Genomic DNA, 71,149 nt, shown 5'->3' on the forward strand with positions numbered 1-71,149 from the left:
GCTAAGGGAAGGCCTGATAAAGTCACCAATGCACAGTTCCAGGGAGGCAGGAATGGAGACCCTTGCAGGCACTTTCAAAATACCGGGCTTCAGCTGGATATGGGACAGAACAGGAGAAGCCAGATCTACCCTGTGTTATGGAGAAGGAAGGGTCTTGTAGTTAAAGCAATGAACTTGGGTCCAGTAGCTGGTGCTGCTAAGGTACCTGTGTGCTTTGGAGCAAGTCATTTCTCTGTCAATACCATGGAGGAAGTTGGGAGGGGCTCAGGTGCTATGGAGAAGGGGACTATGTAAGTACCTAGGCTGAACTAAAAGGTTGCTAGTTTCATGCAGTGGCTGTAACACAGGAATATCTTCCTGATCTTCAGGCATGTGCACTGCACTCTCCATTGGACACTGCCCGATTGTTCATTTTGGAAATGCTCATTAGTAAGTGTTAGCAAACCATTGACAGCTGAGAGAGGAGAGTGGGGAAGGCAGGTGGGAGAAGATGGGAAACAGGAAAGTGGGGGAAGAAATGAACTTCTGAGAAAAGTCAATAAGGAAGCTGCAGCACAGAAGCGCTGTCTTTGGTACATGTCTTACTCCAGGACACTCACTGGGACATGTAAGGCCATAATTAGGTATTTAACACAAAACGTGATGGGTAAGTTGAGTAATGGGAAAGGGCTATTAAAAGCCAGGTCTGGGCCTGAATGACAGCTGAAGGTTTCAAAGTCATGTTTCAAATTAAAAAAAAAAAAAAAAATAGCAGGATGGAAGAGACAAACACCAGGTGCCCTGTGATATTGAAGGAATATTCTTTGCCTGGAAACCACGTTATAATACTGAGATGCAGCCACATCTTGGTGTGAGAGGGTCCCTAGAGCAGAGGGGATGCAGTTGTGTCTGGGGGCTGGAGGTTCCTGGGTGCTGTGCTGGAGCAGAGGGGATCCAGTCGTGTCTGGGGACTGGATCCACCGGGTGCTGTGCTGGAGCAGAGGGGACAGTCATGTCTGGAGGCTGGAGGTGCCGGGTACTATGCTGGAGCAGAGGGGACGCAGTCGAGGCTGGAGGTGCCGGGTGCTGTGCTGGAGCAGAGGGGATGCAGTCGTGTCTGGAGGCTGGAGGTGCCGGGTATTATGCTGGAGCAGAGGGGACGCAGTCGTGTCTGGAGGCTGGAGGTGCCGGGTATTATGCTGGAGCAGAGGGGATGCAGTCGAGGCTGGAGGTGCCGGGTGCTGTGCTGGAGCAGAGGGGACACAGTCGTGTCTGGGGGCTGGAGGTTCCTGGGTGCTGTGCTGGAGCAGAGGGGACGCAGTCATGGCTGGAGGTGCCGGGTGCTGTGCTGGAGCAGAGGGGATGCAGTCGAGGCTGGAGGTTCCCGGGTGCTGTGCTGGAGCAGAGGGGACGCAGTCGAGGCTGGGGGCTGGAGGTGCCGGGTGCTGTGCTGGAGCAGAGGGGACGCAGTCGAGGCTGGAGGTTCCCGGGTGCTGTGCTGGAGCAGAGGGGATGCAGTCGAGGCTGGAGGTTCCCGGGTGCTGTGCTGGAGCAGAGGGGACGCAGTCGAGGCTGGGGGCTGGAGGTGCCGGGTGCTGTGCTGGAGCAGAGGGGACGCAGTCGAGGCTGGAGGTTCCCGGGTGCTGTGCTGGAGCAGAGGGGATGCAGTCGAGGCTGGAGGTTCCCGGGTGCTGTGCTGGAGCAGAGGGGACGCAGTCGAGGCTGGGGGCTGGAGGTTCCCAGGTGCTGTGTTGGAGCAGAGGGGACGCAGTCGTGGCTGGGGGCTGGAGGTGCCGGGTGCTGTGCTGGAGCAGAGGGGACGCAGTCGAGGCTGGAGGTTCCCGGGTGCTGTGCTGGAGCAGAGGGGACGCAGTGGTGGCTGGGGGCTGGAGGTGCCGGGTGCTGTGCTGGAGCAGAGGGGACGCAGTCGAGGCTGGAGGTTCCCGGGTGCTATGCTGGAGCAGAGGGGACGCAGTCGTGTCTGGAGGCTGGAGGTGCCGGGTGCTATGCTGGAGCAGAGGGGATGCAGTTGTGTCTGGGGGCTGATTGTTCCTGGGGCCATCTTGTAGCAGGTTTGCAGCCCCTTTTCTCAGTGCAGTTGTGCCCTCTTTTCATGTGGGTGTGTGGAGTTTGGTGCAGGCAGGGTGTGTGGGATGGGGAGGAAGGTGCTAACCTTAGCTGGGTCTCTGGATTTTTTGTGGTTTTTCTCTGTGAGCAGCTCTCACGCCCAGAACAGGGGAGTGGAGCTCAGTCTGATGGGTGCCCAGGCAGGGAGAGTCACAGCCAGGTTCTTGTTCAGCCCTCTGATCCGGGGAGGTGGAGCCCACAGGGCAGGAGGGGGTGGCACAAGTCTAACCCTCTGGGCCAGCTTGCTCTAGTTTTTCAGGGGTTCAGGCTTGGGCCCCCAGCGGGGAGGGAGGGCTTTTCTGGGGAGGTGGATGCATGTCTGGCCGTGGGAGGGGCTCTCAGCCCGGGGACCCGAGCAGGGTGCTGCTGTCCTGGGGTATGCCAATGCCAGGGCGCACCTGGGCATGGAGGGGGGGAGAGGGCTGGCCGGGGTGTGCGCCCCCGGGCACGGCCGGGATCCCAGCGCGACCCGGCTCGGCAGGGTGACTCGCTCGCTCTGCTCGAGGCTGGCTTGGCTCTTGGTCCCTCCCTCCCAGCAGCGCGGCTCTGGGAAGGGGAGAGACACACCCAGCCCGGGCTGAGTTACAAGAGCCCAGCCCTGTGCCGAGCGGCGTCCACTTCGTGCGCTCCGCCGCCGGGACAGGACCGGACCCTGCGTGCCAGGGAGCAGCCACCGCCGCCAGGAATCCGGGAGCGGGCTCGGGGCTGGGCAGTACCGGGACCCTGCCGGGCATGGCTGTACCGGGGAGCTGAGAGCCACTGACCCGCAGGTAGGGACCAGTGGCTCCGGGCGCGCTTGGCCACAGGGGACCCGCCCTTGGCACCGAACCTGGGGCCGGGCCGGCGGAACTTTCTGCCTCCTCCCGGGCTGGAGATTCGCGCCCGTCTGGTGTCCCGGGAGCTGGAGCCTTCGCTGCGCGTAGGGTGGGACCGGACCGGACCGGGTGTGGCGCTGAGAGCCCTGGGGGGGCGGGCGACAGGGGGGTAAAAGTCCCCGCAGCTGCAGGGGGCGTGTGTGTGAGGGAGGGGCTGGGTGTGTAGGGGTGTGTGAAGACTGGGGCTGTGAGGGGGCGGTATGGGGTAGGGGGGGTGTTGTATATGGGGGAATTTGCGGGGGGTTGTAGATAGGCTGTATATAGCTGGCTTTTGCATATGAGGTGTGTTTATGAGGTGTATATAGGTGGGGTTGCATCTGAGGTGTGTATAGGTGTGTGTGTGTATTGGCGGGGGCTGTATATGGGGCATGCATATGAGTGTGGGTATATGGGGTGTATGTAGGCAGGGGGATGTATATGGGGTGTATGTAGGCAGGGGCTGTATATGGGGTGTATGTAGGCAGGGGCTGTATATGGGGTGTATGTAGGCAGGGGCTGTATATGGGGTGTATGTAGGCAGGGGCTGTATATGGGGCATGCACGCAGGGGGATGTATATGGGATGTGTATAGGCAGGGTTTGTGTACAGGGTGTGTGTGTAGGTGGTGGTTGCATACAGGGCGTGTTGAAGTTTCTCTTGCTCCAGGCTCGGGCTGGGGGCAGTTTGGTAGGGGGCTGGAGCCTGCAGAGCCTGAAATCTGCTCTGGGGAGCTTTGCTGAGTGGCCATGCAGCCGTGTTGCTGGAGCTGTCCTGAGCCCCCCCTCTCCTGATGGGTGGGGACCCCTGCACTGGACCCGCTCCAGCCGCCTGTGGAATGTGGTGGTTGGAAAGAGTGACTAATTCAAACCAGGCGTCGCCAGTGGCAGGCCTGTGAGAGGCACAGGGTGTGTGTGTGCAGGGGTGGGAGAAGAACTGTGTCCTTGCTCAAGTCTGGGAGCAAAGCGCCCCCCAATCTTGTAACATGCGTCCACCCCTGGAGCGCATGGTGCCCTCTGGGGAGCTCTGAGCCTCGCGTGGCTGTGGGGTAGGGAAGCCTGCAGGGCGCTGATGAGCCCCAGGTCTGTGGTTTCCGGGCACTGTGGGGTGGGGGGGTAGCTCAGGCGCTGCGCTTAATTGTGCTCAGGGTGTGGCACCTTCTCTGCCAGTTTGGAGGCAGCAGCGCTATGTTGCCTTGGTGCAGCCTGTAGGGCCGTCACAACCCCTTTCTGGTCATTGACCCAGCCCTCGATTGAAGGGCCAGTCCCTTTGTGCCTCACTCACAGGGAGAGAAGGACCCGGGTCCCCCTCCCGTTCTGTTGCTCCGGGCCTGGCAGCTTGTTTCGGGCTCCACTCGCTACAAAAGTTTATTTGAGTGTTGTTGACACTCAAGTTTTAACTCCATGTTTCCTGTGGCAAAGGGCCCAGAATGGCTGGTAGCGGGCTCCAAGTTCAATTCATAGGGACTTGTTTTTTGTGCAGAGAGACAGTTGTATTTGGAAGTCAGGGATCAGTTTGTACTTGGGCTGGGAAACTGGAAATGAGTGGGGCCCAAAGGCCTGGAGAGATGGACAGACTGAAATGGAGGTATCAGACAGACAGAAGGACTGATGTGTGACTGTTAGATGGAGAACTCTGTGCAGGGCAGCCAGGAGTTCAGGAGTTGGTGCCGTGGTTCCTGTGGGTTGTCAGCTGGGTCGCCTAAGCACCAAGTGATAATTTGCGTTTCAGCTGTCACTCGCTATGGGGAGGACTTGTGGGGAACCCGTTCTTAGCTGGAGGTACCATTCCGTGGAGGGTGAGATTACTGGGTGGAATTCTCTGGCCTGTCCTATTGAGGTCAGATTAGATGAGCAGTATGGCCCCTGCGGGTTTGGAAATCCAGGAGTCTATAAAATGACAAGCTCTTCTTGAGGCTTTTGAAGCTTGGGGAGATGTAACTTCAGTCTTCTGAAAACTGGTGTATTTGGGAGGGGCCTACTGGATGAGAGTCAGGCTGGGAGCCAGGACTCTTGGGTTCTTTCCCCAGCTCTGGGAGGGAAGTGGGGTGTAAAGGGTTAGAGCAGGGGGCCTGGGAGCAGGACACCTGGGTTCTATTCTCAGCGTGGGAAGGGAGTTGTATCTAGTGGTTAGAGCATGTGTCTGACAGTCTGAACTCCTGGGTTCTAGTCCAAAATATATCAACTGCTCTGTTCCTCAGTTTGGCCATCATTAAAATGAGTGTGGCAGCTCTGCACTAGCTCACAAGTGGGGCTTGGTTAAGAGTCATAAAGTGCCGTTAGCCCTCTGAGTGCCAGGGGCTAGAGAGCTGTTATTTTTATTTTTATTACAGGCACTGGGGATGTTTTTCCAGAGGACACTAATTAGTATGTTGGTGCTGAGCTGGGGTCTAGGGGCACAGAAGGGACAAGCAGACAGTCCCCCACCATGGTGGTTGCTTGAGAGAAGGGGGCACTGAGAGAGGTGAAGAGAGAGCAGTGGGGCAGAGTCAGTGACAGAGAGGGGCTGTTGCAGAAAAGCTTGACTTGTGGCCTAGAGATCCCAAGGCAGTTCTCTGAGCAGCTCAGGGTCCCTCTTCCAGCCGGGTATCCCACCCCCTGTAATAGGAGCTGGACTGTTCAGTGTGGTCTTATGACACTGAGGCAGTTTGCAAAGAGTGTCAGGAGGCCTGCGAGCCGTACAGAGCTTGTGTGTGTGCGTGTGCGGGGGAAGGAGGGGCGAGGCTGTTAGAAGTTACAATATGTTTCCATGATCCCCTTGCAGCTCTTTTGTGCCTAGGCCTATTATTAGGCAATACATTTATTTACAGAGGGACTTGGGTAGCTACATGTATAATCTTGTACTTGGTGTTTGCAAGAGTCGAGGCGGCTTAGCTGTCCCTGCACCCCCTAGAAGCATGTGGCAAACTGATCGGGGCTGGGGGCAGTGTGTATTCCCCCAGCTGGCATGAGACCATCTTCTCCAGGCGAGGCCGTGGTGGTGGGGGTTGTGTGTAGAGGGAGATGTGCTAGACCGGGGTGGGCAAAATTTTTGGCCCGAGGGCCACATCTGGGTATGGAAATTGTATCACAGGCCATGAATGCTCACGAAATTGGGGTTGGGGTGCGGTAGTGTGTGTGAGGGCTCTGGCTGGAGGTGCGGGCTCTGGGGTGGGGGTGAGGGATTTGGGGTGTAGAAGGGTGCTCCAGGCTGGGATGAGGGGTTTGGAAGGAGGGAGGGGGATCAGGGCTGGGGCCGGGGTATGGGTGGGGGGGTGGGTGAGAGCTCTGGCTGGGGGTTTGGACACTGGGGTGGGGCCAGAAATGAGGAGATCAGGATGTGGGTAGGGGCTCTGGATTGGGGCAGGGTGCGGGAGAGGTGAGGGCTCCGGCTGGGGGTGCGGACTCTGGGATGGGGCTGGGGATGAGGGGCTTGGGGTGTAGAAGGGTGCTCCAGGCTGGAACTGAGGGGTTTGGAGGGTGCGAGGGGGATCAGGGCTGGGGCAGGGGGTTGGGGCATGGGAGAGGGTCAGGGATGCAGGCTTTGGGCAGCGCTTACTTCAAGCAGCTCCTGGAAGCAGCGGCCATGTCCCCCCTTCAGCTCCTACGTGGAGGCGCGACCAGGCGGCTCTGCGCGCTGCCCCGTCCGCAGGCGCTGCCTTTGCAGCTCCCATTGGCCGCAGTTCCCGGCCAGTGGGAGCTGCGGGGGCAGCGCCTGCAGATGGGGCCACGTGCGGAATCCCCTGGCTGCCCCTAAACGTAGGAGCCGGAGGGGGACATGCCACTGCTTCCAGGAGCTGTGGCACGTGCGTGCAGAGTGGCCCCCGACCCCGCTCCCCAGCTGGAGTGCAGGAGTGGGGCAAGCACCAGACCCTGCTCCCCAGCGGGAGCTCGAGGGCTGGATTAAATTGGCTGGTGGGCCAGATGTGGCCTGCGGGCCGTAGTTTGCTCACCCCTGTGCTAGACGATGGCATAGGTGCTGGAACTAGGTGGACTCCCCCTGGCTTGAAGTGGTTTCCATCATACACAGTGTTTACAGTTTGGTTTAGTGGCTCTCAGCACCCCCACTATACAAATTGTTCCAGCGCTCCTGGACGATGGACTCTTTGTTCTGAGGGCAGCGGTCTGGGTGCCCAGGCTGCTCTCTGGCGGGTAAGAAATACCAGGAAGCTGCCCAGTGGGCACAAAGGCAGCACGATATGGCATGGGACAGACTCTGGAAGCTGCCTGGCTTTCACAGCTCATGAAAATGGGGGACAGGGCTTGATGAGAAGTAATTCAGGGGCCCTTCCAAGCAGACTTACCAGTGTGAGAGATAGATGAGACATGGTGGAACACACAAGGGGGCATAGGAGGAGCCAGGTGTCCTCTCTCATCACCCCCTGCTCCCGCTCTGGTTCTGGGAACTCGGGCGTAACAGGCAGAGGCCGCAGCTCCCTTGCTGCTTCAGATTCGTATTGCACTGATCTCTCTGCGTGGGCTTGCCCCAGTGTTGTAACATGGTTAGGTAAATAGCTAGGTGCTGTGGGAAGCGCCAGCCCCAGGAGCAATTACTATGGTTTCTGCAGCACCCATAAACTCACGGGGTGTTACACAGACAAATGAAATAAAGGCCCGTTCCCTGCCCTGGAGAGCTTGCCATCAAAACGTGAGACAAGCTGCAACAAGTGAGAGCAACAAAGTGTGTGTGTATATGTGTGTATAAGGGTCTAGCCACGTTCTTATCTAGGCACCTATCACCACAGCATGGGTGTGTGTGTCAGTCTGTCTAAGTTCTTATATAAATGACTATCGCAGTAGTGTGTGTGTGTGGAGTGGGGAGCTGGCAATGGTGTTGAGGGGGGAGTGGGTTTGGAGGTGTGTGCATTTGTGGAGCCTAGTGGTGGTGGAGTGCGTAAGGATTTATAGTGTGTGTTACTAAGGATTCAGGGTGTGTGCAGGGATTTGGGGTGTGTGTGTGTGTGGAGGGTTTTGGGTGTGTGTGGGAGGGTTGGTGTGTGTGTAGGGGTTTGGGGTGTGTGTATGGGGGTGTGTGCATGGGGAGTTTGGGGTGGGGTGAGAGGTGTATCGGGGCTTGCGTGGAACCTCTTTCTCATTTGTATGCTTGGGGAACCAGTTGTGTGTTAACCCTTGGGCTGGCTCAGCGCCCTCTCCATTCCCAGCGGTCTCTGGCTCCTGCTTCCTAGGTCGGGAGGAAAGTAATCAAGAGGAAAGGGTAAGCTGAGGCCCAGCAAGGCCTTGGCCAGTAGTCACTCTCTGTGGCCAGCAGAGAGTAGGAATTCTGGATAGTGCGTCCTTCCCTGATTCCCACCCTGCCAGCTATTTAGGGTGACTCTGTCCTGCTTGCAGGCACCAGAACTGTTAGCCTGCCCCAGCAACCTGTGCTCTGGGCCCCTCTGTGAAACAAGAAGCTGGCTGCATTGGCACAGGCCTGCTGGCATGATGCACTCGATGTTTGTGCACAGGGTGGAGTCTCCCTCTGAGTCTTTCCTGCTGCCAGGGGGATCCCTTCTCTTTGGACAGCCAGTGACTGGTCTCCTGTTGTGACCCCTCCATTGTGCCCTCACTTCCCCATTCTCTTTGGATGCAGAAAAATCCACCAACACTAGGCAGAATATTCCCTGCCCCCCCAAAGAGAGAACTGCCCTTAGAGACTTACCTGTCCCTGTAGCATCTGGGCTACACTGTATTTATCCCCTCACACCCTTGCTGTTATCCCCATTGGGCAGGTGGGAATCAAGGCCCAGAGAGAGCCACTTGGCCAAGGTCCCACAGCAAGTCTGTCGTGGCACAGAGATTTGAGCCCACTTCTTCCAAGGCCCAGGCTCCGCACCCTTCTCCACTGCTCCAGCCCTACTCTCCAGAGACTTTATGAAGCCCACTATTGATTTTACATGGCAGGTACTCAGATACGAGGGTGATGGGCAGCAGAATAAAACCCACAAAGAGTGAGCTGTGTGGGGATGCCTGGATGGATGGATAGATGGAGGGGGGTAATGGATGGGATGGATGGATGGGTCACTATGGTGATAGAGAGAAAATCAGAGGGTGCCTCGTGATCCAGATGCTGATGTGGTTGGAGCCAATGTGCTGGGCTGGGTCAGTAACTGGATTTCGAAGGCAGTCATGTGACTTTCTGGTGTTATTTAACTCACCAGGGATGTGGCGCTGTTCCAAGGGCTCTGGTGAGGGCTCCTGCTCTGCCTCCCGCACAAGCCACCCCCCTTTCACTCTCGGCACTAATTGGAAAGAGCAGTGTGTCCCTGGGGAACACAGGCGCCCACTTGTTCACAGAGGCCAGTCCCAAGCCGAGAGCAAAGCGGCGCATTGTTCTCGGCCCAGTACCCCTTGCAGTCACACCCGAAGATGGATGTGTGAAATCTGCAGGGCGCTGGGCAAAGAGCACAGAAGGACTTCCGCACGCGCCACGGAGCGGCTGGGCGGGAGCGGACCTCACAATAGCCTGCCAACCTCGGTGGGCAGCAGAGCTAGAAATGTGTCACCGGTGGGCAATGGTGGGTGCTCCCACCTCTGCTTGCTGCCATATGGGGCGTGTCATCCCTGGCTCCTTCCTCGACGCCAGAACAGCTTCTTCAGCGCCCTCCAGCACCCACCTTTGCCCTTCTTGTCCTGTCTATCTCCTCATTCCTGGGCTCATTCTTTATTTTCCTTCTTGTGCCCATCTATGTTTGTGCATCGGTCTGGCTGTGCACATGTGGGTGTGTGAGCATGTGCATATCTATGTGTATGGGTGAGCACATTCATCTGTCTCTGGGTGTGTGCGCACACGTGTACATCTGTGTGTGTGCATGCGCGTACACCTCACTGTATATGTTTCTGTGCATCTGTGGGTGGGTGCATACTTCTGTCTCTGGGAGTGTGCATGCACGTACATCTGTCTGTGTGTGCACACGTGTACAGCTATGTCTGGGTTTGTATGCACGCGTCCCTCGGTCTGTGTGGGTGTGCACACATACATCTGTCTGTGCGTGTGTATGCACCTGTCTGGGGATACGTGTGTGCATGCATGTGTGTGTGCCCACATGCGCACCCCAGTGCGCGGGTGTGATGGGATGTGACCACCCTTGATGTAGCTGGAGGAACAGTCTGGGGAGGAGATGGATGGAGAATCTCCTGAGAACTGGCTGCAGGAGCCATTTATCTGTGTTTGCTGCCATGTACAATTAAGTCGGTATGAAGCAGAGCGGCTCTGCCAGAGGGAGTGGCATCCTGACCTGGGATAATGCCAGTCTCCACAGATCAAACAGACTGTGGGGGCAGGGTGTCCAAAACAGGACCCTGGGTGTCTGGGCTGGCGGTGCTGCGGGGCAGTGTTCTAGCACAGGCTGTGTTAGAGCAGCCGGCCTTGCTCACAAGAGCCTGGGAGGGTCACTGGCCACCTGCCGCCACCACAGCGCGAGTTTCCTTGCTTAGGGCAGCCATGTGGTGTCGCACCCTTGCCCTGCAGAGCCTGTAGGTTCAGTTGGCTGAGGGGCCAGCAGAGACTCAGCCTGAAGGGGCTGCATGAGAGGACGTGGGGGAGCAGGAATCTCCCCAAGTGAGTTTTTGAGCCTTTATCTTTCCCCAGCTGAGAGGCTGCAGAGTTGGAGCTACCGGGGTGGGTAGTTGGATGCTGGGTGTGTGCAGTGGCCCAGTGTTTGGTTGTTAGCTGCCTGGCACTTATGTGGATAGCCCAACATGTGTCCTGCTGCCACAGGGGTGTAGCATGGAGGCTTCTGCAGTCAAGGCTTTAGCACAAGAAGAGTGAAAACCACAGAGCCTTGTTCTAAAGGTCTCAAACTGTATAGAACATTGTTTAACAATGTGTGCGCACCATGACGGAGGGGATGCTGCCATATGTGTGTGCGCCACGACAGAGGGGATGCTGCCATGGCTTGGCACAGGAGTTCTCGGGTGCTGTGCTGGAGCAGAGGGGATGCATTTGTGGCTTGGTGCTGAACTTGGAATCTGCCTCACTCACCCTGTGAAATCTCTGCTCGGTCTCCACCGAGGCTGGCAAAGGTCACCTGTCTGATTGTGTGCTGACCATGGATTTTCCGAGATTAGCTGCCACTGCAGCCCCAGCTTCGCTCAGCAGATCTTCCCTTTGTGTCCTGAGTGGAAGTTTGGGATTGCGTCAGCCCATCGTCTCTGTGCACACAACAGTAACTGACAGTGTCCAGTGGGCCTTAGGGGATTAGTGCTCTTGCTGCCATGTGCCTTCCCCACGCTCTGTGTGTGCTAAACACCTAACTGTTTCTGGTCTGCCTCCAGTCTCAGTCCTCCCTCTCCTGGAGATGGTTTGGATGGTGATGGCAGCTGGAGCTCTGGAGGTGGCTGCCCGGGACCCTTCCTGATTGCAGATTGGAGGCTGGAGGTGCTGACCAGTGGCCTGGGCTCGTAGATTATGCCCTGGTCTGGGAGCAGAGTGCAGCTCTCCTCTTTCTTGAGGCCTGGGGATGATTATCTCAGTATGTTTGGAGCGAATTGGTGTAATGACCTGGCTATGCAGCAGGCAGGGTTTCAGCCCATGGAGGTGCTGAGGAGAGGACCTTAAGGATCACTGAAGTCTGGAGGAAACCCCCGAAGCAGGGATTACGTGGGCCTGGCAGCAGCCTCTCTTGTTTGCCATCAGCCAGCTGTGAAGCCAGCTCTTTGCACATATAACTAACCAATGCAGAGGGATCCTGTCACCCAGCTGAGAAATGCAGCTGCCTCTGGGGGAGGGTGGGGCAGCTGTCTGGGTGCGCACAGCCGTGCTGCACAGCAGCTCGGCCACAAGCTGCTCCCTCTTTCCAAACGCCTGGAGATGGGGGAGGAGTGAAGGCGGCCGTGATCTGGAGTGGAACTGGCCCTTGAGCAGACACCTGAGTGCAAGAACAGAGAAGTGATGAGGCCGGGCTGGGCTGAGTCTCGTGTGTGTGCCACTGGATGAGCACAGAGTGGGACCATGCAGTCTGCACACTCAGAGCCATCTCAGACCTAGCTCTGCAATACGGGGAGGAATAATGTCCTGGGTGGGGGGTGCCACCCATCCCAACTTGGGGCTGCCTGGGCCATCAAGTCCTGCAGGAAGGTCTCGGCTTCTTCCATGATCTGGGCTGTGATGCCACAGCAGGGATGACAGGTTAGTCTCCCTAGGCCCAGAGCTTCCTAGCTTTGCTCCCTGCCTCTGCTTCTCCCTGTTGGAATCGATACCAGGAGACACCAGGATAAGTCCCCTGCTCCTGCCTTTCAAGTTCTGTTCTGGCCACTTTAGAATCTAGAGGCGAGGAGCCCTGTGCTTCAGGCTTGTCTTTTGCCGAATGGAAGGAATCCTCAGGAACCTTCCTGGCCTTAACTGGGAGCCATCAAGAACTCCAGCTGTCCTGCTGTCTCTGTGCCTGACTGCTGGGGCAGAGACCCTTTCCCTGGGGACAAGGGATCACAATCCTTTCGCAGCCAGTTTTCTCTCTGCTTGAAGTCAGAAGCTAAAACAGACACACAGTTGCTGAAGCATTTTCCTGCCTTTAGCCTCCCCTTGCTGGAGGTTTCTCCTGTAGGATGTGTACTGTGGAGGCACCTTGGAGCCCTAGTCAGGGGCCAGGGCCACACTGTGCTATCTGCTGGACAAACACAGACCAAAAGAACGGTCCCTGCCTCCGAGAGCTCACACCCTAAGTGTAAGACAGGGGACGAGTGGTGGATGCAGACAGACCAAGAGGGGAACACAAGGAAACGGGGTGGGTCAGGGTGATAGGCAATGGTCTCAGCACCCCAGCTGCCTGGCTGCTGCCTGTCCCCGGAGGATGGGACACTGGGGGTTTCTTTGGAATCTGAACATTCACAGTCCTGGGTGGAAATAAAGACAGTCGCTTGCGAGGTTCTCCAGGGGTTGGGACTTGTGGAAGGAGGAGCTGAAATGTCTGACATGCGCACAACAGCCAAGGGAGGCAGGGTTAGGAGCTGAGCCTTTGTCACCTTTCCTGTGAGGCAGAGGGACCGCAGTATGCCCAGGTGTCTCCGCGTGGGTAGGGGAGCTGCAGCTGGAGGGACAGAGACTACCTTTGCAAAGCCCAGCAAGACTCTGGAGGGAGGTTTTGTTTCACAGCTGCTGTGCATACTGTTCGCCTAGGGGAGGAATAATGCTCTCCTCGCGGAGTATGAGTGTGCCCAGTGAAAGGCCTGTGTGCATGGCAGATGCATCTAAAAATAACGAGAGCTGAAACACGTGGTGAACCTGAGAATAACACCAGCAGCTTGGTGACTACATGGCTGGCATTGCTGTGCAGGATGCCTGCGGGGTTTCCCCTTGCCAGGCTGGAGGGGCAAGCGCTCTTGCGCTCACTGGAAACCTTCCCCTCTTGCAGCTTGGCCTTTGCTGGGTCTGAGATGGAGCTGACATGTAGTGAGTGCCCTAGTGGGAGTTGGATACTCCTCCACCACTTGTTTCATGGTGAATAGGGCTTTGAACTCTCAGGTGTTGGTGCTACAAGTATTACCATGGCCTAAGGCCTTCTCCACGCCAGGCTCCCTGGGGCAATCTCCTGTTGGCCCTGCTGGGGGCACAGGACTCCCCAACCTTTCCCCTGCCATTTTGTCTATAGCTGCCATGGGCAGGATAAGATGCCATGATGTGTAGGTGCCCTGCCCCCCAAGGGCTCCCAGTGCTTCAGCACCAGGCTTAGCGTAATGCTGGAAGATCACCCCGCAGAGCGGAGTGCAGGGGCATGGCCTACAGGGAGGGGAAGACAGCAGCTGTGGGGTGGGGCTGGGAGGTAGCGTGTGGTGGGGGAGAGAGGAGGGTTAGGCACACAGACCATTGGGGCCTTTCCTCCAGTGGGCAGAACAAGCCGGCTGTGCGATTCTTTCTCTGCTTTGATCCCAGATGGGCTGGACTTTGGGCCCTGTGCTGGCTGGCATCTGGGACTGAAAGGCCCAGGAGGGCTGTCTGAGACTTCTGGCCTCTCCCTCCATTCATAGCAGCCCTGGTGCACGCTGAGTCACTTCGGAGGCCTCCACACCCACCACACAGGCCTCTCTCCTGAGCCACCTGAGAGGAACAAACCAGTTTGTTCTCCACTTCATTGCAGTTTTCCAAATTACTGAGAAACCAAACAAGTTGAGTGTTTCCAGCCTGTGTGACCCTGTGCGACGCAGACATCGCCTCTCGGGTCCAGGCACCCTGCATGAACCTGCAGGACAGCAGAGCCACCAGGCTGCTTAGTGAGAGCCTTTCTGGGGCTCTAGAGCAGTGCTTCTCAAATAGGGTTACCATACGTCCGGATTTTCCTGGACATGTCCGGTTTTTTGGTACTCAAATCCCTGTCTGGGGGGAATTGCCAAAAAGCCGAACATGTCCGGGAAAATGCTTTGCCGGCATCCCTGTCGCCTGCTTACCTTAGAGCGGCTCTGGCGGGGGCGGCTGCTGCTGCTCCCCCCAGACACCTCAGCTCTGTGTAGCTGAAGAGCCGAGCTGCCCGAGCGCTACCGGCTTCACGGTTTGCCGGGCAGCCCCCAGACCTTCAGACCCTGCACCCCCGGCTGGGCGCTTCCCCAGTGCAGCCGGAGCCTGGGAGGGGAAGCGCCCAGCTGGGGGCGCAGGGTCTGGAGGTCTGGGGGCTGCCTGGCAAACCGTGAAGCCGGTAGTGCTCGGGCAGCTGTTTCACATGGCTGGGAGGGAGGAGGAGGGGGAATGCGGGGCGCTCAAGGGAGGGGGCGGAGTTGGAGAGGGGACTTTGGGGAAGGGGTTGGAATGGGGGCGGAGTTTGGGCGGGGCTAGGGAAGGGGCAGAGTTGGGGCGGGGCCGGGGCCCCGTGAAATGTCCTCTTTTTTAAATGTTTTAATATGGTAACCCTATCTCAAAGCTGGTCTGCTGCTTGTTCAGGGAAAGCCCCTGGCGGTCCGGGCCGGTTTGTTTACCTGCCATGTCTGCAGGTTCGGCCGATCGCGGCTCCCACTGGCCGCGGTTCGCCGTTCCAGGCCAATTGGGGTGGTGGGAAGTGGTGGCCAGCACATTCCTCGGCCCGCGCTGCTTCCTGCAGCCCCCATTGGCCTGGAGCGGTGAACCATGGCCAGTGGGAGCCACGATCGGCCGAACCTGCGGATGCGGCAGGTAAACAAACCGGCCCGGACCGCCAGGGACTTTCCCTGAACAAGCGGCGGCCCGACTTTGAGAAGCACTGCTCTAGAGCACGATCTCAACGCAGGGCTCGGGGACCAGCCAATGTGCCAGGCCTGGCCAGCCATAGTTTTTTCCTGTCACCTTTGGGCTCTGGAGGGAAGGGGGAATGGTGCAGGTGACTCCGATTTACAGCATGATCCTGAGAACAGACATTGGCTCCACGGCTCCTCCCAGAGCAGACTGGTTTGCATTTCAGCAGGGCTCCCAGACGGGGTGCTTTGCTGCGTGGTCAGAGCTCCAGTAAGATGCTTGTACCAGATCTGAGTGCCTTACAGTGCAGAGCAGCATAGTCTGTGAACAGCCATGCACTACCCTGGAGTAAGGTGCTGCCCAGCGGAAGGGTGACAGAATGGGATGATGTATAGCAATGGAGGCACAGGTGGGTGTGCACACACCTTGCCAGTGCACAGGTATGTGTGGGTGAGTGCGTGTGCACACACCATTCTTGTTACAAAGGGAGCCTGACACATAAATTGTGTGTGACCCACTAAAATTTCTTTTATTTACTATTTTCCTGCAACAAGGCTATGGATTTGCAAAGACAACCGACCTCCCCAGGTGTTTGAGATGCTGGAGGACTCACCCGGTTTGAGTTTTAAGTCGGGGAGGTGAAGCCAGTGTGGGTCTAACCTGCCTGACCACATCCCATTAACTTTTCTTTAAATTATTGTTTTAAAAATGTGTAAATGCTGGAATGGCGAGTGGTGCCACTGTTCCTCCTGCCCTTGGCTGCCCTTCTCCTGACTTGGGGAGTGCATTGAAAGTCCATCTGGACTGGAGACCTAGGGACTGGTTTGGGGAGCTGGGAGGGGCTCAGGTTTAAGCAGTTGCCTTTAGAAAGCTGTCCAGTGGCTCTGAATATTACCTGTGATGCTCCCAGACCCAGCTGGCCAGTGCCCCTGGCTGGCAAGAGTGGTGAGGCAGATAAAGGGGAGGGGCAATCAGGATTACATTTGACAATGTGTTGCACAGCTGCTGCTATTCCTTTCACTAGTGATGTTTTTGAACACTCCTTGTTCAGATCTGTGTTCTTCAGGAGCAGCTGGGGATGGTGGGTTTTGTTTTAAGCACAGATGCAGGTTAATCACCAGACAGCTCTGTGCCTTGGTGACAAAGACTGACTCCCGTTGGTGGCCATTTAGGAGTTGTGGATTTACAAGGAAACACTTTGGGCCCACTTCTCTGCAGCTTGGGCAGTTGTTTCCACCGATGCAAAGTTCTACCAGCCCTGCAGATGGCAACAGGAGACTGGTGCATCCAGCCCGTGGTATCTAGGGCTCTGAGCTGGAGAGATGCTGAGCCTTGGCCTCTCCAGCGGAGTTCACGGAGAGGGAGGAGTGCAGTGTCCCAGGGGGCTGCATGCTGGGACAGGTGGTTGGAGGCAGGACATAGTAGCGCCTAACATCATGGATCTGAGAGCAGATTCTGTGGTAGCCGATCTCCCCTCGCATTGTTATTAACGTTATTGCCTCTCTTCGGATTTTAAGCAAAACGTCTGGGCTGCCTTTGGTTTACTCAATTCCACAATCTCCTTTAGATTTGCATCTTGGCAGCTCTCCTGGTGGGAAGTCCCCACTTTAGCCTTGCATGCTCCCCAGGCAGCCCTGAGCACCAGATCTCCGGCTTCATGGTTGCTTCCATTGATTTCTGAGCTCTGCAGCAACCGCTCATAGATTTTAAAGCCAGAAGGGGCTGTGGTCTGTAGGTTGCACCCCACTCCGGGGAACATTCCCTTCATTGTATTATGCTTCTGGTTGCAATTTTGGCTCCTGAATTCAGACGCCTTTGATTCTGCAAGAGCTGACGCAGCACTGAGCGCTCAGTCCCTCACAGGCTTGGATCCCTTGTAGTGCTTCCAGCCTGGGCCCTGTGCTTGCTGGAAACGGGAAAGTTTCTTTGCCTTGCTAGCTGGGGAAGAGGAAAGGTGGGGCAGCTCGCGTGGGTGTTGCCGACAAACACCAGCCAGGCAGAATTAGAAAAGGCACAGCGCCCCCTGGTGGTGACAATCCCATGGGTAGCCAGGCCCAAGCAACCCCCCCATCCAACTTGTTACATTAGGTCTCTTTCCTAGCCCCTAGTTAACCCCTTCCTACTCAGCAAAGCCTCTGACCAAAGAGTGGTTTTGTAGACCATGGTGGTGGGGGTGTCCAGCTATTCCCATTGCTCTGATTAGGAACAATTCATTCAAAGAAACCTTTTCTTTTACTGAGCTCCTTGGTGCTGGTCATGCACCACAATCCCTGCTCCCCGCCCGGGCTCTCACGTTCTCTGACGTGCCATTCTTCACATACTGCACTCTGTGCTGGGAAGCTCTGGCTGCAGCGTGGTTCACAAATGCATGGCATGCAGGCAGGGGCTGGTCTCAGGAATTTGGGGTGAGGTTCTGTGGGCAGAGTTAAAGCCTCCAGAAAACCTTAACTTTGTATTTCCTGCCTGTCCACGTGTTGGGGTTTGTTTAAAGTTTCACCGTGATGCATATCTCCTGGCTTTGCATCTCTCCTTTTTTTTTAAAACACCTCAGTGTTCTTTTAGGGTGAAATCCATTAAAGTCAAAGGCAAAACTCCCGTTGATTTCAGTGGGGCCAGGATTTCCCTCTCAAAGTTCATTTTCACTTTATGAACATTATCAATTTTAAACAATACTATTTAGCTCTTATGTACAGCTTTTCAAATCTTTCCCCATTGAAGCAATTAAAAAACTGGCAATCAAACCTCAGTGTCTTCTATGTTGCATTGTTTTCTGTAACAGCATGGGTAGTTCAGATACCAGGATCTTTTTTTTGTTAGATCCTACAACTGTCTTACTGGGCTCATCCTAGAATGGACCAGAAAAAGCTAAATACAAACAATGATTTATTAAGAACTCTTTGAATTCTCTGCTAGGCTGGGAAGTTGATACCGAAGGTCAGCAAGTGAAGAGAGGAATTCCTGGGGCGGTTCCAGCCAGGACCAAAGTCTCAACAAGGTCAGTCAAACTGGATCTGCCCATTCATCCCTCAAACAATAAAACATGCTTGATTCGTGCTCTCTCCGCTACATCTCCCGCAATATCTGTGCTGGGTGAAATCCAGCCTGTGCAGAAGGCCAGCACGAAGCCTGTGCAAGCACTTACATCCCCATTTTCCAAGCTCTCTGCATAGGGATGACTCACCTCTGCAATTTATGCTTTGTGGTTTAGGGGCATTGAGACTGTACCCAGCCCATGTCCATCCAGACTGTCAGCCTCCAAAGCTAAACTACAGAGATAAATACAAAAGCCTGTGACTGCTCTGGTCTAGCCCCCTTGCTTTGACTCCTGGAGTTCAATGGGGGCTGCACTCCAGTAACTGAAGACAGAACTGGGCCCAAAGATTATAGCTTTGGCCTGTAAACTTTTCTGTCCATGTTGTTTTAAGAACGTAAGAACGGCCATACTGGATCAGACTAATGGTCCATCTAGTCCTGTTTCCTGTCTTCTGATAGTGGCCAATGCCAGATGCTTCAAAGGGAATGAACAGAACAGAGCAATTATCAAGTGATCCATCCCCTGTTGTCCAATCCTAGTATTTGGCAGTCAGAGGGTTAGGAACACCCAGAGCATGGGGTTGCGCCCCTGATCCTGGCTAATAGCCATTGATGGGCCTATCCTCCATAAACTTAACTCATTCTTTTTTTAACTCAGTTCTAGTTTTGTTTCATTTAGATGGAGAAGGAAGAGGAGGAAACCCGAGAGATCCTGCTCCCCAACTGGAAAGGAAGCGGCTCTCATGGAATCACCATTGACCAGACGGAAGATGGGGTCTTCGTGAAGCAGGTGGTGCAGACTTCCCCTGCTGCCAGAACTGTGAAGGAAGGTGAGTGCAGCGCACCAGCCCGGAAGCAACACGTGTTGTTGTGGGAGGGTGGTGGTGGGGTTGTGCTGGTTTATCACTTTGGGGAGAGAATGAGAATTATGGGAAATTCTGGCTCCACTTCCCTTGTTCCTTTGCAACCCTTTTATCGTAATTCTCTCTTTGCTGCTTCTGTAGCTTTAAGGCCACTGGCCTCCATGGAGATGGCTCCTCCTGCTTGGGGCTCCTTGTCCTGATTCTTTGCTGATGGAGACTCCTCTCTCCATTTTGCCCTGTCTGTTTGCCTCTTCCCTGAGGTGGGGCTTTTCCTGCCACTCAGCTTCTCTCTCCTTCCTGTGCTGTGCTGGCAGCACAGCCCACATATTATGTGCATTACGGTAGCACCTAGAAGCCCCCGTGTGCTACACAGATACACAGTGGGAGACAGGCCCTGCCCCAGTGAACTTACAGTCTAAACAGACACAGGGTTAGGGTGACCAGATAGCAAGTGTGAAAAATTGGGATGGGGTGGAGGGTAATAGGAGCCCATATAAAAAAAAAAAAAGCCCCAAATATCAGGACTGTCCCTATAAAATCGGGACATCTGGTCACCCTACACAGGGTGGAAGGGGAAACAGAGGTACCGAGGGTGGGAAGGGACTGCCCAAGGTCAGTGCCAGAGCTGGGAATAGAATCTAGGAGTCCTGGTTCCCAGTACTCGTTGCTCTAACCCACCAGACCCCACAGTCCTCCTAGAGCCAGGGATAGAACCCAGGAGTCCTGACTTCCCGCACTCCCTGCTCAAACTGACTAGATCCTACTGCCCTCCCAGAGCTGGGAATAGAAGCCAGGAGTCCTGGCTCCCAATGCCCCTTGCTCTAACCCGCTAGACCCCACTGTTCTCTCCCAGTGGTCCTGTCTAGTGCTTGGGCCTGCTCCAAGATGCTAACACTCTCCTTTCTTGCTGCAGAGCTGTCTCACTGACTCTCTATGTCTGGAGGTGGGATTCAGTCACTGATGGCTCCATGTGGTGCTGTTGGGGGTAGGGGGGAGCCCACAGAGACATGTGGTAACAGGGGTGTGTGTCTTTCCTCCAGCCACCCTGGGAATGAAACAGGGAATCAGCAATACGGGGGCAGCAAGACCTTCCAGATTAGCCCCTCTAGGTTCCTGCCAGCAGATCACAGCCATGAGCTGAGTGCTGGAAAGCATTTGGCAAAGTTGCCCCTTCTTAGGCTGCAATGCTATTGAAGAGGCTTTTGATTATTTTAATCAGCCCTGTGTGTAACTGAGCAAGCTTTGTTTATTGCTTGGGCCCTGGATTGCCAGTGCCATCAGCTTGGCTTCACTTCCTTCTCTCTGCGCCTGTAGGGGATCAGATTGTGAGCGCCACCATCTATTTCGACAACCTGCAGTCCGGAGAGGTCACGCAGCTGCTGAACAGCATGGGCCACCACACGGTGGGGCTGCGGCTGCAGCGAAAAGGGGACAAGTCTCCATTGCCGGGACAGTCATGGTCACACGATGTGTTCTCACCCAGGAGCCCAGAAGTTGTTCTGGTGAGTGAGGGAGTGATGCAAGCTCCCGGGGGAGGGAAAGCTGCCCAAGCATTCCTGCAAACTGCTCCATGTGGAGACTGGAGCAGATTTATTCCACTGCAGAACCCTGGCTGCCATCCCTTATGTCAGGAGATCCTCCAGGCCAGAGAGGGCATTGCAGAAAGATACCTGATACCCCGAGAGCCTGGAGTCAGACACTGCAGAGATGGTCAGGGATGGGGACAGGCCAGGTATGCTGAGTCAGCATCTCTGTGGGGCAGCAGCTCCTATGAATGTACAGCTGCTCATAGAAAAGAGCAGCAAGGCCCAGGGTGACTTGACCTTCTGTCATAGCAGCCCCCCTGAAGGAAGGAGATGCAAATTGCAGCCCTTCAGGAGGGAGTCAAGGCCAGTGATTATTACACGTTACTTTACTGCAGCACTAGCCAATCTCCCCCTTCTCCTTCAAATCTCTCCTTACGGCACTCTGGTGTTAACCAATTTCTCTTATTTTCAGAGTGGGGATGATGAAGAGTACAGGAGAATATACACAACGAAAATTAAACCACGTCTGAAGTCGGAAGATGCAGCAGAAGCTGAACACACAGAAAGCCGAACCATTACCGTCACCAAAAAGGTCACAGCTTATACCGTAGATGTCACTGGACACGAAGGAGCAAGAGAGATTGACATCAGCAGCCCAGAATTTAAAGTTAAGATTCCAAGCCATCAAGTCACCCATATAACAACAACAGAAATTGAAAAAGAACCTGGGAAAACCGTGATCAAAATACCACAGGTGGATTTGTCTGGGAAAACAGACTTCAGTATGGGCATCAGAGGTAGACCTAGTGGCATCTCATATTCTGGACCAACAGTTGAATCATCCACCAAAAGGTTGGACTTTGGTGCCCCTGACGTGCACATGAGAGAGCCCAAGGTGGGCACTGAGATAAATGTCTCAGGACCTCAAGTCACAGGCATTCACCCGAGAACCCAGACAGACTTTAAGCCAGCAGAAATTCAAGTTCCAGGTGTGGATGTTGTCAAATCGGTTAATGTTTCTGGCACTAGAGTCACAAGCCCAGAGGGCAGCTTGCCCAGAATCGATGCAAATGGACAGAGGGGAAACCTGGATGCAAATATTCACATTACCGGCCCTAAACTAAATGGAAAAATGGGTGTTTCAGGCATAGAGGTTAAAACTGAAGTTCCAGGAGGCAAACAGCCGCAATTTGATATTTCAGGCTCCAAGATAAGAAGCGGTATGGAAGGTCCCAAAGTTGATGTATCATTTTCAAAAATCAAGGGTCCTTCAGTTGATATTTCTGGCCCTAAGATTCAAAGTGATATCAAAGCTCCAAGGGTGGACATTCCTCTTTCGAGCATTGAATCTGATATGCAGGACATTAAAGCTCCAGAAATTAACATTGAAAGCCCAGGAAAAATAAAAATGCCTGTTATGAAAATGCCTAAATTTGGCTTCTCACCTTCAGCTTCTGATACTGATGTTCAAGCACCACAGGCAGGTGTAGACATTTCTGTGCCCAAGATACAGGCTCCTCACCTGGATATCACAGCTCCATCTGTTCATATGGAAGGTCCAAAGGAAAAACTGAAATTTACAGTGCCTTCAGTGGAAGGTGCTAAAGTTGCAAAGCCACATGTGGATGTGGCTCTCAAAGGACCTCAGTTGAAGGGAGTGGTGGAAGTGTCCTCTCCAACACTAGAAGGTCCCAAAGTTGGTGTCAAGGGTCCCAAGATTGATCTTGTGGCTCCTGATGTTGATATTCAAAGTGGTGAAGGAAAAATAAAATTGCCCTCAATGAAATTTCCTAAATTTACTGCATCAGGTTTCAAAGGGGAAGGCCCTGGTGTGGGTGTGACGCTTCCTAAGGGGGAGATTGCTATTGCAGGCCCCAAGGTAGACATCAGCACACCAGATATAGACACTGGAGGAGAATGGAAAGTCCCCAAATTTAGGAAGCCTGAATTAATTAGTCAGACACCAAAAATCTCTATGTCAGATGTGGACCTGAGTCTGAAAGGCCCTAGCCTGAAGGGAGATGTGGGTATTTCAGGGCCAAGGCTCGAAGGGGATCTGAAAGGATCCACTGTGGACATTAAAGGCCCCAAACTAGACATTGAAGCACCTGGCATTGACCTTGAGAGTCCTGAAGGTCAGTTGAAAGGGCCCAAGTTCTCAATGCCTTCTTGGAAAATGTCACCATCAAAAGTATCCATGCCAGATGTGGATGTGAATCTGAAAGGGCCTAAACTGAAGGGAGACATGGATGTTTCTGTCCCACAAATAGGAGGTGACTTGAAGGGACCTCAGATTGACATAAAAGGCCCCAAGCTAGATATAGATGCTCCTGACATTGACATCAAAGGGCCAGAAGGACACCTGAAAGGTCCCAAATTTAAGATGCCTGAAATGCACATCAAGACCCCTAAAATCTCCATGCCAGACATCGACTTGAATCTGAAGGGTCCTAGGCTGAAGGGAGATGTGGATGTTTCAGTGCCAAAGCTGGAAGGGGAGTTGAAAGCTCCTGGAATTGACATTAAAGGCCCCAAAGTGGACATTGATGCACCAGATGTGGATATTCACGGCCCAGATGGTAAACTGAAAATGCCTAAACTGAAAATGCCAAAATTCAGCATGCCTGGGCTGAAAGGTGAGGGACCAGACGTGGATGTAACACTTCCGAAGGGGGAGGTGGATATTTCCGGTCCGAAGGTACAAATTGGTGCTCCAGGTTTGGACGTTGAAGGACCCAAGGGAGAACTAAAAGGTCCCAAATTTAAGATGCCTGAAATGCACATCAAGACACCAAAAATCTCCATGCCAGATGTCGACATGAATCTAAAAGCCCCCAAGCTGAAGGGAGATGTTGGTATTTCAGGGCCAAAGATCGAAGGGGATCTGAAAGGACCCACTGTGGACATTAAAGGCCCCAAACTAGACATTGAAGCTCCTGGCATTGACCTTGAAAATCCTGAAGGTCAGTTGAAAGGGCCCAAGTTCTCAATGCCTTCTTGGAAAATGTCACCATCAAAAGTATCCATGCCAGATGTGGATGTGAATCTGAAAGGGCCTAAACTGAAGGGAGACATGGATGTTTCTGTCCCACAAATAGGAGGTGACTTGAAGGGACCTCAGATTGACATAAAAGGCCCCAAGCTAGATATAGATGCTCCTGACATTGACATCAAAGGGCCAGAAGGACACCTGAAAGGTCCCAAATTTAAGATGCCTGAAATGCACATCAAGACCCCTAAAATCTCCATGCCAGACATCGACTTGAATCTGAAGGGTCCTAAGCTGAAAGGAGATGTGGATGTGTCAGTGCCAAAGCTGGAAGGGGAGTTGAAAGCTCCTGGAATTGACATTAAAGGCCCCAAAGTGGATATTGATGCACCAGATGTGGATATTCACGGCCCAGATGGTAAACTGAAAATGCCTAAACTGAAAATGCCAAAATTCAGCGTGCCTGGGCTGAAAGGGGAGGGACCAGACGTGGATGTAACACTTCCAAAGGGGGAGGTGGATATTTCCGGTCCGAAGGTACAAATTGATGCTCCAGGTTTGGACATTGAAGGACCCAAGGGAGAACTAAAAGGTCCCAAATTTAAGATGCCTGAAATGCACATCAAGACCCCTAAAATCTCCATGCCAGACATCGACTTGAATCTGAAGGGTCCTAAACTGAAGGGAGATGTGGATGTTTCTGTTCCAAATATACAAGGTGATTTGAAAGGTCCAGAATTTGATCTTAAAGGCCCCAAAGTTGATATTGACGCACCAGATGTGGATCTTCATGGCCCAGAAGGTAAATTCAAAATGCCTAAATTCAAAATGCCCAAGTTTGGAATGCCTGGGTTCAAAGGGGAGGGACCAGACGTGGATGTAAGCCTTCCGAAAGGGGAGATTGATCTCTCAGGTCCCAAAGTAGACATTGATGCTCCAGATTTGGATTTTGAAGGGCCAGAAGGAAAACTGAAAGGTCCCAAATTTAAGATGCCTGAAATGCACATCAAGGCACCCAAAATCTCCATGCCAGATGTTGATTTACACTTGAAAGGCCCTAAACTGAAGGGAGATGTGGATGTTGCTGTTCCGAAGATACAAGGTGATTTGAAAGGTCCTGAATTTGATCTTAAAGGCCCCAAAGTTGACCTTGATGCACCAGATGTGGATATTCACGGCCCAGAGGGTAAACTCAAAATGCCTAAACTGAAAATGCCTAAATTTGGTGTACCTGGGTTGAAAGGGGAGGGACCAGATGTCGATATAGCACTTCCAAAGGGAGAGGTGGATATTTCTGGTCCCAAGATAGACATAGATGCTCCAGGTTTGAACATTGAAGGGCCTGAAGGACAGCTGAAAGGTCCCAAATTTAAGATGCCTGAAATGCACATCAAGACACCAAAAATCTCCATGCCAGACATCGACTTGAATCTGAAAGGCCCTAAGCTGAAGGGAGATGTGGATGTTTCTGTTCCAAAGCTGGAAGGGGAGTTGAAAGCTCCTGGAATTGACATTAAAGGCCCCAAAGTGGATATTGATGCACCAAATGTGGATATTCACGGCCCAGATGGTAAACTGAAAATGCCTAAATTTGGTGTACCTGGGCTGAAAGGGGAGGGACCAGACATGGATATAACATTTCCAAAAGGCGATGTGGGTATTTCCGGTCCCAAAGTGGACACTGATATCCCAAGTTTAGACATTGAAGGGCCAGAAGGTAAAGTGAAAGGTCCAAAGTTTAAACTGCCTGAGCTAAATATTCAGACACCCAAAGTCTCCATGCCAGATGTGGACCTAGGTTTGAAGGCACCTAAACTGAAAGGAGATGTGGATATCTCTGTTCCAAAGATGGAAGGTGATTTGAAAGGACCCAGCATTGATGTTAAGGGGCCCCAAATTGATATTGAAGGTCCCCAAATGGATATTGATGTGCCTGATATGGACTTGGAATGTCCAGAAAGCCAACTGAAAGGCCCCAAATTTAGGATGCCTAAAATGAATATCAAGGCCCCTAAAATCTCCATGCCAGATGTTGATCTGAATCTAAAGGCACCTAAACTGAAAGGAGAGATGGATGTTTCTGTTCCAAAGATGGGAGGTGATTTTAAAGGACCCAGCATTGACATTAAAGGTCCCAAAGTTGACACTGATGTTGACCTTGAATGTCCAGAAGCCAAATTGAAAATGCCAAAAATGAAATTTCCAAAGTTCGGCATGCCTGGATTCAAAGGAGAGGGCCCTGACATGGATGTGAAACTCCCTAAGGGACAGGTGGATATTTGTGGTCCCAAAGTGGATATTGATGCTCCAGGTTTGGACATTGAGGGACCGGAAGGAAAAATAAAAGGTCCCAAATTTAAGATGCCTGAAATGCACATCAAGACCCCTAAAATCTCCATGCCAGACATTGACCTAAATTTGAAAGGTCCCAAACTAAAAGGAGACGTGGATGTTTCTATTCCAAAGCTAGAAGGTGATTTGAAAGGTCCTGATGTTGACATCAATGCCCCCTCAATAGATATTAATGCACCAGATATTGAGCTGCAGGGTTCAGGTGGAAAACTGAAAATGCCCAAAATGAAGATGCCTCAATTTAATGTGTCAGGCCCTAAACTTGAAGGACCTGATATAGATGTAAACGTGCCAAAGGGAGAGGTTGATATTTCAGCTCCCAAGGTAGATATAGAGGCTCCAGAGCTGGACATTGAAGGCCCAGAAGGCAAATGGAAAGGACCTAAATTTAAAATGCCTAAACTGAATATTAAAGCACCTAAAATCTCCATGCCGGATGTGGACCTGAATCTCAAGGCACCGAAAATGAAGGGGGAGATGGATGTTACTGTTCCAAAGATAGAAGGTGATTTGACAGGTCCTGAAATTGATATTAAAGGGCCAAAATTAAACATTGAGGCACCTGATGTGGATCTTGAGTGTCCTGAAGGAAAACTGAAAGGGCCCAAATTCTCAATGCCTTCTTGGAAAATGTCACCATCAAAAATATCCATGCCAGATGTGGATTTAAATTTGAAAGGGCCCAAACTGAAGGGAGACTTGGATGTTTCTGTTCCAAAGCTAGAAGGTGACTTGAAGGGACCTGAGATTGACATGAAAGGCCCCAAACTGGACATTGATGCACCTGACATAGGCATTGACGGGCCAGAAGGAAAAATGAAAGGTCCCAAATTTAAAATGCCTGAAATGCACATCAAGGCCCCAAAAATCTCTGTTCCTGATGTAGACCTGAATTTAAAAGCCCCTAAAATAAAAGGGGAAGTTGATATCTCAGCTCCTAAACTTGAAGGAAATTTGAAAGGTCCTGATTTTGATTTCAAAGGCCCCAAGGTTGACATTGATGCACCAGATGTGGATATTCATGGCCCAGATAGTAAATTCAGAATGCCCAAATTCAAAATGCCCAAATTCAGCATGCCTGGGTTCAAAGGAGAGGGACCAGAGGTGGATGTGAAGCTTCCAAAAGGGGAGATGGATATTTCCGGTCCCAAGATAGACATTGATGCTCCAGAGTTGGATATTGAAGGTCCTGAAGGAAGGCTGAAAGGTCCTAAATTTAAGATGCCTGAAATGCACATCAAAGCGCCTAAAATCTCCATGCCAGACATTGATTTGAATGTGAAAGGCCCTAAATTGAAGGGGGATGTGGATGTTTCTGTTCCAAAGCTAGAAGGTGACTTGGAGGGGCCTGAATTTCATCTCCAAGGCCCCAAAGTTGACATAGATGCACCAGATGTGGATATTCACGGCCCAGAGGGTAAACTCAAAATGCCTAAATTCAAAATGCCCAAATTTGGCATACCTGGTTTCAAAGGGGAAGGCCCTGATGTGGATGTAAAACTTCCGAAGGGGGATGTGGATATTTCTGGGCCCAAGGTAGACATAGATGCCCCAGATTTGAACATTGAAGGTCCAGAGGGAAAGCTGAAAGGTCCCAAATTTAAGATGCCTGAAATGCATGTCAAGGCACCTAAAATCTCCATGCCAGATTTTGATTTGAATCTGAAAGGACCTAAAATGAGGGGGGATGTGGATGTTTCTGTACCAAAGATAGAAGGGGATTTTAAAGGGCCCGAGTTTGATATCAAAGGTCCCAAAGTGGACATTGATACTTCAGATCTTGATATTGAAGGTCCTGAAGGAAAATGGAAGAGCCCCAAATTTAAGATGCCTGAAATGCACATCAAGGCACCTAAAATCTCCATGCCTGACGTCGACTTTAATTTGAAAGGCCCTAAAGTGAAGGGGGATGTGGATGTTTCTGTACCAAAGCTAGAAGGGGATTTGAAAGGGCCTGAGGTTGATATCAGAGGCCCTAAACTGGATGTTGATGTTCCTGAGGTTGACCTGCAGGGACCAGAGGGAAGATGGAAAAGTCCCAAATTTAAGATGCCTGAGATGCACATCAAGGCACCTAAAATCTCCATGCCAGATGTTGATTTACACTTGAAAAGCCCTAAAGTGAAGGGAGATGTGGATGTTGCTGTTCCAAAGATTGAGGGTGATTTGAAAGGTCCTGAGTTTGATATAAAAGGCCCCAAAGTTGACATTGCTGCACCAGATGTGGATCTTCATGGCCCAGAAGGTAAATTTAAAATGCCTAAATTCAAAATGCCCAAATTCAGCATGCCTGGGTTCAAAGGAGAGGGACCAGAGGTGGATGTGAAGCTTCCAAAAGGGGAGCTGGATATTTCTGGTCCCAAGATAGACATTGATGCTCCAGAGTTGGATATTGAAGGTCCTGAAGGAAGGCTGAAAGGACCCAAATTTAAAATGCCTGAAATGCAAATCAAAGCACCAAAAATCTCCATGCCGGACATTGACTTAAACTTAAAAGGTCCCAAAATGAAAGGAGATGTTGATGTTTCTCTTCCAAAACTAGAAGGTGACTTGAAGGGTCCTGAATTTCATCTCCAAGGCCCCAAAGTTGACATTGATGCACCAGATGTGGATATTCATGGCCCAGAGGGTAAACTCAAAATGCCTAAATTCAAAATGCCCAAGTTTGGAATGCCTGGATTCAAAGGGGAGGGACCAGATGTGGATGTAAGCCTTCCGAAAGGGGAGATTGATCTCTCAGGTCCAAAAGTAGACATTGATGCTCCTGATTTGGAAATTGAAGGTCCAGATGGGAAATGGAAAGGTCCTAAATTTAAGATGCCTGAAATGCACATCAAGGCACCTAAAATTTCCATGCCAGATGTTGATTTACACTTGAAAAGCCCTAAAGTGAAGGGAGATGTGGATGTGTCAGTTCCAAAGATTGAGGGTGATTTGAAGGGGCCTGAGTTTGATATCAAAGGCCCCAAAGTTGATATTGATGCACCAGACATGGATCTTCATGGCCCAGAAGGTAAACTCAAAATGCCTAAATTCAAAATGCCCAAATTTGGCATGCCTGGGTTCAAAGGAGAGGGCCCTGATGTGGATATAAAACTTCCTAAGGGAGAGGTGGATATTTCTGGGCCCAAGGTAGACATAGATGCTCCAGATTTGAACATTGAAGGTCCAGAGGGAAAGCTGAAAGGTCCCAAATTTAAGATGCCTGAAATGCACGTCAAGGCACCTAAAATCTCCATGCCAGATTTTGATTTGAACCTGAAAGGACCTAAAGTGAAGGGGGATGTGGATGTTTCTGTACCAAAGCTAGAAGGGGATTTGAAAGGGCCTGAGGTTGATATCAAAGGCCCTAAATTGGATATAGATGCCCCTGATGTGGAGATTGAAGGTCCAGATGGGAAATGGAAAGGCCCCAAATTTAAGATGCCTGACATGCACTTTAAAGCACCTAAAATCTCCATGCCAGACATTGACTTTAATTTGAAAGGCCCTAAAGTGAAGGGGGATGTGGATGTTTCTGTTCCAAAACTAGAAGGGGATTTGAAAGGCCCTGAGGTTGATATTAAAGGCCCTAAATTGGATATAGATGCCCCTGATGTGGAGATTGAAGGCCCTGATGGGAAATGGAAAGGTCCTAAATTTAAAATGCCTGAAATGCACATCAAGGCACCTAAAATCTCCATGCCAGATTTTGATTTGAACCTGAAAGGACCTAAAGTGAAGGGGGATGTGGATGTTTCTGTACCAAAGCTGGAAGGGGATTTGAAAGGGCCCGAGTTTGATATCAAAGGTCCCAAAGTGGACATTGATGCTCCAGATCTTGATATTGAAGGTCCTGAAGGAAAATGGAAAGGCCCCAAATTTAAGATGCCTGACATGCATTTTAAAGCACCTAAAATCTCCATGCCAGATGTTGATTTGAATTTGAAAGGCCCTAAAGTGAAGGGAGATGTGGATGTTGCTGTTCCAGAAATTGAGGGTGATTTGAAAGGTCCAGAATTTGATCTTAAAGGCCCCAAAGTTGACATTGACGCACCAGATGTGGATCTTCATGGCCCAGAAGGTAAATTCAAAATGCCTAAGTTCAAAATGCCCAAGTTTGGAATGCCTGGGTTCAAAGGGGAGGGACCAGACGTGGATGTAAGCCTTCCGAAAGGGGAGATTGATCTCTCAGGTCCAAAAGTAGACATTGATGCTCCTGATTTGGATTTTGAAGGGCCAGAAGGAAAACTGAAAGGTCCCAAATTTAAGATGCCTGAAATGCACATCAAGGCACCCAAAATCTCCATGCCAGATGTTGATTTACACTTAAAAGGTCCTAAACTGAAGGGAGATGTGGATGTGTCTGTTCCAAAGATTGAGGGTGATTTGAAGGGGCCTGAGTTTGACATCAAAGGCCCTAAAATTGACCTTGATGCACCAGATTTGGAACTTCATGGCCCAGAGGGTAAACTCAAAATGCCTAAGTTCAAAATGCCCAAGTTTGGAATGCCTGGGTTCAAAGGGGAGGGACCAGATGTGGATGTAAGTCTTCCAAAAGGGGAGATTGATCTCTCAGGTCCAAAAGTAGACATTGATGCTCCTGATTTGGATTTTGAAGGGCCAGAAGGAAAATTGAAAGGTCCCAAATTTAAGATGCCTGAAATGCACATCAAGGCACCCAAAATCTCCATGCCAGATGTTGATTTACACTTAAAAGGTCCTAAACTGAAGGGAGATGTGGATGTGTCAGTTCCAAAGATTGAGGGTGATTTGAAGGGGCCTGAGTTTGACATCAAAGGCCCTAAAATTGACCTTGATGCACCAGATGTGGATCTTCATGGCCCAGAGGGTAAACTCAAAATGCCTAAGTTCAAAATGCCCAAGTTTGGAATGCCTGGGTTCAAAGGGGAGGGACCAGACGTGGATGTAAGCCTTCCGAAAGGGGAGATCGATCTCTCGGGTCCAAAAGTAGACATTGATGCTCCTGATTTGGAAATTGAGGGGCCGGAAGGAAAATGGAAAGGTCCTAAATTTAAGAAGCCTGAAATGCATTTTAACGTTCCTAAAATATCCATGCCAGATATCGATTTAAATTTGAAAGGTCCTAAACTGAAGGGAGATGTGGATGTTTCTCTTCCCAAAGTAGGGGGTGATTTGAAAGGTCCCAAAGTTGAAGTCAAAGGACCAGATATTGATCTTGAGGCTCCAAAACTTGATATAGAAGGAAAGACAAAAAAATCGAGATTTAAACTTCCTAAATTCAGTTTTTCTGGCCCTAAAGTTCAAACCCCTGACGTGGATGTGAAACTTAAGAAATCTGATATTGATATTTCTGGACCAAAGGTGGATGTGAGTGCTCCAGATGTGGACATTCAGGGGAAAGCAAAAGGATCTAAATTTAAAATGCCTTTCCTAAGCATTTCATCACCTAAAGTGTCAATGCCAGATGTGGAGTTAAATCTGAAAGGGCCTAAACTGAAAGGAGACCTAGATGTTTCTGGCCCAAAGCTAGAAGGGGATTTAAAAGGGCCTGAAGTTGACATCAAAAGCCCCCAAATAGACATCAGTGCACCAGACATTGATATTCATGGCCCAGAGGGTAAACTCAAAATGCCAAAATTGAAAATGCCTAAATTTGGAACGCCTGGGTTCAAAGGAGAGGGACCAGATATGGATGTAAAACTTCCAAAAGGGGAGGTGGATGTTTCAGGTCCCAAGATAGACATTGATGCTCCAGATTTGGAAATTGAAGCTCCTGATGGAAAACTGAAAGGCCCTAAATTTAAGATGCCTGAAATGCATTTCAATGTTCCTAAAATCTCCATGCCAGACATTGATTTGAATTTGAAAGGCCCTAAATTGAAGGGAGATGTGGATGTTTCTGTACCAAAACTAGAAGGGGATTTGAAAGGCCCTGAAGTTGATATCAAAGGCCCTAAAGTGGATATAGATGTCCCTGATGTGGAGATTGAAGGCCCAGACGGCAAGTGGAAAGGTCCCAAATTTAAGATGCCTGATATGCATTTTAAAGCACCTAAAATCTCCATGCCAGATTTTGATTTGAATCTGAAAGGACCTAAAGTGAAGGGGGATGTAGATGTTTCTGTACCAAAGCTAGAAGGGGATTTGAAAGGGCCTGAGTTTGATATCAAAGGTCCCAAAGTGGACATTGATGCTCCAGATCTTGATATTGAAGGTCCTGAAGGAAAATGGAAAGCCCCCAAATTTAAGATGCCTGAAATGAATATCAAGGCACCGAAAGTCTCAATGCCTGACATTGATTTTAACCTCAAAGGCCCTAAACTGAAGGGAGACATAGATGTTTCTGGCCCTAAGATGGAAGGAGATTTGAAGGGGCCTGAAATTGATATCAGAAGTCCCAAAGTGGAGATTGGTGCACCAGACGTGGATATTCAAGGCCCAGAGGGTAAACTCAAAATGCCTAAATTCAAAATGCCCAAATTCGGAATGCCTGGGTTCAAAGGAGAGGGACCAGATGTGGATGTAAGTCTTCCAAAGGGGGAAATCGATATTTCAGGACCTAAAATAGACATTGATGCTCCTGATGTGGAGATTGAAGGACCAGAAGGAAAATGGAAAGGTCCAAAATTTAAGATGCCTGAAATGAATATCAAGGCCCCTAAAATCTCCATGCCGGACATTGATTTGAATTTGAAAGGCCCTAAATTGAAGGGGGATGTGGATGTTTGTGTTCCAAAATTAGAAGGTGATTTGAAAGGTCCTGAAGTCGATATCAAAGGCCCTAAACTGGACATAGATGCCCCCGATGTGGAGATTGAAGGCCCAGAGGGAAAATGGAAAGGTCCCAAATTTAAAATGCCCGACATGCATTTTAAAGCACCTAAAATCTCCATGCCAGACTTTGATTTGAACCTGAGAGGCCCTAAAGTGAAGGGGGATGTGGATGTTTCCCTACCAGATTTTGAAGGTGATATGAAAGGCCCAGAAGTTGATATTAAAGGCCCCAAATTGGACATAGATGCTCCAGATTTTGACATTGAGGGTCCAGAGGGAAAGCTGAAAGGTCCTAAATTTAAGATGCCTGAGATGCATTTCAATGTTCCTAAAATCTCCATGCCGGACATTGATTTGAATTTGAAAGGTCCTAAATTGAAGGGGGATGTGGATGTTTCTGCCCCAAAATTAGAAGGGGATTTGAAAGGCCCAGAAATCGATATCAAAGGCCCTAAACTGGACATAGACACCCCTGATGTGGAGATTGAAGGTCCAGATGGGAAATGGAAAGGCCCCAAATTCAAGATGCCTGACATGCATTTTAAAGCACCTAAAATCTCCATGCCAGACTTTGATTTGAATTTGAAGGGTCCTAAAATCAAGGGAGATGTGGATGTTTCTGGCCCTAAACTGGAAGGGGATTTGAAAGGTCCCGAGTTTGATATCAAAGGCCCCAAAGTTGACATTGATGCACCAGATGTGGATATTCACGGCCCAGAGGGTAAACTCAAAATGCCCAAATTCAAAATGCCCAAGTTTGGAATGCCTGGGTTCAAAGGGGAGGGACTAGACATGGATGTAAGCCTTCCAAAAGGGGAGATTGATCTCTCAGGTCCAAAAGTAGGCATTGATGCTCCTGATTTGGATATTGAAGGTCCAGAGGGAAAGCTGAAAGGTCCCAAATTTAAGATGCCTGAAATGCATTTCAATGTTCCTAAAATCTCCATGCCAGACATTGATTTGAATTTGAAAGGCCCTAAACTGAAGGGGGATGTGGATGTTTCTGTACCAAAATTAGAAGGGGATTTGAAAGGCCCAGAAGTTGATATCAAAGGCCCCAAACTGGACATAGACGCCCCTGATGTGGAGATTGAAGGTCCAGATGGGAAATGGAAAGGCCCCAAATTTAAGATGCCTGACATGCATTTTAAAGCACCTAAAATCTCCATGCCAGACTTTGATCTGAATTTAAAAGGGCCCAAATTGAAGGGAGATGTGGATGTTTCTATGCCAAATATTGAAGGTGATTTGAGAGGCCCTGAAGTCGATATTAAAGCTCCCAAATTGGACATAGATGCTCCTGATATGGAGATTGAAGGTCCAGAAGGAAAATGGAAAGGTCCCAAATTTAAGATGCCCGACATGCATATTAAGGCACCTAAAATGTCAATGCCTGATGTGGATTTCAATCTTAAGGGCCCTAAGCTTAAAGGAGATCTAGATGTTTCTGGACCTAAGTTGGAAGGGGATTTGAAAGGTCCTGAATTTGATATCAAAGGTCCCAAAGTGGACATTGATGCACCAGACATCGATATTCATGGCCCAGAAGGAAAACTGAAAATGCCCAAAATGAAATTTCCTAAATTCAGCATGCCTGGGTTCAAAGGGGAAGGGTCGGATGTGAATGTAAATCTTCCAGAAGGAGGGGTTGATATTTCGGGTCCTAAGATAGACATTGATGCCCCCAATTTGGATATTGAAGGGCCTGAAGGGAAATGGAAAGGTCCAAAATTTAAGATGCCTGAAATGAATATCAAGGCACCTAAAATCTCCATGCCAGACATTGATTTAAACTTAAAAGGCCCTAAAATTAAAGGAGACATGGATGTTTCTGTCCCTAAGATAGAAGGTGATTTAAAAGGTCCAGAGATAGACATTAAATCCCCAAAAATGTCTGTTGATGTTCCTGATCTTGACATTGATGGTCCAGAAGGAAAACTGAAAGGTCCTAAATTTAAGATGCCAGAAATGCATATTAAAGCACCCAAAATCTCCATGCCAGATTTTGACTTGAATTTAAAGGGGCCTAAACTGAAGGGAGACATGGATGTTTCTGTTCCAAAATTAGAAGGGAATTTGAAAGGTCCTGAAATTGACATTAAAGGCCCCAAATTGGACATAGATGCACCTGATATCAACATTGAAGGGCCAGAAGGAAAACTGAAAAGTCCCAAATTTAAGATGCCTGAAATGCACATCAAGGCCCCTAAAATCTCCATGCCAGATGTAGACCTGAATCTAAAGGCACCTAAACTGAAAGGAGACATAGATCTTTCTGGTCCAAAAATAGAGGGTGATTTGAAAGGTCCTGAATTTGATATCAAAGCTCCCAAAGTGGACATTGATGCACCAGACATCGATATTCATGGCCCTGAAGGAAAACTGAAATTACCCAAAATGAAGCTTCCTAAATTCAGTACACCTGGGTTCAAAGGGGAAGGCCCGGATGTGGATGTAAGTCTTCCAAAGGGAGAGGTTGATATTTCAGGTCCTAAGATAAATATTGGTGCTCCTGATTTGAACATTGAAGGTCCAGAAGGAAAACTGAAAGGGCCAAAATTTAAGATGCCTGAGATGCATTTTAAGACACCCAAAATCTCAATGCCAGACATTGACTTAAATTTGAAAGGTCATAAAATGAAGGGGGACTTTGATGTTTCTGCTCCCAAGATTGAGGGTAATCTTAAAGGTCCTGAAGTTGATATCAAAGGCCCAGAATTTGGGGTTAGAAGTCCTGAGCTTGATGTTGAGTGTCCAGATGTTACCACTGAGGGCCTTGAGGGAAATGTTAAACTTCCCAAATTTAAGAAACCAAAATTTGGGTTTGGAATTAAAAGTCCTAAGGCAGAAATCAAATCTCCCGAAGTGGATATTGCTGTCCCGGAAGGTGAACTGAATGTGGAGTCTCCTGATATTGGCATTTCTGGCAAAGGAAAAAAAAGCAAATTTAAAATGCCTAAACTTCATATGAGTGGCCCTAAAATTAAAGGAAAGAAGGGTGGATTTGATATGAGTCTACCCAGTGGTGAGATTGATGCAAATTTGAAATCTCCTGATTTAGATCTCAATGTAACTGGCCCAGAGGCAACAATAAAAGGAGATATTAATGTCAAATCCCCAAAAGGAAAGAAACCAATGTTTGGGAAAATCTCTTTTCCAGATGTTGAGTTTGATATTAAATCACCTAAGTTCAAAGCTGATGCTTCTGTGACAGTTCCTAAAATGGAAGGAGAATTTAAAGCACCCGATTTGGAGGTTTCCACACCAGGTATCAAAGGTGATATAAAGTCATCAGGTCTTGACATTACAGCCCCCAGTATCAGCGCAAATCTTCCTGATGTTAACATTGGAGGTCCTGATATCAATCTTAAGAAACCTAAGGTCAAACTTCCAAGTGGAAATATTGATATAGCTGGTCCAAAAATGGAAGGTGATCTGAGAATCCCAGGTACTGACACAAACATTAATGCCCCTGACATCAAACTTAAAGGACCTACAGTGAATCTGCCTTCAGTGGACATTTCTGCTCCTTCATTCTCTGCATCTGATCTTGATATTAACTTGAAAGGACCAAAAGTAAAAGGTGATGTCAGTCTTCCCACAGCAGACCTGGAAGGTCCAGAAGGAAAACTAAAATTCCCCAAGTTCTCACTGCCCAAGATAGGGAAACCAGGTCTGAATTTAGAAGGAGCTGATATGCAGCTCCCCTCAGCAAGCGTGGATGTATCAGCTCCAAGAATTGAAGGAGGTGTGAGTGTTCCTGCAACTGAAGGAGTAGATGCAAAACTGAAGGGACCTAAGGTGACTATGCCATCAGTAAAGCTTTCAATGCCCCAAGTCTCTGGACCTGATTTTGATGTAAACTTGAAAGGACCAAAACTAAAAGGAGACCTGGATGTTTCTAGTGACCTTAAAGGTCCAAAGGTGGACATACATGCACCAGATGTTGATATGAAAGGCTTTGGAGGAAAGTTTAAAATGCCCAAGTTTAAATCTCCAACTTTGGAGGGACCTCAAGCAGATCTGAACATGAAAGGGGACATTGGATTTTCTGCCCCACAAATTGAGGGGGGCATGAAAGCACCAGGTATGGATGTACATTTCAGTGCCCCAGACCTTGATATCAAAGGGCCTACAGTGAAAATGCCATCGGCAGGTATTTCTGCCCCAGATTTTGATGTAAATTTGAAAGGACCAAAGTTAAAAGGAGATTTTGATCTTTCTGGTGGCATTAAATCCCCAAAAGTGGCTGTAGATGCGCCAGATGTTAACTTGGAAGGTCCAGGAGGTGCAATTAAACTTCCTTCACTGAAGCTCCCCCAATTTGGCATTTCTAGTCCTCATGTTGAGGGGTCTAACATGGGTGTGAGTATTGAAGGACCACAAATTAAAGGAGACCTTACTGGCTCAGGGATTGATGGAGAATTGAAAGGGCCTACATTTAAAATGCAACCACTTCAAGTTTCAGCTCCAAAAATCTCTGCACCTGACATTGACTTAAACTTAAAAGGACCAAACCTAAAGGGTGATATTAATAGTGCTGGTGATGTTAAAGGCCCAAAAGTTGGAGTGGAAGTACCAGATATCAGCATCAAAAGTGGAAATCTTCAAATGCCTTCAGTTAAACTGCCCAAATGTGACATTTCAGGTTCCCAAGGCATGAAGATTTCTGGGGTAGGTATTGCAGCTGATGCTCCTGATGTCAGTTTAACAGGTCCTGCCTTCAGTGTATCAACACCAAAAGTTTCTGGGTCAGATTTTGATGTAAATTTGAAAGAACCTAAAATCAAAGGAGGTTTCAGCATTTCTGGAGACATGAAAGCTCCTGATGTAAATGTTGGGGCACCACACTTGGGCATTCAGCATTCAGGTGGTGAATTCAAAGGGCCACAGCTTTCATCTTCTGGTTTTGATGTAGAAATGAATGTGCCAGATGTTGCAGGGGGTCTTCATGTTTCTGGATCAAAGATAGAGGGCGGTCTGAAAGGTCCCAAGGTAGGAATCAAAGGTCCTGGCATAGATATGAATTTTCCACAAAGTAACTTAGAAAGTGCATCAGGAAAAGTGACATTCCCCAGGATGAAATTGCCTAAATTTGTGTCTTCAGGGCATGAGGTAACAGGAAGAGAAGTAGGGGTTGATGTTAACTTCCCTCAGCCAGATGCCAGTCTCCAGGCTGGTGCAGTGGAGGCTGAGTTTGAAGAGCCAGATGTCAAACTTAAGAAATCTAAAATTAAGATGCCAAAGTTTAATTTTTCAAAACCTAAAGGCAAAGGCACCAGTGTTGGCTCTCCAGAAGCCTCAGTGTCCATTTCAGGATCTAAAGGAGATTTAAAAAGTTCCAAGGCAAGTTTAGGTTCTATGGAGGGTGAACTGGGGGGAGGGGAAGCTGCTGCCACTTCACCTAAAGGGAAGTTTTCGTTATTTAAAAGCAAAAAGCCACGTCATCGGTCATCTTCCTTTAGCGATGAACATTCCTCCCAGTCAACCCCCACTGGCACCTTGGAGTTTGAGTGCAGCTCAGGAGCAGAGAAAGAAAAGCAGGCCAAGATGAAATTTGGAACGTTTGGAGGGATAGGGTCAAAAACTAAAGGTTCTTATGAGGTAACTGGAAGTGACGATGAAGCAGGAAAGATGCCAGGGAGTGGGGTCTCATTAACGTCCAAGAAGTCCCGCCTGTCTTCCTCTTCGAGTAATGACAGCGGGACAAAGGGAGGGTTCCGAGTGCCAGCGGTAGAACTGACCGTTGCCAAAAAGAAAGAGTAAAGCGTCCGTGTATATATGTCTGTGTATGTATATATATATATCTTCTGTGTGTTTGTATATAAATTTCATAGCTTGAAATATTTTCAACCTCAGCAATAAAATGAATGGTGCCTAGTGAAATGTTAGATGTCATGTTGCCTACTCAAAAAAGAGGAGAGTTTAAAAGCAAGTGACCCTGGAGCTGTACCACAGTTCATCTGATGTATTTGAAAGTTTCTTTGTGTTCATGATCTTTGGTTTGCGCGTTAAATGCTGAGAGCTTAAGTTTACTAGCAAGCTATTTTGATATCCTTTTCATTTTACTGGATATTTTCAGTGTCGGTTTATGGAAATAATGTTTCCATTTTAATTACCTTTTGGCTTTTATTTGCAGGGCTTACATTTCTATAATGAGAATGGATATATTGAAAACACTGTAAAATATATAGATACAACTGAAATATGTCACTTTTCCTTGTAATGTGGGGTTTAAAATGACACGGAGTGTTTATCACAGAAAGCTGTGGTTTATATTAGCTTTGATAGTTGTGGTGGTAAGAAAAGTACCCCCAGTTTAATTTAAGACTAGAGAATCCGGGTTGCTTATGATAAATGTCATGAAGAAAAACAGAATTTACCAATAAACGACTAACCTGTTTTGGGTTGGATTCGACTGACACCATCTTAGTTGTCTCCGTATATTTGTTTCATTATTTGTATTATAAGAGAGGACTTTTCTTAGTTATGGTGCAAAAATCTGTGACTGCCACTTTTCTGATATTTGTTATAGTTTCTGTTAACAAATGTATCTTGATTTAAAAAAAAATCTTTCAGCACTTTAATGGCAAATGAATTGAGAATGTAAGAAGATTGATCTTGTAAAATGCAAATAAACTGTTTATTAACCTTGCTCATCTGTTGCTTTGCTGTTGTAGGGGGTGGAGATTAAAATGCTCCAGCTGTGCCTCTCCCCTGTCCCCCAGGACAGATGCAAAAGCTTCCCAATGCCCCGCTCTCTGTTCCCGTCCCCTGGATGCAGCTGGAACTGACCCTACCTGGACTCCTTTCCCTCCTCTGCCTCACCTCCTTTGGACACAGGTGCTCTAGCTGATGCACCTGGCTCCCTTGCTTTTGCCCCCTTTTGCTCCTATAGTCCCTTTACCCCTCTGCCAGACACAGCCACTATAGCTGTCCCATCCTGCAGACAGAAGTGGAACAGGGCCTGATGCCATTCTCCCTTCCCTTCTGGTCCCCAGCCTCCTGGTCACAACTGGAATCACTCCTCCTACATAGGGAGGAGAGGATAACAACACCCAGTGACTGCTCCCAACCCAGAATGGGCAAATCCTCCAGCAAATCCACATCAGACACTGGAAGGGTCAGGTGGCGGGAGACCCAAAGCAACTTCTCCGGACAGGGAGTACAAGGGGAGGGTGAAACTCCCAGTGACTCCCTCCCCTATCTGATGAGGGGAGAGCATGGGCTTAAGCCCCTAATGAAGGCACAGGGAAGGAACTACAGATGAGTGTATTTTGGGTGGTGGGGTGCACATTTCTAATTTATGAAGTTCATCTCCCCTAATTACATCCTGGAGAGACCCCCCCTCAATTCTTGACAGGACAGAACATCGGCCTCCCAATTTAAACCTGAAGAGACCAACCAGCACTCCCTGTTCCAACTTCAATGCACTTCAATCATGTCCTACAATCCCCCAGACAGCCCAACCCTGGGCTCACCAACCACACAGATTTACCAGTGCCCCTGAATCCTGACCCACTGTTACTTACTCACCCAGCCCTGGACTCAGCTGCTTGCAACATATAGCGACCTCTGCTGATGCCCCTGTACTAGCCCAGCCCTGGGCTCCCCCCCACAACTCTGCCAATACCCCACTATCTCAACCCACAGCCCCCCCGCTCCTCTAGCCCTGAGCTCCTCACCACCCCCAAACACCTCTGCCAATGCCCCTCAATCCTGACCCTCAGCCTCTCTGCTAGCCCAGCTCTAGGCTCTCCATGGACATATGCAAATTTGGATAGGGCTTTAGAGAAAAGGAGCCCTCTTCACCATCTATTGGTGAACTAGAGGAAGAGAGAGTGAGCAGAGACCTCATTTGCATGGGTGATTCCCACCTGGCCAATGTGATAATTTTTGGCCATTTTGGATTAAAATGAATGCAAATCTTGGCTGTAGGGGTGATGAAATGTTATTTGCCTAATTGCATGACTAAAGGGGAGAAGAATTGTAGTGAATATGCCCTAAATAAGGGGTTGCCGTTTCCTATACCTCAGTCTCCAATCACTGGGTAGTGAACTGCAAGCCAAATGAAAAAAAAAAAATCTGGGTTTTGTTAGGGGGTTACAGGAGTTGCTTGAGTCTTTCTCTGCTGAGGCTGGATAGTGCACTCCACAGCGAGTCTTCTCCTACCTCGCAGCTACCAGACCTGGAATCACTGAGAGCTGGGTTATATAATAGAGCCTCAGAACTCAACCTTTATATTGTGGCTGAAGACAGTAGTGGCTGTCCTGGGAACAGTACTAACTTCTGACTGCAAACCATGAGTGGAGGCCAGCAGGAGGAAAAGGAGGGAAGTGGTGTGCTAAAGGAGTATTTGTTCATCGGACTGTCAGATCTGCAGGTGGGGAAACTGAGGCAAAGGACATTGCCCAATGTACTGTGGAAGTGGGGGTTTTGCTTAGTATTCATTCACTATGCAGTTGATTTATTGTTTCCCATATGAATGCTGTCCCTTTTCTTGTATAAGTTTTCTTTGTTTCACACACAGTTACTTGTGAGAGAAAATTTGCCTGTTAAGGGTCCTAAGGAGGGGGATTTAGTTTTCCCCAGGCTTCTTGGTGGGAGCTTGAGCCCGTGTGTTTGTTAATTACAAGCGGAACCGCTAGATATTTCAAGCAGGTCCTTGCTGCTACTGACAAGACCTGGCAGAAGGGGTCCCTTAGTGATTGGTCTCTATGGAGCGACCACAGTGAAGGGAGTATGTATGATTGTTTTCTATCGTTTAATTAAAACTAGAGCTTTCATTTGGGCCTAATTCTGTTAAATAGATTGAATAATTATATAGTTAACTTTCCTTCTGCCACCAAAGCTCTCATCAAAGCCCTGGGGAGTCTGAAGTGCAAAAGTATCATGGGCCTGAATGCCCCGTGACTTCAAAGGTAGTTTTATGCTGAGAGGCTCTCACAGGCAAAAACGCAAAATTGCTGTCAAGTAGAATTATTTGTCTGGTTTTGTGTTTCTAGACAGAACTGTAAAAGGGGTGACTATTTACAGGACCAAATTGATTTGATTTATTTTTAAATTGCTACTTTGGCCTTTTTACAAAAATAGCAGCAAACTGCTCTTCTACTAACTCTTGTGAATGGTTCTAGATTTGCTTGATCAGGTTAGTTCAGTTCAGTGGTGACTGTGCGGTTTTGTCCTGGTGTAACTCCACTGTCCAATTTAATGGATTTGTCCAGTTGATTCTTTCCTGGAGTGTACATTGTCCCAGACTCTTAAACAAGAAGTCAAATACTGAAATGCAGCCTGGAAATAATGTCCAGATACCCTTGAACAGAGTTGCTTGAAATACCTGCTGGCTTGGAACCTTGGAGCTTGCAGTCGCTTGATGATACCAACTGAAGTGATGAACAGTGTGGAAGGGGAGAGCTCAGGAAATGTGCCTGTCTGCCCAAACATCAGTGCCACTATCTTATTACTTCCAAAGTACCTGTAGATTTACGATCCCAGCTGTGGGCTCTGCACCATTGTGCACAGAAGCCCTGTTCCTTGCCTGCCTAGATGGTTATTCTCTGGCTGCATTAACCGTGTTCCAGTGGGGTGTGGAGCTCTGTGGGGCAGTGACCGCAGTTCCCCCAGACAGGGCAGAGCCCAGGCGGCGGTGCTGGCCCAAGAAAGAGAAACCCTCCTGCATGGTGGAGAAAGAAGTCAGGATGTTCTGAGCCCTTGGCTGGACAGTGCAGGAAATGATGCTGCATGGCAGCAGAGGGAGACTGGACTCTGGGTGAGAGATAGTGTGGGGGGAAATAAACAGTGAATGGGGGCCTCTTGTCCTATGCAAGGATATCTTCTGTTGACCCTAGGGAGAGGTACCTTCCCCCGTCCCATAGATGGATTCCCACCTACCCCAGTCCCACCATCCCTGTGCACTTGCAGGTGACCCTGCTCAGAATCCTAGCTGACAGTATAGATGAGCCTGAAGCAGTAGTGCAAGTAGGGCGGTACTCTCCAATACGCAGTACCGGCAAGAGATTGTTAGTGGGTATGGGGTACCGGAAAGACTTGGGGCTAGCCCCACTCATCACTCCTGGGTTAGCAGGATTTTTATTTTTCCCCATACACATAATTTACAGCTTCCTGCAATTCAGCACCTATTCCTGAAAGACAGATACTGGTGTTTTAGATCGGAAGTCTCAGTCTAAACAGAATAGGTCAATCTGAAAAGATTGGTTCAAGTGGGGAATTAAGGACAAAAATCAAGTCTGAATGTGTGTATTGGAGATTTGTGCCTGGTGGGGTATCTGGTTTCAGCTCTTTTTTATTTAAAGAATATCAGCGATGTTGTAACGTCTGAAGCCTTTTTTTTGCAGCCATAGTAGGAAAGCAGCAGCCATGAGCCAAGAAGCAGAAAGTCACATCCTCACATTCCATCTAAATTATATCAAAACAATGTAATATTGGGCTGTTAAGGTTCCCTTCCCAATAGTATTCACCATCACTAGATAAGCAAGGACTCTCTTAAGATGTTTAAAGAAAACTTTGTTTGATGTCATACTGTCTGGCAAGGAATCACTTAATGGTTGTGGGGTGTGAAATCAATTTTATTGTTTTACCTTTATGGTCCCTAACTTCTCTATTGTTTATTTGTATGGTTCCTTTTTGGTTCTTTGATTAATTATGCAACAGACAGAAACTGTTTTACAAGATTTAAATCAATTAAGGTGGGGGTCTGATTAAAGAATTGTTTCATAATGGGCTAAGATTGGTGAAAAATACAGTTTTGAGTACTTTAGTTTAAAATGATTGGTTAAGGTACAGCTAAGCAGGACTCGCCTTGTTAAGCCAGAAACACTAGCCTGCTGCAACACAGACCCAGGTCTGGTCCACCCCACCAAAGCTGCAGACTTTAACTAAAAACTCCTCAGCAGGTTTCCTATCTCCAGAATTCAGACACCCAGCTGCAGTGGGATCCAAACCCCAAATAAATCCATTTCACTCTGTATAAAGCTTATACAGGGTAAACTCATAAATTGTCCGCCCTCTATAACACTGATAGAAAGATATACGGATGAAGGAGTTTGGAGCACAAGTGGTATTCTCTTCGATTCTTCCTGGCAAAGGTAGGGGCCCAGGCAGAGATAGGTGCATCGTGGAGGTGAACGCCTGGCTGCGAAGATGGTCTCGCCAGGATGGCTTTGGCTTCCTCGACCACGGGATGCTATTCGAGGAAGGACTGCTAGGCAGAGATGGCGTTCCCCTTTCGAGGAGGGGAAAGACCCTATTTGGACACAGACTGGCTAACCTAGTGAGGAGGGCTTTAAACTAGGTTCGACAGGGACCGGTGTGCAAAGTCCACAGGAAAGTGGGGAACATGGAGACCTGGGAGATGGGTCGGAAATAGGAGGGAGCATGGGCTATAATGGCAGAGAGAAAGGAGGGTCAGGGCAAAACTGGGAGGCAAGATCAAATCAAAAGGCATCTTAGATGCCTTTCCCAAAGAAGACACCCAAAGGAAAGCAGTACATAGTGACTTTCATGGATTTTGCTACCCGATGGCCGGAAGCAGTAGCTCTAAGCAACTTGAGGGCTAAAAGTGTGTGCCAGGCATTAACAGACATTTTTGCCAGGGTAGGTTGGCCCTCAGACATCCTTACAGATTCGGGAACTAATTTCCTGGCAGGGACCATGAAAAGCCTGTGGGAAGCTCATGGGGTGAATCACTTGGTTGCCACCCCTTACCACCATCAAACCAATGGCCTGGTGGAGAGGTTTAATGGAACTTTGGGGGCCATGATACGTAAATTCGTAAATGAACACTCCAATGATTGGGACCTAGTGTTGCAGCAGTTGTTTTTTGCCTACAGGGCTGTACCACATCCCAGTTTAGGGTTTTCACCATTTGAACTTGTGTATGGCCGCGAGGTTAAGGGGTCATTACAGTTGGTGAAGCAGCAATGGGAGGGGTTTACGCCTTCTCCAGGAACTAACATTCTAGACTTTGTAAGCAACCTACAAAGCACCCTCAGACACTCTTTAGCCCTTGCTAAAGAAAACCTAAAGGATGCTCAGGAAGAGCAAAAGGCCTGGTATGATAAACATTCCAGAGAACGGTCCTTTGAAGTAGGAGACCAAGTCACGGTTTTAAAAGCGCTCCAGGCCCATAAAATGGAAGCGTCGTGGGAAGGACCATTCACGGTCCAGGAGCGCCTAGGGGCTGTTAACTATCTCATAGCATCCCCCACCTCCAACATAAAGCCTAAGGTATGCCATGTTAATTCTCTTAAGCCCTTTTATTCCAGAGAATTAAAGGTTTCCCAGTTTACAGCCCAGGGATCAGATGACGCTGAGTGGCCTGAAGGTGTCTACTACGAAGGAAAAAGTGACGGTGGCATGGAAGAGGTGAACCTCTCCGTGACCCTCTGACATCTGCAGCGACAGCAGATCAAGGAGCTGTGCACTAGCTTTGCGCCAGTGTTCTCAGCCACCCCAGGACGGACTGAACGGGCATACCACTCCATTGACACAGGTAATGCTCACCCAATTAGAACCCCACCCTACCGGGAGTCACCTCATGCCCAAACTGCTATAAAACGGGAGATCCAGGACATGCTACAGATGGGTATAATCCACCCCTCTAAGAGTGCATGGGCATCTCCAGTGGTTCTAGTTCCTAAACTAGATGGAGAAATATGCGTTTGCTTGGACTACCGTAAGCTAAATGCTGTAACTCGTCCCGACAATATCCAATGCCATGCACAGATGAGCTATTGGAGAAATTGGGACATGCCCAATTCATCTCTACCTTAGACTTAACAAAGGGGTACTGGCAAGTACCACTAGATGAACCTGCCAAGGAAAGGTCAGCCTTCGTCACCTAGGCAGGGGTGTATGAATTTAATGTGCTCTGTTTCGGGCTGCGAAATGCACCCACCACCTTCCAAAGACTTGTAGATGGTCTCCTAGCAGGATTGGGAGACTCTGCAGTTGCCTACCTCGATGATGTGGCCATTTTTTCTGATTCATGGGCAGAACACCTGGAGCACCTGGAAAAACTCTTCAAGTGAACCAGGCAGGCAGGACTAACTGTTAAGGCTAAAAAGTGTCAAATAGGCCAAAACAGAGTGATTTACCTGGGGCACCAGGTGGGTCAAGGAACTATAAATCCCCTACAGGCCAAAGTGGATGCTATCCAAAAGTGGCCGGTCCCAAAGTCAAAGAAACAGGTCCAATCCTTCTTAGGCTTGGCCGGATATTATAGGTGATTTGTACCACACTACAGCCAAATCGCCGCCCCACTGACAGACCTAACCAAAAAGAAACAGCCAAATGCAGTTCAGTGGACTGATGAATGTCAGAAGACCTTTAACCAGCTTAAGGCGACACTCATGTCTGACCCTGTGCTAAGGGCCCCAGACTTTGACAAACCGTTCCTAGTAACCACAGATGCATCCGAGCAGGGTGTGGGAGCAGTTTTAATGCAGGAAGGACCAGATCAAGAATTCCATCCTGTCATGTTTCTCAGCAAGAAACTGTCTGAGAGGGAAAGCCACTGGTCAATCAGTGAAAAGGAATGTTACGCCATTGTGTATGTGCTGGAAAAGCTACGCCCATACGTTTGGGGATGGTGTTTCCAACTACAAACCGACCATGCTGCGCTAACATGGCTTCATACCGCCAAGGGGAATAACAAAAAACTTCTTTGGTGGAGTTTAGCTCTCCAAGATTTTGATTTTGAAATACAACACATTTCAGGAGCTTCTAACAAAGTGGCTGATGCATTCTCCTGGGAAAGTTTCCCAGAATCAACTGGTTAAAAATTGTTCTTGGAATGTGGGATGTATTGTTAGTTTTTATATAATCAGTAGTATGTCTAAAGGTGCATGTGTCTTATTAACTCTGTTTTCTCCTAGAGCTCCAGGAAGAAATCACAGCCAGTGTGGAACCAGCTGTCCAACACTATCTGTGATTTGGGGGGCGTGTCATAACTATAAAGGGAAGGGTAACAGCCCTCTTGTGTACCATACTATAATCCCTCCTGGCCAGAGACATCAAAATCCTTTTACCTGTAAAGGGTTAAGAAGCTCAGGTAACCTGGCTGACACCTGACCCAAAGGACCAATAAGGGGACAAGATACTTTCAAATCTTGATGGGGGGAAGGCTTTTGTTTGTGCTCTTTGTTTTGGTGGTTGTTTGCTCTTTGGACTAAGAGGGACCAGACATCAATCCAGGCTCTCCAAATCTTTCTGAACAAGTTGCTCATATTTCAAACTTGTAAGTACAGCCAGGCAAGGCGTGATAGTTTTATCTTTGTTTTCTCAACTTGTAAATGTACCTTTTGCTAGAGTCTTTATCTCTGTTTGCTGTAGCTTTGAACTTAAGGCTAGAGGGGGATCCTCTGGGCTCTTTGAATCTGATTACCCTGTAAAGTTATTTTCCATCCTGATTTTACAGAGATGATCTTTACCTTTCTTGCTTTAATTAAAAGCCTTCTTTTTAAGAACCTGATTGATTTTTCCTTGTTTTAAGAACCAAGGGGATTGATCTGGACTCACCAGGAATTGGTGAAAGGGGGGGGGGAATGATTAATTCCTCCTTGTTTTAAGATCCAAGGGGTTTTTGGATCAGTGTTCACAGGGAATTGGTGGAAAGTCTCTCAAGGCTACCCAGGGAAGGGAGCTAGCCCTTGGGAGTGGTGGCAGCAGACCAGATCTAAGCTGGTAGTTAAGCTTAGAAGTTTTCATGCAGGCCCCCACATCTGTACCCTAAAGTTCAGAGTGGGGAAGGAGCCTTGACAGTAGGAAAGACAGAAAATGTGGCAAAAGACCACGTTGGCTTAATCACGGGATCTTGCATGATCTAAAAAATAAAAAGGAGTCATATAAAAAATGGAAACTAGGACAGATTACAAAGGATGAATGTAGGCAAACAACACAGGAATGCAGGGGCAAGATTAGAAAGGCAAAGACAAAAAATGAGCTCAAACTAGCTACAGGAATAAAGGGCAACAAGAAGACTTTTTATCAATACATTAGGAGCAAGAGGAAGACCAAGGATAGGGTAGGCCCACTGCTCAGTGATGAGAGAGAAACAGTAACAGGAAACTTGGAAATGGCAGAGATGCTTAATGACTTCTTTGTTTCGGTCTTTACCGAGAAGTCTGAACGAATGCCTAACATAGTGAATGCTAATGAGAAGGGGGTAGGTTTAGAAGATAAAATAAAAAAAGAACAAGTTAAAAATCACTTAGAAAAGTTAGATGCCTGCAAATCACCAGGGCCTAATGAAATGCATCCTAGAATACTCAAGGAGCTAATAGAGGAGGTATCTGAGCCTCTAGCTATTATCTTTGGAAAATCATGGGAGACAGGAGAGAGTCCAGAAGACTGGAAAAGGGCAAACATAGTGCCCATCTATAAAAAGGGAAATAAAAACAACCCAGGAAACTACAGACTAGTTAGTTTAACTTCTGTGCCAGGGAAGATAATGGAGCAAGTAATTAAGGAAATCATCTGTAAACACTTGGAAGATAGTAAGGTGATAGGGAATAGCCAGCATGGATTTGTAAAGAACAAATCATGTCAAACCAATCTGATAGCTTAATTTGATAGGATAACGAGTCTTGTGGATAAGGGAGAAGCGGTGGATGTGGTATACCTAGACGTTAGTAAGGCATTTGATACGGTCTCACATGATATTCTTATCGATAAACTAGGCAAATACAACTTAGATGGGGCTACTATAAGGTGGGTGCATAACTGGCTGGATAACTGTACTCAGAGAATAGTTATTAATGGTTCCCAATCCTGCTGGAAAGGTATAACAAGTGGGGTTCTGCAGGGGTCGGTTTTGGGACCGGATCTGTTCAATATCTTCATCAACGACTTAGATATTGGCATAGAAAGTACGCATATTAAGTTTGCAGATGATACCAAACTGGGAGGGATTGCAACTGCTTTGGAGGACAGGGTCATAATTCAAAATGATCTGGACAAATTGGAGAAATGGTCGGAAGTAAACAGGATGAAGTTTAACAAAGACAAATGCAAAGTGCTCCACTTAGGAAGGAAAAATCAATTTCACACATACAGAATGGGAAAAGACTGTCTAGGAAGGAGTACGGCAGAAAGGGATCTAGGGGTTATAGTGGACCACAAGCTAAATATGAGTCAACAGTGTGATGCTGTTGCAAAAAAAGCAAACATGATTCTGGGATGCATTAACAGGTGTGTTGTGAGCAAGACACGAGAAGTCATTCTGCCACTCCACTCTGCGCTGGTTAGGCCTTAACTGGAGTATTGTGTCCAGTTCTGGCACCACATTTCAAGAAAGATGTGGAGAAATTGGAGAGGGTCCAGAGAAGAGCAACAAGAATGTCTTGAGAACATGACCTTTGAAGGAAGGCTGAAAGAATTAGGTTTGTTTAGTTTGAAAAAGAGAAGACTGAGATGGGACATGATAGCAGTTTTCAGGTATCTAAAAGGGTGTCATAAGGAGGAGGGAGAAAACTTGTTCACCTTAGCCTCTAAGGATAGAACAAGAAGCAATGGGCTTAAACTGCAGCAAGGGAGGTTTAGGTTGGACATTAGGAAAAAGTTCCTAACTGTCAGGGTGGTTAAACACTGGAATAAATTGCCTAAGGAGGTTGTGGAATCTCCATCTCTGGAGATATTTAAGAGTAGGTTAGATAAATGTCTGTCAGGGATGGTCCAGACAGTATTTGGTCCTGCCATGCGGGCAGGGGACTGGACTCGATGACCTCTCGAGGTCCCTTCCAGTCCTAGAATGTATGAATCTATGAATCTATATGCACAGCTGTTTGCTCCCCCAGGTATTAATCACTTACCCTGGGTTCATTAATAAACAAAAGTGATTTTATTAAGTATAAAAAAGCATGATTTAAGTTGTTTCAAGTAATAACAGACAGAAAAAAGTAAGTCACCAAGCAAAATAAAGCAAAACCACACAAGTCTAAGCTTAATACACCTCTACCCCGATATAATGCGACACGATATAACATGAATTAGGATATAACACAGTAAAGCAGCGCTCTGGGGGGACGGGGCTGCACACTCCGGTGGATCAAAGCAAGTTCGATATAACGCGGTTTCACCTATAACCCAGTAAGATTTTTTTGGCTCCCAAGGACAGCGTTATATCGCAGTAGAGGTGTACATTAAGAAACTGTTTACAGGTAAAATCTCACCCTCATAGATGTTCCAATAAGCTTCTTTCACAGACTAGACTCCTTCCTAGTCTGGGCCCAATCCTGTCCCCTGGTACAGTCCTTGTTAGAAGATATCTTAGGTGGAAACTAGGGGTTTTCTCATTACTGGCATCCCCCTCTGTCCTGCTCCACCCCTTTTTATAGCTTTGGCACAAGGCGGGAATCTTTTGTCTGTCTGGGTTCCCACCCTCCTTCTAAATGGAAAAGTACCAGATTTAAGATAGATTCCAGTATCAGGTGACATGATCACATGTCCTGTGAGACCTCAGCCTCAATTCTTCCTGGGCTGGCCCACACCTACACAGGAAGGTTTGCAAGTAAACAGAGCAATTTACAACCAATTATCCTAGTCAATGGGAGCCATCAAGATTCTAAACCACCATTAATGGCCTGCACTTTGCATAATTACAATAGGACCTCAGAGTGATACTTCATATTTCTAGCTTCAGATGCAAGAATGATACATGCATACATATAGGATGACCACATTCAGATTATAAGCTTTGTACTGATACCTTACAAGAGACCTTTGCATAAAGCATATTCCACGCTACTGTTGGTGTGTCCTGGTTTGTGGGGGGCTTGCTTCTGATGATAAGCGTGGAGAGATTAGGGGTTGTTTCTGAAGGCCAGAAGTGGGGGTTCAGGAAAGATTTCTTTCAGGATGTGGTTCCTATCAAGTATGCATTTTAGTTGTTTGATACCCCATATGGGTTGCAGTGTAGGGTAGTAGGTGACAACTAAGGGTGTGCGGTCGGTGGGGATTTTATTTCTGTATTGAAGCACGTTTCCTTGGTGTATTTGAGTGCCCCATTCCATGATGCAATCTACTTCTCTGGTGGATGTCCCCCTTTGGTGAAGGCGGTTTTGAGTGTGTTAAGGTGCCTGTCCCAGACTTTCTCCTCCGAGCGAGCGTATTGTGTGGTATCTGAGTGCCTTCCTCTCTGTACCCTTGGTTGTGGTGGAGCTCTGGCGCCACCTGCTGGTTGTGATTTCACAGCTTGGTGGAAAAACAAATAACTGCAAGGGAGGGGGAAGCAACTCTCTCACTGAGCCCTGGTCTACGCTACCAACTTATGTTGGCATAAAATGCATTCCCTGAGTGACACATTGTATCGACCTAGCCCCCTGGCTAGACTGGGGTTTCTCCTATGGACATAGCTACTGGTTCTCGGAGGGGCAGCGCCTACGCTGACGGGAGAAGCTCTTTCCGTGGCGTAGGTAGTGTCTTCACTAAATGCTGCAGCGCTGTAAGTGTGAGCACCTGCCTGGGATAAATCAATCGCCACAAAACAGCCTTTCACAGAAGAAACAATGAGGAGTCCTTGTGGCACTTTAGAGACTAACACATTTATTTGGGCATAAGCTTTCATGGGCTATAACCCACTTCATCAGCTGCATGGAGTAAAAAATACAGCAGGCAGGTATAAATATTCAGCACATGAAAAGATGGGAGTTGCCTTACCGGGTGGGGGTGTCAGTGCTAACGAGGCCAATTCAATCAGGGTGGATGTGGCCCATTCCCAACAGTTGACAAGCAGGTGTGAATATCAACAGAGAGAAAATTACTTTTTGTAGTGACCCAGCCACTCCCAGGCTTTATTCAGGCCTAATTTGATGGTGTAAAGTTTGCAAATTAATTGCAGCTCTGCAGTTTCTCGTTGACGCCTCGTTGTTTTTGTTGATACAGACTAACAGGGCTACCCCTCTGAAACCTTTCACAGAAGAGTAACACTGAGCACGTCACAGCTGTAAAGCATGTCGCAAACACTGCATAATGTACACTCCTCACAAAGCTCCTTGGAGAGGAGGTAAATAGCTTAATCTTCACTCTGCAGAGGAATTCGAAAGGGGCAGCCACCTGAAGTGTCCTGTCCCAAGCCACATTGTAAGAACCAGAAGTTAAATATTAGTGTTTTGAACTTGTATTACAGAGGATTGGGGCCCCTGTGTGCTGGGTGCAGTACAACACTTGGTGGCTTCGCTTGAGCTTACAAACCAAAATACATAGACCATCTGTTGGGTGGGGAGAAGAATACAACCTGTCTGTATAATTAATGCAGTTATTTGTATACACGTGAGCTTCAATGTTATACAAAATAAGTATCCCTGATAGATCTCCTCCCAGGTAAAAGTACTCACACCCAGGTTTTTAAATAATTCTCTAGTAACACAAAAAGCTCACATCTATAGACTCACAAAATTACAACAGAAACTTAAAGTAACAATTCTTAATAAATAAACCAAAATATTGAATATTTGAGAATAAAACGGTTATAAAGACCAGTTTAAAAGAAAAAAAGAGTTCAACTGATTCTATTTTTGAACCACAATAGTCTCCCAAAGGGGAGGTGCACTGTTCCTGGAGGTACTGCAATACCAGGTTGATGCATGGAGTGGATGGAACAAGCTCCTATTCCATCTCCCTGTTCCAAAAATCCATTTAATATATAGTCCTCAGATAGAGAACATATCAGATATTAAACTGATAAGAACAGATTTATTTTTTTTAATTAAAGTTAATGTTTAAAATGAAATATACACGAGTTAAGAGGCAAGGTACTGTACATCTGGGTCAGGCTTGGGTTATGGGGGGTTACAGGTATCATTTGCAAGGATGAAAAGATACATACATTTTGCATAACCTGCATAGACTCAGATTGGGGTGCAAGGGTTTTTAAAGTGTCAGTGGATAGGTGGGCTCGGGTATGCCACCCATGGAATGTATAAGGAGTCCAAGTCAGTATCGGTGTAGCGGATAAGTACATGGGTGGGGTTCGTCCCTGTTCCGTCAGGGAAGGAAGTAGGTTATTTCCCTGGTCAGCGGTCTCAGTTACTCAATGTGGTATTGACCGTGTCCTGTGATGTATTCCGTATAAATGTCTCTGAACCACCTGATGGTGTCGGACACCATGAGCTGTCTCATGAGCCGGGCGTAGCGTCGACCGACTCCGCACACTCTCAGAACCAGCTTGTTGTGGGGGTCCCACGAGCCCAGGGCTCCCACGATCAGGGCGTGTATCTGGACCTCGTAGCCCTGGTCTCTCAGGATCTCAGAGTGTACTTCGATGCCTTCCGTGCTCAGGCCTCGTGGAGGGCCGGTGACCGGTTTTCAAAAGGCACCGTGATGTCTACAATGAGGACCTTCTTCTTTTCTGCATCTGTCACGACGATGTCGGGTCGCAGTCTGCTGTCTGTCCCGGGGATTGCAGAGTCGAGGGTGATCTTCCCCAGGGACAGCAGGATGGCTTTCACCAGCCTGTTCTGGATGGCATTGTGGCGGTACCGCCAGGCTCCGGAGTGCTGTTTGCATCCACACAGGATGTGGGGCAGGGTCTCGTTTGCATAGCTGCACTTCCTGCAGCGCTTGTCTCGGTTGCCATGGCGGATGGCTCCGTTGAGGGGAATGCAGTTGAGTCGGGCCCTGTGGACGAACCGCCAGTCGGTGAACCTGGTGAAGCTGCCCCTGGGGAGGAAGTGTTTGCTGGCGTCCCACTTGCTGGACACCTCGAACACCTTGCCCTGGTCCAGCTTCCACTTGAGGTTCTTGGCCTAGTGGCAGCGGATGGTGTCCTTCAGGGTCTTTTCCAGCATAGCTCTGGCGGTCGGGGTGACGATGGTGTGGTCCGGGGTCTTTAAGCATGGTACCAGTATTCCCAGCTCCCGGCGCTCCTTGCACCACTTCCAGCAGCAGCCGATCCTCTTACCCAGGCATCTTGAGGCGTTGCAGGCGCAGGACCAGAGAGAGGATAGGTCTCCCCCCTCTCTCCCAAACTCAGCCTCCAGGGAGCCACTGAGGTAAGTGGCGATGTCCTGCTCGGAGTGGGACCTGGCAATGCGTTTCCTGACCACGACTCGTACAGCTTCCTGTGCGATGCTCCTCACCGTCGGGTCTGGGCTCGTCAGGAGGCGGAAGGCATGGGTCATCACCATCACGTCGCACAGGTTATTAAACTGATAAGAACAGATAATGTTTTCACCCGTCAGCCAAAAGGCTGAGAAGCGATACTCTATGTTGAAATATTATACAGCCCTCCCATTCCTACAGCTCGCTACGTGACAGTGACACATACCAGCGAGCGCCACTAATGCCATAGCAATTCTTTGACAACTTCTAATCTAATCATACTTCCTTCACCTAATCGCTCCATTTTCACCATTCAAAGCAAACCGCCTCCTGCCTGAAAATTCAGGTTCAAAACTAATACATTCCTCAAGCTTGTTAGCTGTTGCCTTGTCACTCGTTTCTCTGCCTGAAAGATACTCTCTATTTGCATGAAGCCAGCCCCTTCGCTGCAACATGCTGAGGACATCGGGTTGCTAACCAGTGGCGTAGCCAGGTCCTAAGTGCAGGGGGAGCAAACCTAAAAAAAGCGCCCCCCTTGGCTCCTCCTCTGGCCACGCCCCTCATTGGCTCCTCCTCTGTCCGCTCAGCGCTCCTCCGGCCGCACTGCACCCCCCCCTTGGAGGGGCTCAGTCCGGGGGGAGGGGGCTGGGGATGGGCTGGCGGCGAGGGCTAGCTGGGGCTGGCGGATCCCCCCGGTGGAGCAGCAGGCACAGCCTTCGGGGAGGCCGGAGGGCTCCTCATGGCAGAGGTGGGGGGAAAGCTGCATGGCTCCGGCTGTGTTCCGGGAACCAGGGCCGCCGCCCTGGGGCCCGAGCCGGGCCGGAGCCGCTGGGGCCGGGAGTGCTCGGCCGGCGCCGCTCGACTGGCACAGCTCGGCCAGGGCCGGGACCGGGGCTGGCGCGCTCGGCCGGGACCGGGGCTGGCGCGCTCGGCCGGGACCAGGGCTGGCGCGCTCAGCCGGGACCAGGGCTGGCGCCCTGGGGCCCAAGCCGGAGCCGCTGGGGCCGGAGCCGAGCCGGGCCGGAGCTGCCAGGGCTGGGAGCTGGGCGGCGCACTTGGCCGGAGCTGCCAGGGCCGGGGCCGTCACTGGGCTGGCGTGCTCGGCCGCAGCCACCAGGGCCGGGACCGGGCTGCTGCTGCGGGGCCAGTGCCGAGCTGGGCCGGAGCTGATGGGGCTGGGGCCGGGGCCGGCGCCGAGCCAGGCCGGAACTGCCGGGGCCGGGACTGGGCTGGTGCGCTCGGCCAGAGCCACCAGGGCCGGGACTGGGCCGGACCTGCTGGGGCCGGAGCCGCTGGGGGTGCTCGGCCGGCACCGCTGGGCCAGGGCCGAGCTCGGCTGGAGCCGCCAGGGCTGGAAGCGGGCTGGCGCTGGGCTGGGGCTGCCAGGGCTGGGACTGGGCCAGCGCCGCGGGGCCCGCGTCGAGCCGGGCTGGAGCCGGAGCTGCCGGGGGTGCTCGGCCGGTGCCACTCGGGCCGGGACTGGGGCCGAGCCAGGCCAGAGCCGCCGGGGCCGTGAGCGGGCCGGGGCCGCTGGGGCCGGCCGGAGCTGCTTGGCTGGGGCCAGAGGGAGCCGGCTGGACTGGGCCGTGGCGCACCACACCTCCCCGGAGCCCTCCTTCTCGCGTCCCCCCACCCCTCCCAGCCCCAGCTTACCTGCTGCTGCCGGCCTGCCCCTGCTTGTTTTCAGACTTCCCGCGAACATGTGATTCGTGGGAAGCAGGGGAGGGGGAGGAGCAAGGGGGCAGAACGTTCAGGGGAGGGGAGGAGGGGGAAGTGAGCTAGGGGAGGGGTGGACAGCTGCGGGGCCCTTTTAGGCGCCGCTTTTGAAAAATGTGATGAGGGGAAGCGGCTGCTTCCCCTGCACCCCACTAGCACCCTATCGTTGCAAGTTTACACTTGGTGCCCTGCTCGCTCCCCCTACAGCACACAGGATTGTCTTCCCTTCATCAAGGAAGGAAGATCTTAAACAGTACTTAATTTGTAATGAAAGATGTGCCGGGGATCAAGCAATTTTTTTTTTAACATTCATAACTGATGCAGCAAGCCCAGAAGTGCCAGAACTATGAACTGCCAAGCCTAGAGGTCCTGGGGCTCAGCCCTGGCACAAATTAAGCACTGATATTTACCCTACTCAAGTGCTTGAGCCTGTACACCTGACCCAAACAAGTCTGTAGGCCCAACACAGAAAAGAGACAAGTTAGAGAAAGAGGAAAGAGAAAGAAAGAAATGTTTGTGTTTTGGTGTAAGTGGCACAAGGGAGGATGGGAGTCTCTGAACGATTATTTTTCTTCGCTCTACACACAGCTGAGGGATGATGTTCATTCTGAAAATAATTAGCAGGATATTACTGAGGGAGTGTCAAACCTGATTTGTATGTAAGCCCTCTGTGCAGGGCTAGGGTGACCAGACAGCAAGTGTGAAAAATCGGGACGGGGGTGGGCGGTAATAGGCACCTACATAAGATAAAGCCCCAAATATCGGGACTGTCCCCATAAAATCAGGACATCTGGTCACCCTAGCAGGGACTGTCTTTTTGTTCTGTGTTGGAACAGCACCTAGCACAGTGGGGTCCTCGTCCCTGACTAGGGCTCTTAGGCACTAGAGGAATACATAAATAAGCAAAACCAGTACTTTAGTACTGAACTCTTAATGTGTAAAAGGCAGATACAAGTCACACATTAAAATAATTGAAACAGAGTTTGGGTTGCATTTTAATGAGGATATGTCTACACTAGCACTTTTGTGAATAAAACTTTTGCAACGGTGTGGACAGCGCTGTGTTGGTGGGAGATGCTCTCTCGCCGGCATAGCTACCGCCGCTTATTGGGGGTGGTTTAATTATGCCGATGGGAGAAAGCTACACTGCGGCACGGTGTGCTGCTGTAAGGTCTGTAGTGTAGACAAGCCTGACTTTCTCCCTTTGGCTCTCAAACCCCTCTGACACGCTTTTCCCCACCCTTTCCCAACTGTACAGCCGTCATTGGAAATGTCTCAGTGGTACTCTAATCAGGTTGTCATTATATTAACTTGCTTCAGCACTTTGCAAAAACAGTAGTGCTTGACACTGTGTCAAATTAGCTGATGTCAGCTGATGTGGACACTAAAGAGAACTTTTGTTTTATTGTCTGGAAAAAAAAATAAAGTCAGCAGCTGATTACTGCACATGCACAGATGCACCAGGTTTAAAAAAAAAAAACCCGTAAACAAAGACACAAGCTTGTGGACCATGTCAACTTTAGGGCGACAGCACAATAAACACTTAGACACATGAGTATCTAGGCCATTGAGTTTTAAAGTTACCCACATGCCTAAGTATCTACAAGAAAGAGGATAATTAAACACCAACATTAGAAAAGTGAACCACCAAAAATATGCCCTGTTTTTTTTTTTAACAGAATATTGCTTGGAAGATGGGAAACATTCACAGAATTATAAGGTTCATAGAATTATAGGACCGCAAATCTTGATTGAGATCGGGCCTGGAGCAGAGCACTGACAATCAGATCTTGTTTTTAAAAATGCTTTCAGGTAATATCTACAGCTGTTGAACTTCAATCCAGGCACTTTATATAAAAAAGCAAAACCTCAAAAAAAGGGAAATCTGGACAAAATTCTCAGAAGTTGGGGATCCAAAAAATGAAGGTACCCAAAAATAAGTGGACTCTTGGCAGAATTGCCAACAGTTGAATTCAAAGGATGAGGAGTTAAATTCTAATTGGCCTTCATGGGAGGTACAAGCTTGTGAGTGCACTCCTGAGCACATGGCCTCTTCTCCTTTTAAGGACCTGCTCCTCATGGCCTGCGACTAGAGATGACTTGGCCATGTCTGGTTGGTCACTCTTCACCTCGGGCAGTGTCCATGCATTGGGTGTGTGGGTGCTGCTTAATTAGAGTCCCAGACACTTGGTCTGTCTGGGAGCTCTTCTGATCTTCCAGCTGTTTAAGCAGCCCATTCATCCCACAAGCATTCCAGGAGGGAGGGGTGGGGGAAAGCCACTTCACAGGTATTCAAAGAGGGAGAGGAGACAAGGGGGGGAGGGTATAACAGACCTTTTGAGCATACAGGTTATGCAGAGCATACAGATCACTGCTGCTCCTACAACAGGTCCAATAAAAGATATTACCTCCTGAACCTTGTCTCACTAATGCTTGAAGAGGGAGTTGGAAAGAAAGCTCAGAAATGGAACATCCCTCCATGCAGTCAGTTCCTCTTCCTGGGAACATTCTCTTCCTCCCCAGATCTGCTAGCATACTAACGTGAGGGCTTCCCCACCCCAAACCATGAGCTGGAGCCTTCTTTCCAAGACCTAGCTCCTTCCACATAAACCATGAGCTTCTCTCTGCAAAAGGCAAGGTCAAGAGCATTAAGATCTAGACACTAGACACTCAGCCATGCTGAGCCAAGAGCTGCTCCATCTCTACCAGGTTCCTCTTCTGTTGGGCACAACCGTGCACCCATAGTCCAGTGCCTGCAGCTCTGTTGTCTCCCAGGGGCTATGACAGGGTTTACCCAGGACCAGCCTGTGATGTTGCACTCCATATGCTTTATGGAAGTCTGCTGGTGAATATGACATAACTGGAATATGCTTTATGCTAAATACCCCATGTATGGTGTCATTAGAAAGCTTGTAATCTACTAAGTGTGTTCATCCTATTTGTTTGCATGTATTATTTCTATATCTGGAGTTAGGAGAATAAGAGCTAAACTTGTATCACTGATGTAAACCTATTAAGTGGAGGCCATTAAGGGTGCTCCAGAAACAATCAGTTGTAAATGGCCTTAGTTACTTGAAAGCCTTCCTGGGTAGGTGTGAGCCAGCCCATGGGGAATGGAGACTAGGGAGTCTTACAGTGACATGTGACCATGTCACCTGATGATAAAATCCATCTTAAATCTGGTAATTTTCCATTTAGAAGGAGGGGTGGGGACCCAGAGAGACAAAAGATTCCTGCCTTGTGCCAAAACTACAGAAGGGGGTGAAGCAGGACAAAGGGGGCTGCCAGTCTTTGAGAAAACCCCTGCTTACCACCTGAGATGTCTGCTGGAACTAACAAGGACTGTACCTGGGGAAAGGATTGGGCCCAGACTAGGAAGGAGACTAGTCTGTGAAAGAAGTTTATCGGAACATCTCTGAGGGTGAGATATTGCCTGTAATCAGTTTCTTAATGTATTAGGCTTAGACTTGTGTGTTTTATTTTGCTTTGTGACTTACTTTGTTCTGGCTGTTATTACCTGAAACCACTTAAATCCTACTTTTTATACTTAATAAAATCACTTTTGTTTATTAATAAACCCAGAGTAAGTGATTAATATCTGGGGGAGCAAACAGCTGTGCATATCTCCCTATCAGTGTTATAGAGGGCGGACAGTTTATGACTTTACCCTGTATAAGCTTTATACGGAGTAAAACGGATTTATTTGGGGTTTGGATCCCACTGGGAGCTGGGTATCTGGGTGCTGGAGCCAGGTAACCTGCTAAGCTGTTTTCAGTTAAGTCTGCAGCTTTGGGGCATGGACCAGACCCTGAGTCTGTGTTGCAGCAGGCTAGCATGTCTGGCTCAACAAGGCAGGGTTCTGGAGTCCTAAGGTGGCAGGGAAAATGGGCTCAGAGGTAATTTCAGCACACCAGGTGACAGTCCCAAGGGGATCTCTGTGACCGAATCCATCACACAGCCATCTTTCAGAAAACACAGAGCATTTAGGACAAAAACATTACAGAGAAAACATTCCATAAAACAATAAACAGTGCACACATGCTAGCGTTACCAGGTATTACCCATCAGCCTCATGGGATCCTGGTAAGTCCATACACAATTTGTCAGTCCTTTATGCCAGAATGCCTCACCTCTAAGTCAATTTAGGCTGACACTTAACTTTGACGCTATACAGGTGAAAACTACAATATGCACTTCCCCACACAACTGGTATTTCTACTGACTTGTTTACTTGTTCTAGGGATTTGGACTAATTAACTTTTAATGATTCCAGATTTCACAGGAAACCCATTCAGCAAGCCAGGAACGCAAAAATATATACACTGTGTATTTATATGGTAGTCTAAGAATATCCAGTGTACCCGTAGCATCTGGCATATCTCAGTGTAACAGACTTTGAAGTTTCCCTGCTTCTAAGGTCTCAAATCTCTCCCGTGTATCCAGGGCCATCCTTAGGATTTATGGGGCCCTATGCAGTATTATTAAACTGGTACCTATGCCGGCGCAACTGGTGCCACTGTGCTGGCGCATTCGGCTGTGATTATGGCCCCTGCCTTTTGCCTAGTAAGGAGACTGCAGCATGCGCTGGGTGTGCAGGAGCCGACCCACTTTTACCTGCTGTCCTGGTGTAACGTTGCACTCCATATGATTTTATGAAAATATGCTAATGAGTGTGAATATAATGTAACTGGAATATGATTCATGCAAAAGGTCTCTTGTAAGGTATCATTACAAAGCTTATAATCTACTGAGTGTGGTCATCCTATTTGTATGAATGTATCATTCTTGTATCTGAAACTAGAAATATGAAATATAACTCTGAGGTCCTATTGTAATTATGGGCCATTAATGGTGGTTTGGAATCTTGATATCTCCCATTAACCAGGACAATTGACTGTAGATGGCTCTGTTTACTTGCAAGCCTTCCTGTGAGTCATATCTCTCTATCAGTGTTATAGAGGGTGGACAATTTATGAGTTTACCCTGTATAAGCTTTATACAGAGTAAAATTGATTTATTTGGGGTTTGGATCCCATTGGGAACTGGGTATCTGGGTTCTAGAGACAGGAGCTCTTCTTAAGCCATTTTTAGTTAAGTCTGCAGCATTGGGGGACGTGGTTCAGACCTAGGTCTGTGTTTGCAGAAGGCTAGCGTGTCTGGCTCAACAAGACAGGGTACTGAAGTCCCAAGCTGCCAGGGAAAACGGGCTCAGAGGTAGTCTCAGCACATCAGGTGGAAGTCCCAAGGGGGTCTCTGTGACCAAACCCGTCACACCCAGTCATAGGCGTGGACTCCGTGGGTGGGTGCTCCAGGGCAGAGCACCCACTGGCACCAAGCTTCCCTCCTCTCCTCCCTCCCTCCACGCCTCTCGCGTGCCAGAAGCCCTACGCTTACCAGCTCCTCCCCCCTCCCTCCGAGTGCTTCTGGGAGGGAGAGGGAGGAGTGGGGACGGGGCACGCTCGGGGGAGGAGGTGGGGCAGGGTGGAGCAGGGCTGGGAAGAGGCGGGGTGGAGGCTTGGGGGAAGGGGTGGAGTGGGGACGGGGCCTGGAGTGGAGTGGGGGGGGGGTCGAGCACCCCCTGGCAAGATGAGAAGTCAGCGTCTATGGTCCCGGTGGTGCTCCAAATTTTGGGGTGCCCTACGCAGCTGCTGCGTATGCCTAAAGGACGGCCCTGCATGTATCGCATACAGACGTGACCAAGCTGAAGGGCATAAAATGGGACAGGAACAGATTAGGCTATTAGAACTGTGGCATGTTTAAAGGAGAAGGAGTGAGGGGAGTGGGAATTCTCTGGGGGTCACAGCAGGAAATAAATTAAATAAACAATACATATCCCTCCCCTACAAATGGAAACTTCTGAGTCAAGTTCCCCATTCTAGGTCTCAGCCTGGGCAGCAGTCACTTAGGGCAGGTCTACACTTAAAATGCTGCATCGGCGCAGCTGCACTCATGAGCTCTGTGGCACCAAGGCCTCCAGTTCTACAAGACTGGGGCAGGAAAAAGGTAGAAGAGCAGAGTTAGGGAGTCAGAGTCTTTATTTTTATTATTTATAGCACAGTAGAACGTAGTGACCTCAGTTGAGGGTACGGACCCGTTGTGCTGAGCACAGCAGAGACACAGATTGAGAAGCAGCCTTTGCTTCAAAGAGGGGTTTTTTGGTCTCTTTTTCTCCTTTAGGAGGGATGGGGGATACAAACAAAATATCGGACTAACCGTGGCCTTTCACTCATCCCTGACCCTTCCAGGTTTTGAAAAATTAGGTGCGTGACACCAGCTGTGCTGGTGAGGGGAAAATGCTGAGGTGTCTTTATTGTTACTTATAGTAAAAGGTATGTAGGGCATCTGCACCCACCAGTCAATGATCTTTTGTCTAAGAACATAATATTCCAGTTATCCCCTGAATAAATATAATAACCCCCCTTGAAGCCCAAACACCGTCCTTCCCTCAGTTAGATTCAACCTTTATTGTTAGAAGAGCCTTTATTGAGTTCCAAATGCAGTTGAGTGGCTTTCTAATGTCCGTTGCTACAAAAGCCACACTATGTTACGGGCTAATAATGTCTGGGCAGTGAAACCAGTCAGTCCTCTGGCTTTGTCTCCTATCTGTTTTTCGGACACAGAGGTGCCATTATCTTGGAACCAAGAACTCTGAGCTTTAGCCTGGGTCTCATACACAATACCACCAGCCAGGAGAATTACATTGTGTCTTGGTTTCAGCTCTGCCCTTGATTTGCTTATGTATTTAAATGCTCCTGAGCAGTAAGTTTTCACATGTTCCCTGCCCAGTTTCACCCCCTTGCATACCATAATGAGATTTTTCCTCAGGCCAAATTCCAAGATATCTTTTAGGAACCTTGACACTCAGATAAGAAATCATGCTCATGGTTGGCAAGATCTAATACTCAAATGGGGTTATCTGTACATGTCTGATATTATTATGACGTATATTCAGCTGAACATGTAACAGTAGTGAAGGAGAATACAATAATAAGGCTGTGACGTTGCACCCCATAATGCTTTATGGAAATATGCTTATGAATGGAAATATGACATAACTGGAATATGTTTTATGCTACATATGCCATGGAACATATCTCTGCAAAGGTTATGAACTACTGAATATATTTGTATGCATGTATCATTTTTGTATTCAAAGTTATGAATATTGGCTGTGTACTTGTTTGATTTTAAGTAGCCTTAGTAAGGCATTTGGTCAGCTTCTTTAGAAAAGAATTTGCAAGTTAAGTGCCCAGTCAAAAAACACTTAACGGACAATGGATCTTGTAAGACTCCAATCCACATAAGAAGTCTACCCGAGGACGTTCAAGGTAGCATGTGAGCAATGGCTACTACCTGTAAGTTCTGAGTCATGCATGGACATGTGGCTTGCCCATGTGACTCCAAGACTCCATTTTGTGGCTGGATTCTACACAGGGGGAGGGAGGGGTGTCCACCTACAAGAGAAAGTCTATTTAAACACCTGGGAGACCCCTCCATTTTGTCTTCAGCTGGCTCAAGAGATAGCCTCTCCACCCCCAAAGGATACCTGAAAGAAACTGGAACAAAGGACAGTAAGCACAGGGATGTGAGTGATTGCTGGACCCAGACTAGAAGGAGGCTAGTCTGTAAAAGAAGCTTACTGGAACATCTCTGAGGGTGAGATTTCATCTGTAATCACTTTCTTACTGTATTAGGTTTAGACTTGGGTATTTTATTTTATTTTGCTTGGTAATTCACTTTGTTCTGTCTCTTATTACTTGGAACCACTTAAATCCTACTTTTTGTATTTAATAAAATCACTTTTTACTTATTAATTAACCCAGAGTATGTATTAATACCTGGGAGGAAAACAACTGTGCATATCTCTCTATCAGCGTTCTAGAGGGCGAACAATTTATGAGTTTATCCTGTATAAGCTTTATACAGGGTAAAATGGATTTATTTGGGGTTTGGACCCCATTTGGAGCTGGGTATCTGAGTTTTGGAGACAGGAACACTTCTAAAGCTGTTTTCAGTTAAGCCTGCAGCTTTTAGAGGAAGTAGGGCAGACCTGGATCTGGGTTTGTAGCAGGCAAGCATGTCTGGCTCAAACCAGGCAGGGCACTGAAGTCCTAAGCTGGCAGGGAAAACAGACTTAGAGGTAGTCAAAGCACATCAGTTGGCAGTTCCCAGGGGGTTTTCTGTGATCCAACCCGTCACAAAGGCGATACTGAAAAATACATATTGTGAGTAAATGAGAACTGCTATTCTGCTGGACTGTCTTTGTGCACCTTGAAATGACACAAAAGGGAAACTAGTTAGTCACTTTTTTCAGTTCAGACTTTTGCATTCAGACACAAATCCTATTAATAAACTAACTTGAAAATTGATCTTGGGCCTGCAGAACAATATATTTTTTTAGACATGTAGAACAAGACTTTTGAGGTTATTTTACAGTTAGTCTTTGCAGCCAGGCTAGCTTTACTTGTTCCTGAAAAAATGGTTGGCATCTGATCATGAAGTGCATTAACATTTCCTGCTTAAATCGAGTAGGAATCAAAGCCCCCTATTTGGAAGCCAAGGTGATTTTTTAAAAAAAGCATCTTCAAGTTACTGAACCTTGCTCTTGGCAAACCATTATGCCTTTTAAAATTTTTCTGTGGCTGAACGTTACCTTTTCTCACTCGAAACTGCAGACTTTCTATCTGCTTCTCTTTGCATAATGGTTACTTTTTGATTGCTTAAACATACAGACGCTTGTCCATCAGACCTGTCAAATTTAGTCTGGCCTCTAACCCTTGTGTCCTGTGTTGTTTTATCTTGTAGGATCCACCCTGAAATGACTATGTGTAGGCAAAGATCACAGTAGTAATAACTACCCAATTTTTGCTTCTCAGCATTTCCTTCATAGCGTGGGATGTTTTTTACTTTTGACTAATATCGAATTGTTTACTTAAGAGCAGCTGTTGCAGCTATGCTGACATTAAACTAGGCTGCATATGAATCGTGAGCAGGTATCTCTTCAGTAACAATGCACATCCTGTGGTGCTTTGGGGAGCATTCAGGCTGCAAGATAACTGTGGTGTGTGTGTGTCTAATCTTATATGGCCAGCTTTTATAAAACTGCTGTTTTACTGTTGGCTGAATTTATAGCTTAACTCTACCTCATTCCTGTTGAGGTACATGAAATATTGAACACTATTATGAGAGCTCAATCATCAAAATATATATCTTCTCACTGGTCCTTTTCACAGAATGTGCACAGGACTCACATAGAAACCATATGTGACAGTGTACCCCATAAGGGTTTATGGGGTGTGTGTGCTTATAAATGTATGTATGATATAACTGGAATAGGGTTTTGCTACATATGCCATGTAACATACCTATGTAAAGGTTATGATCTACTGGTTATGTTCATCCTAGTTGTATGCAGGCACCATTCGTGTGTTCAAAGTTATGTATACTTGCTTGATTTCTAAGTAAGCTTTGTGAGGCATTTGGTCAGCTTCTTTAGGAAGGAATTTGCAAGGTTAAGTACCCGATCAGGAAGCATTTGGGGAACAATGCATCTTGGAATGCTCCAATCCACATAAGAAGTCTTCCTGGAGACATACAAGATACCATGTGGACAATGGCTTCTGCCTGTAAAGACTGAGTCATGCATGGACATGTGACTTGCCCAGGTGACTCCAGAACTCCATCTTGGAGCTGGACTTTGCATAGGAGTGAGGAGGGGGGTCTCCACCCACAAGAGAAAGTCTATTTAAACCTGTGGGAGACCCCTCCATTTTGTCTTCAGCTGGCTAAAGAAGGAGCCTCTCTACCCCCGAGGTTACCTGAAGAAGACTGGAACAAAAGGCAGTAACTATAGGGGGTGTGAGTGATTGCTGAACCCAGGCTAAAAGGAGATTAGTCTGTAAAAGGGAGCATTCTGGAACTGGTGAGGATCTTATTTATATTTAGTTTGATTAGACATAGATTTGCGTATTTTATTTTATTTTGCTTGGTGACTTACTTTGTTCTGTCTGTTACTACTTGGAACCACTTAAATCCTACTTTCTGTATTTAATAACATCACTTTTTACTTATTAATTATCTCAGAGTATGTATTAATACCTGGGGGAGCAAACAACTGTGCATATCTCTCTATCAGTGTTATCGAGGGCGAACAATTTATGAGTTTACCCTGCATAAGCTTTATACTGGGTAAAATGGATTTATTTGGGTTTAGACCCCATTGGGAGTTGGGCATCTGAGTGCTAAAGACAAGCACACTTCTGTGAGCTGTTTTCAGGTAAACCTGCAGCTTTGGGGCAAGTAATTCAGATTCTGGGTCTGTGTTGAAGCAGACGGGAGTGTCTGGCTCAGCAAGACAGGGTGCTGGAGTCCTGAGCTGGCAGGGAAAACAGGAGCAGAAGTAGTCTTGGCACATCAGTTGGTAGCTCCTAAGGGGGTTTCTGTGATCCAACCCGTCACACCGTATTACAGATTGAATGCATGATAATTTAAAGGGGGGGATGCAGGTCTCTTGTGTGACTAGAAGAAAATTAGTAGGTTTACACACAATACACTTTACTGACTAGAAAATCCATGTTACCAACAAAAAGACTACTGTTTGCTGGTGTTTGTAAGTGAAATCATTGCACTCCAGTTCTCTGTGGAAGAAATGAGTTCTACTTAAAATTATATTTTCAAATACATTTGTTAAAGCTATTTCACTTTCTTAATGCTTTCCATTGAGATTGACATCTGCACCTTCACTTGCTTTTCAGTACTAATTTTGACATAATACTAAACTGCAAGGAAGTGGCATTCCAGCACATATATGGGACAAATATTTCCATAGTTATGTATAAGGGCCTACCAAATTCAGAGTCCATTTTGGTCAATTTCATGGTCATAGGATTAAAAAAATTGTAATGTTCATTATTTCAGCTATTTAAATCTGGATTTTCACGGTGTTGTAATTGTAGGGGTCCTGACCCAAAAATGGAGCTGTGGGTTGTTGTTTTTTTGCAAGATTATTGTAGAGGCGGTTGCAGTATTGCTACCCTTACTACTGCTCTGTTGCTGGTGGCGGCGCTGCCTTCAGAGCTGGGCAGCTGGAGAGCAGGGGCTGCTGGCCAGGAGCCCAGCTCTGAAGGCAGAGCTGCCGCCAGCAGCAGCGCAGAAGTAAGGATGGCATAGTACGGTATTGCCACTCTTACTTCTGCACTGCTGCTGTTGGAGCGCCGCCTTCAGAGCTGGGAGCCCAGCCAACAGACAGCCTCTCCGGCCACCCAGCTTTCAAGGCAACACAGAAGTAAGGGTGGCAATACCACGACCCCCTAAAATAACCTTGCAACCCGACCCACCCCACCCCCCGCAACTCCCTTTTGGGTCAGGACCCCCAATTTGAGGAATGCTGTCCTCCCCCATGAAATCTGTATCGTAAAGGATAAAAGCACACAAACCAACTAAAGCAGAACCAAAAAGGCAAGACCTGGTGCTGAAGGATAATTCACTTGCAGATACAGAATGAGACATGGAGTAAATGGCACTCCTTGAAGAACATACATTTTGCTGTGGATCTGAAGGCCATTGTGGAACTCATGTGGAGGAGGACATAAACTGAAACATACTTTAGTGAAGTGCTCACTAAGTACTGAAATAGATTAATCCTTTTTTGTCTTTTGGAATTAATCTTGGCAACCTATGGGCAATATATTTAAAATTAAGAACGGCTAAAGGTGATAGATGGTGTGATGGGGAGTGCTCCTCACACTGGCCCTGCAAGAACTGCATTGGGCTAGGTGGGCCCAATCAACTAATTAGGCTGCAGAGAGGGGAGCTTTAGGCTGCAGGCAACTAATTGAAAGCAGGCTCAGCTGCACAGGAACAGGCAGGGCCTGTATAAAACCAGGTAGCTGGCAACAGGCAGGGGCTGATGGGAAAGGCTGCAGGAAGCAGCCATTCCATGGGAAGGGGGTAAAGGAGTGTTTGGGGGCTGTAGGGAGGTAATCTGCAGTCTCTCCCTGACCCTGAGAAGAGGGAGTTGGTTTAGTGCTGCTGGTACTACCAGAGAAAGCGGTGGGTTGTGGGGGTGGGTGTAGACCACGAAGCAGTTCAGGGAAGGAGTTGAGAGGGTAGAGCCCAGAACTGCTGAGCTGAGGGTCCCTGGACTGGAACCCAGAGAAGAAGGTGGGCCTGGGTTCCCCTACCAGCCACTGGGGGTGTGGCATAGAACTGAGGCAGTGAATGGGAAGACTGCCTAGGACTACTGATGGACTATACCCTGGAAGAGGGGGGAACTACCCCAGAGTGACCACGAGTAGGTGCCAGAGTAGCAGGGAGTGGTGTACCCTGTGACAATGTAATAGACTTACAGGTAATTCACATGCTGCTTGACTTAAACTGGGTTTTACTATTGGCTAAAGTTCTTATCCTCTTTAATGTTAGTTTTCCTCAAGTAGATTGACTGCTGGATTAGTGGCTTGGAGGCAGCAGGTTGCAGGCCCTTGTTCTGCCAGATGCTGTGTGAATATTCTGTTTTGAAAGGAGGTGGGTAATAGCTGGACATTTTGCTTACCCTTGCTGGTTGATCTATGTGGTGCTAGTCACATTTTCCATACAGGCTAACTGCCCAATTGAAATATTCACTTCAAAAATGTCACCAGGGTGACCAGAATAAAATGAAGCATGGAAACACTAGCATCTTGTACCCACTAATCCCCTCTGATAGATTCATAGATTCATAGATTATAGGACTGGAAGGGACCTCGAGAGGTCATCGAGTCCAGTCCCCTGCCCGCATGGCAGGACCAAATACTGTCTAGACCATCCCTGATAGACATTTATCTAACCTACTCTTAAATATCTCCAGAGACGGAGATTCCACAACCTCCCTAGGCAATTTGTTCCAGTGTTTAACCACCCTGACAGTTAGGAACTTTTTCCTAATGTCCACCCTAGACCTCCCTTGCTGCAGTTTAAACCCATTGTTTCTGGTTCTATCCTTAGAGGCTAAGGTGAACAAGTTCTCTCCCTCCTCCTTATGACACCCTATTAGATACCTGAAAACTGCTATCATGTCCCCTCTCAGTCTTCTCTTTTCCAAACTAAACAAACCCAGTTCTTTCAGCCTTCCTTCATAGGTCATGTTCTCAAGACCTTTAATCATTCTTGTTGCTCTTCTTTGGACCCTTTCCAATTTCTCCACATCTTTTTTAAAATGCGGCGCCCAGAACTGGACACAATACTCCAGCTGAGGCCTAACCAGAGCAGAGTAGAGCGGAAGAATGACTTCTCGTGTCTTGCTCACAACACACCTGTTAATGCATCCCAGAATCATGTTTGCTTTTTTTGCAACAGCATCACACTGTTGACTCATATTTAGCTTGTGGTCCACTATAACCCCTAGATCCCTTTCTGCCGTACTCCTTCCTAGACAGTCTTTTCCCATTCTGTATGTGTGAAATTGATTTTTCCTTCCTAAGTGGAGCACTTTGCATTTGTCTTTGTTAAACTTCATCCTGTTTACCTCAGCCCATTTCTCCAATTTGTCCAGATCATTTTGAATTATGTTCAGTGATAGAACTGAATATCCTGACCTATGTGCATACCCATGTGTATGCACACACAGGTACTTTATAGCTGAGGTGCTGGTGCTGGATAAGACTTTGTGCTAAATTCTTGCAAGCACAAAACTGAAAGAGGGAGATAAACAATTATTCCCACTTACACCATGCAAAAGCCCCCAATTGTTTCTGGCCTACAGTGCTTTGTCTGCTTCTGAACATAATGATTCTGTAGCGGGGTGGTTACCCCGCTCCTGCCTGAGGGGTTTAAAACAGCCCTGGCAGAGGGAAAAGCTACTGGGCTGATTGGGGAAGTAGCCACAGCTGGGCCATGTCCTATCAGGCCCCAGCTGGCCTGTATAAGAGAGGCCAGGAGCCCAAACAGTCTCTCTTTGCCTTCAGAGGGAGAAGGGCCTGGCTGCAGTGAGCTAGAGACAGGGTACCTGAGTGGAGCAGGGCTGGGGAAAGGCTGAGGAGTTGGGGAGCTCCAGCCTGGATAGCCCCAGGCTGCGGCCTAGCAGAAGGCCAAGGGGTACTGGGGGTTGCAGAGGGCAGCCCATGGGTAGGCCAAGGCAGCAGGTCCAAACCCAACCTTGCCTGTGATGAGTGCCTATACTGCAGTCTGCCCCAGGGAGTGGGGGCTAGTTGGTGACTGGCAGTGGCCTTATTCTGAGGTGAGGTAGGGATAGTGGGTGGGGGTTCCCTGGGGAGGGGAGACCCTAGTACTGAGGGGTGTACTGCCAGGGGGCAGCACCCCAGATAAAAGGGCACCAGGGTCCGGGAGGGACATGGGGGCCAGAGGACAGGTGGATCACCAGCCTGCAGAGGGTGCCCCAGAGGCTGGATTGAGCTAATTCCCAGAAGCGACCAGCAGGAGGCGCCACAGGGGTGAGTCTGCTCCTCTACAGACTCCATGTCCAGTCATTTTTGCTGTGGCTCACTCTTCAGGAGGCTGAATCATAGGATGAGAAGGGACTTCGAGATAGGGTGACCAGATGTCCCGATTTTATAGGGACAGTCCCGATTTTTGGGTCTTTTTCTTATATAGGCTCCTATTACCCCCCACCCCCGTCCCGATTTTTCACGTTTGCTGTCTGGTCACCCTACTTCGAGAGGTCATCTAATCCATTTCCTGGCACTCCTGGCACGACTATTTATTGTCTAGATGAGTGGTTCTCAAACTTTTGTACTGGTGACCCCTTTCACATAGCAAGCCTCTGAGTGTGACCCTTTCCCACCTTCCCCCCCCCCCCCAAATTAAAACCACTTTTTAATATATTTAACACCATTATAAATGCTGGAGGCAAAGCAGGGTCTGGGGTGGAGGCTGAGAGCTCATGACCTCCCATGTAATAACCTCACAATCCCCTGAGGGGTCCCAACTCCCAGTTTGAGAGCCCCCTGATCTAGACCATCCCTGAGCGATGTTTGTCTAACCTGCTCTTAAAAATCTCCAATGGTGGCGATTCCACAACCTCGCTAGAAAATTTATTCCAGTGCCTAACCACCCTGATAGGAAGTTTTGCCTAATGTCCAAGCTAAGCTGTCATTGATGCAATTTAAGCCCATTGCTTCTTGTCCTATCCTCAGAGGTTAAGGAGAACAATTTTTCTCACTCCTCCTTGTAACAACCTTTTATGTACTTGAAAAACTGTTATCAAATCCCCTCTGAGTCTTCTCTTTTCCAGACAATTTTTACAGTCTTCTTGCGTAGGTCATGTTTTCTAGACAGTTAATCATTTTTGTTGCTCTTCCCTGGACTTTCTCTAATTTGTCCATATCTCCCTAAATGGTACTGGTACTGGACTGGACACAATACTCCAGTTGAGGCTTAATTAGTCTGAGTAGCTTTCTCCACCTTCTGAAATAAAAAAGTCTCCAATACATTCCAAGAACTTTTTGGATAATCGGTGCTCTGCTGTATTTTCCTAACAGATGTCTGGGTAGTTGAAGTCCCCCATCACCACCAAGTACTGTGCTTTGGATGATGTGTTTTTTAAACCTCATCCACCTCTTCTTCCTGGTTAGGTGGTCTGTAGTAGACGCCTACCATGACATCATCCTTATTTTTTACTCCTTTTATCCTTATCCAGAGACTTTCAACAAGTCTGTCTCCTATTTCCTCAGTCCAAGTGTATACATTTTTAATATATAAGGCAACATCTCCTCCCTTTCTTCCCTGCCTGTCCATCCTGAGCAAGCTGTACCCTTCTAGACCAATATTCCAGTCATGCATATTAGCCCACCAAGTCTCTGTGATGCCAGCTAT

The 71,149-nt window shown here is 48.5% G+C and overlaps 1 protein-coding gene and 1 non-coding gene across 2 annotated transcripts; one reads left to right on the forward strand and one right to left on the reverse strand.

Annotated features, from left to right (window-relative positions):
• The first annotated feature begins 2,726 nt into the window (after window positions 1-2,726).
• On the forward strand, window positions 2,727-39,224 carry AHNAK (AHNAK nucleoprotein). The gene is made up of 5 exons (XM_054033737.1): window positions 2,727-2,876; window positions 17,982-18,063; window positions 18,781-18,931; window positions 20,279-20,466; window positions 20,963-39,224. The coding sequence occupies exons 3-5, from the start codon at window positions 18,781-18,783 to the stop codon at window positions 38,333-38,335; spliced, it is 17,712 nt and encodes a 5,903-aa protein (XP_053889712.1). The 5' UTR covers window positions 2,727-2,876; window positions 17,982-18,063; the 3' UTR covers window positions 38,336-39,224.
• A 12,901-nt stretch (window positions 39,225-52,125) lies between these two features.
• LOC128841357 (U2 spliceosomal RNA) lies at window positions 52,126-52,317 on the reverse strand. Its single transcript, XR_008445802.1, has one exon. It is a non-coding gene; the product is annotated as a U2 spliceosomal RNA (small nuclear RNA).
• Between the last annotated feature and the right edge of the window lie 18,832 nt (window positions 52,318-71,149).

This window comes from Malaclemys terrapin, chromosome 7, assembly GCF_027887155.1.
Source record: "Malaclemys terrapin pileata isolate rMalTer1 chromosome 7, rMalTer1.hap1, whole genome shotgun sequence".
Taxonomy (NCBI): domain Eukaryota; kingdom Metazoa; phylum Chordata; order Testudines; family Emydidae; genus Malaclemys; species Malaclemys terrapin.

Coding starts and splice junctions, on each gene's coding strand:
- AHNAK (XM_054033737.1), top strand. CDS start 18,781: ATGGAGAAGGAAGAGGAGGAAACCCGAGAGATCCTGCTCCCCAACTGG. Junction 18,932..20,278: donor TGCCAGAACTGTGAAGGAAG/GTGAGTGCAGCG, acceptor CTGCGCCTGTAG/GGGATCAGATTGTGAGCGCC. Junction 20,467..20,962: donor GGAGCCCAGAAGTTGTTCTG/GTGAGTGAGGGA, acceptor TCTTATTTTCAG/AGTGGGGATGATGAAGAGTA.